General features: G+C 32.5%; 2 protein-coding genes, 1 long non-coding RNA gene and 1 pseudogene across 3 annotated transcripts in view; 2 read left to right on the forward strand and 2 right to left on the reverse strand.

Moving 5' to 3' along the window:
* Nucleotides 1–1,782, forward strand: part of LOC128157771 (calcium-binding protein P-like) — a 12,378-nt gene extending 10,596 nt beyond the window's left edge. The window contains exon 5 of the mRNA XM_052820396.1: nt 1–1,782. This exon is cut by the window's left edge and continues 3,194 nt beyond it. The gene's annotated coding sequence lies outside the window, so the exon portion shown is untranslated.
* Nucleotides 1,783–13,744: 11,962 nt separating this feature from the next.
* On the reverse strand, nt 13,745–55,504 carry LOC128157751 (uncharacterized). The gene is made up of 5 exons (XM_052820361.1): nt 55,437–55,504; nt 46,691–46,779; nt 46,342–46,455; nt 18,091–18,999; nt 13,745–16,775 (listed from the first exon to the last, which is right to left on the reverse strand). Exons 2-5 carry the CDS (start codon nt 46,737–46,739, stop codon nt 15,394–15,396), a joined length of 2,454 nt encoding a protein of 817 aa, XP_052676321.1. The 5' UTR covers nt 46,740–46,779; nt 55,437–55,504; the 3' UTR covers nt 13,745–15,393.
* On the reverse strand, nt 31,463–34,935 carry LOC128157774 (uncharacterized). The gene is made up of 2 exons (XR_008239854.1): nt 34,027–34,935; nt 31,463–31,763 (listed from the first exon to the last, which is right to left on the reverse strand). It is a non-coding gene; the product is annotated as an uncharacterized LOC128157774 (long non-coding RNA).
* Nucleotides 55,505–55,597: 93 nt separating the features above from the next.
* LOC128160845 (uncharacterized) lies at nt 55,598–56,822 on the forward strand (annotated as a pseudogene).
* The last annotated feature ends 613 nt before the right edge of the window (nt 56,823–57,435 follow it).

Raw genomic sequence — 57,435 nt, forward strand, 5'->3', positions numbered from 1 at the left:
CAGACTATGCAGCTTTCATTTTTGATCCAACACAAGTAATTTTTCGTAACTTTGCAGTTATGTGATATACCTTTTGTTAAAGCATTATATCCATCATAATGATAATGTTTATAATAATTTTATTAAGGGCCACAATGGAAATGTGGATTATTTGAAAATTTGTCATATCTTTGAATCAAGTTACAGCTGCATGTAATTTGTTTGTTTTAAAATGTAGTATACAATGATATATTTTGATATACATGTATGAGTATATTTTTTCATTTTTGCACAAAGGAGATGAAAGCTTTTTAGCATTAATTTTTGGATCACTTTTCGTTTGGTGTTGGTCTGTTTACTTTTTAAATTTTGACTTATCATCTGACTGACTGTCTGTGAGATTTTTTATTGAATTTTCAACTACTTGTCCAGGGCAAGATTCAACGAAACATGTCACAAAGCATCCATAGGGCAAATATCTAAACTTTTTACATATTTTTTATCAACTTCTTCTCTAGAGCCAATTTTTAAACAATTTTTTCACATTGAAAGTATTTCTGGGCATGGGAAAAGCTTGTGAATTTTTTAATAAAGAGCCAGAGATCCACATCAAAGAATTACATTTTTATATTATGACCTCGGGGACACAAAGAAAATACTTTAATAGTATGAAACTAAGCCTATGTTTATGATTTTTATGCATGCATGCTATACCGTACATGTTTATTAATAGTATGTCGAAAACAATTCCTATATTAATATGTTTTTTTTTCCTTAAGTCAAATTGTCAATAATTGAATAGAAAGCAGACTGATTTGCAGATGAATAAAAAAAAATTTGCTTGAATTTTTTTTTTATAAATAATATTAAATATTAAACAGAAAGAACTATATATGATAAGAGTTAAATTTGGCCCCCATAATTCGCCATTTTTTAAGTGTTTCGGGTACAATAAAATGTTAACTAATTTTTTAGAAGAGTTGATATAAAATATATTTTTCATCTATTTATTTGATTTATTTGCACTCACTGGCAGTATATGACGTCAGAAGTGACGCCATTTCTATAATTCAATCAAAATCAGCCAAAAATTGACATATCTTTTTACGAATGGGAAATATAGAGCGCATGCTTGAACAAGGAACATTTTTTTGTCACTTATTAGTCATGTCTAGATACATCTCTGATTAAAATATTTTATTTGTTCAAGAATGCGCTTTATCTTTTCAGAAGGAAACACTGCTTGAAAACAAGCTGTTTTACGCTAAAAATGCAAAAATGGCGGGAAAAGGTTGTCTATACAATGTCATATTTCTAAATTGTGGGCACTTGAACAAAAATGAATATCATGTAAACACATCACATGCATATCTGTACTAAGAAAACAAAGAATGATAGTAAAATGATGATGTTTATTTTAGGGGGCCATTTTAGGCTCTTATCATATATAGTCCTTTAGAGAAGTTATTCTATTATATTGTATCAAATATAGTTAGAAGCTATTTGCAATATTCATTTTTTCGGGTAAAAAGACATTGTTGCACAGGTGATCCAAGTGGCCAATGTATGTGTTTCTTGTTTTACAAAAGTTGTATCAATAGCACATGTGAAATGGATGCAGAGTCATCAGATTTTGTATTTCGTTTTTCTATTACCGATGATAAATGCAACAATTCATTTGCAGTATATGTATAATAAAATATTTAATGCATGTTTAAATCTACATTATTATTCTTTATTTGTTCACTTTTAACATGTTTAGCGATTCTTCTTCTTTTGATAAACCAAGGGTTATTTATTGGTTTTGAATCTTTTTTCAACAATTATACACAAATATATACATTTGCAAATGTGTTTCCTTACAATGTATATGAACCTTCGTGCATCACATAATTGGATCACGTGACCAACAAAGTTCATATCCCGGTGAACGTTTTAACTTACTTTTTTTTTTTAGTTCAACTGAGCTGAAAGCTCAAGTGAGCTATTCTTATCACATTTTGTCCATCGTCCGTTTGTCTGTCCGTCTGTTAACTTTTTACATTTTGAACTTCTTCTCTAAAAACCCGTGGCCAATTTCTACCAAATTTGGCACAAAGCATTTTTATGGGAAGGCAACTATAAATTGTAGAAATGAAAGACCAATCTTTATTCAAAGCGGAGAAAACCTCTAAATTGTAGAAAAAGGGGGGGGGGGTGCATTTTTAAAAATCTTCTTCTCAAGAACTACTGAGTCAAATTCAACGTTATTTAGAATAAATAATCCTTATGGAATGGAAAATATAAATTGCAAAAATCATAAGCTAATTCTATTTCAGATTTGAGTTATTACGAAAATAATAATAAAGAAAATGCTTGTTTCAATCAGTTTATAGCTTCGGGTTCGGTATTCCTAACGGAGTCAAGTGAAGTCGTACCCAATCAGACTCGTATCCGAACAGACTAATAATCCATTGGTCCGGTCGTAAACAATGATACTTGAATTGTAAATGACTAAAAGATTATTTGTTAATCAAAGGTTTTAATATAATTACAATAATTAAGAAAATATGAGATACATGAATGTAAATTATTGATAATATAATGTCATCTCCTATAAGTTTGCCAAAGAGGTCCCTTTCGTATATTAACGTTTGATAAAAAAATTTTGTTAACATGCAATCTTTAAAAAAAAAAAACAATTAATTAGCTTGACAAATTTATAAATTCTTTTCACTATTTGAAGGAAGGCATAATATTATAAATGAATTCATTTTTTACTCGATAATATGATTACAAGTCTGTTTGGGTACGAGTTGAATGTAATTCTTTCATACTCTTTGTTTAAAGCAGCCATGACGTATGACAAACGGGGAGGTATAATAGTAACGTGTTGTTGGATTTAAGAACCTTGATAAGAATATCGATCTGATTGATTGCCTATTACGCCTCCATAGTTCAGCGAGCCCTCATTGGCTAATGATTTTTCTTTTTAAACTTTACTATAGGTCACCTTGCACGCTTGATAATCATTTTCCTACATTATTAAATGATTAGGAAACAATTCCTTAATTTATTTTGAAAAGTTTTTTTTATTTTTAATTCAATTCATATTATGTTGTCTAAATGCACCAGAATGTGCAACGCTACATTTTGGCCATATTGATCTTAGAACCTTATATACTTTATTTAAGCTATATCTAAGAACCTTGTCTACTTTATACTGGCCATATCTAAGAACCTTAATTGTCTTCTCTATATTGACGATATCTAAAAACCTTGCCCTGTTTATACTTGCCATATCTAAGAACCTTGTCTACTACATACTTGCCATATCTAAGAACCTTGTCTCCTACATACTTGCCATATCTAAGAACCTTATCTACTACATACTGACCATATTTAAGAATCTTGTCTACTATATACTGGCCATATCTAATTACGTTGCCTTGTCTATACTGAACATATCTAAGAACCTTGTTTATTCTATACTGACCATATCTAAGAACCTTATCTTGTATATACTGACCATAACTAAGAAACTTTTTTACTTTATACTGGCCATATCTAAGAACCTTGTCTACTTAATAATGACAATTTCTTAAAGAACCTTCTCCAGTTTATACAGGACATATTTAAGAACCTTGTCCTGTTTATACTGACCACATCCAAGAACCTTGTCTTCTCTATACTGACCATATTTAAGAACCTTGTTTATTCTATACTGATCATATCTAAGAACCTTGTCTTCTTTCTACTGGCCATCTCCAAGAGCCTTCTTTTCACTATACTTACCATATCTAAGAACCTCTATACTTTATATAAGTCATATCTAAGAACCTTGTCTTCGCTATACTGGCCGTATCTAAGGACCTTGTCTTGTCTATACTGACCATATCTAAATACCTTGTCTTCTTTATACTGTCCTTACTAAGAACATTCTCTTGTCTTTACTAACTGTATCTAAGACCTTGTCTTCATTATACCGACCATATCTAAAAACTTTTTCCTGTTTATACTGCCCATATTCAAGAACCTTGTTTACTTTATGCTGACCATATTTAAGTACTGATTCTTAGATATGGTTTATATAGAGTAGACAAGGTTCTTAGATATGGTCAGCATAGAACGGACAAGGTTCTTAGATAATTATGGTTTATATAGAGTAGACAAGGTTCTTAGATATGGTCAGTATAGAACGGACAAGGTTCTTAGATATGGTTTGTAAAGAGTAGACAAGGTTCTTAGATATGGTCAGTATAGAACGGACAAGGTTCTTAGATATGGTTTATAAAGAGTAGACAAGGTTCTTAGATATGGTCAGTATAGAACGGACAAGGTTCTTAGATATGGTTTGTAAAGAGTAGACAAGGTTCTTAGATATGGCCAGTATAGACAAGGCGAGGTTCTTAAATATGGCTTATATAAAGCATACAAGGTTCTTAGATATGGTCAGTATAAACAGGACAAGGTTCATAGAAACGGCCAGTGTAAAGTAGACAAGGTTCTTGAATACGGTCAGTATAGACAATACAAGGTTCTTAGATATGGTCAATATAGACAAGACAAGGTTCTTAGATATGGTCAGTATAGAACGGACAAGGTTCTTAGATATGGTTTATAAAGAGTAGACAAGGTTCAGTATAAACAGGACAATGTTCTTAGAAACGGCCAGTATAAAGCATACAAGGTTCTTAGATAATGTCAGTATAGAGTAGGCAAGGTTTTTAGATATGGCCAGTTTAGAGTAGACAAGGTTCTTAAATATGGTCTTTAAGAGAAGACAATGTTCTTAGAAACGGCCAGTATAAAGTATACAAGGTATGGTCAATATAGACAAGACAAGGTTCTTAAATATGGTCAGTATAGACAAGACAAGGTTCTTAGATATGGTCAGTATAGAACGGACAAGGTTCTTAGATATGGTTTATAAAGAGTAGACAAGGTTCAGTATAAACAGGACAATGTTCTTAGAAACGGCCAGTATAAAGCATACAAGGTTCTTAGATAATGTCAGTATAGAGTAGGCAAGGTTTTTAGATATGGCCAGTTTAGAGTAGACAAGGTTCTTAAATATGGTCTTTAAGAGAAGACAATGTTCTTAGAAACGGCCAGTATAAAGTATACAAGGTTCTTAAACATGGCCAGTATAGAGTAGACAAGGTTCTTAGATATATCAAGTATAGAGAAGACAAGGTTCTTAGATATAGCCAGTATTGATCGAGTAGACAAGCTAGGTTCTTAGATATGGTCAGTATAAAGTAAACGTTCTTTGATATGGTCAGTATTTAAAAGACAAGGTTCTTAGATATGGCCAGTATAGACAAGGCAAGGTTTTTAGATATACCGGTAGCTTATATAAAGTGCATTGTATATAAGCTTCATAGATCAATATTGCCCAAATCTAACGTTACAAATTCTGTTGCATTGAGACAGCATAATTTATATTGACTGTATTAAAAAAATCCGTGCTTTTTAAAATAAATTAAGGAATAGTTGTTTTCCAATAATTTTATAATGTGGGAATTTGATTATCAAGCGTGCAAGGCGACCTATAGTGATGTTTAACAAGAAAATCATTAGCCAGTGAGGGTTCCTTAACTATGGAGGCGAAGTAGGCAGCCAATCAAATCGTGGTTCTTATCAAGGTTCTTAAAACCAATAATACGTTACTATTATACCTCAAACGGGTCGATATGACAAAGATGAATTTGTTTGTTTTGCAACAGTTTGCGTGCGAAGGGAATCTTTGAAACATATATCATGCAAAATACATTAATGCCGATTAAGTGAAGTAAATTGAGGTTAAATATTTCAATGCGTTGACATTTTTCTCATAAGACGGTGGTGTTAGCTTGCTTTAGTTTTCGTTTCGTTTTCATTATTTATGCTTTTTAACCTGGGAACTATCGCCTGTATTTTGTAACATTTACGTATCAAATCGAACAGAGACTTTGGTAAATCAGACAATTGACTGTTTACATGCGCAAATCAAGCAAAATCTGATGTATTAACAAAGTACTAAAATACAATTCATTCTATCGGTAATTCGGTATGATCATTTGCGTAATGGTTGATTAATGCAATATGTTTTAATCAATTTAAACAGTGTTTAATATCGCTGACTGATATATATATATATATATATATATATATATATATATATATATATATATATATATATATATATATATATATATATATATATATATATAAGATACATTTTGAAAAAAATGGTGCTCTTTATTTGTTATAGTGCATGTTTCTTATGTTTAATTGTTTACATTTTCTATTTATTAACCTTATTTGAGTGTTAGAATCGAATTATCAGCAAGATACAGAGCTTTGCTTACCATTCTATGTTTGCACACAGATTTAAGGTCATTCCTTTCTTCCATTTTAAATGCGGAATAGGAAATACCAAGTTAAAAATCTTAATCTGAATGGAATCAACTCATATGAACTAAATAAGACTCAAACCTAGTAGAATTGTGAGCTCTGTATCTTGTTTATAATTCTACGAATGCCGCTGAAATTTTGGTTGATCATTAGAAATGTCTCGCTAAACGTCAAATACTTGTACAAAAAAAATTAAAGGATGATATACTGTAACTACTCTCTGGGGCCCCCTCTTTATACAATGAATAATATGAAACCTACGTCAATTTTCATATTTTTTCATACACGAGTAAATAAAAACAACACCGTTAAAACAGTTTCCATTGTACATTTGTACTGACACAATTCTGTTTCGGGGATAAAGGCATTATCACTAATCCTAAGAAAATATTACAGCGGAAAATCATCCTGGTTTGTAGCCATTCATTGTTTTTTAATAAAGATGAAAAAATGAGTGTTAGTAAAATAGAGTGATATGCCTGTCAATACATTGATTTTTATAGCTCTTTTTCATGTCAACATTTTTTATTCCATTGTATTCATCAATCAAGTGTGAGTAAGGTTATAAAAGTCACACGCGTTAACGTCAGGTAAACAACAGTCGTTTAATTAAAATGGGAAAGACATCTTAAAGTTTTGAATGTTTTCAATTTGAGGAATTGGGCGCATTGAGGTACAATCACATCTATAGGAATTATTTTTTAAAATACAATAACTATTATAATATATTTTTAAAAAAATACCATAACTAGTAAGTAGTTGAGGAAGAAATGTACCGATATTCTCTCATATATTTGATCGCTTTATAAAATGGGGGAAGGGGAGGGGGGCGAAAATATAGGGTATTTGAAGTTAACAGTATACCCCTACCAAATGTTTAGTTTTATATCTTGCGTATGATTTTCTTATTCTCGGTAAATATAATATTGCATAAAGACACAATGTCAAATATTACGTGTATGCAAAAATAAGTGTAAAATTCGAATACTTTACAATATTTTTGTGTTATTCTACCGACGGGCCATATAGCACGAACGCCCATTTCAAGTCATTGTTGCTCAGGTGAGCGATGTGGCCATATGGGCCTCTTGTTTAAATATACATGTCCCTTTTTTGTCTTACAATGAACACAATTGAAAACTGAAGAAATTTTTTTTTTAAATCTTTATTCATAGGTATGAAAAATTTATCTCGTCTTCTCCAACACACTTATTTCAATGAAGTTACAAATGTGATCTGAATAATTTCTTTGGAAATGCTATACAATTTTATTAATTCTACATGTAGCTAAACAGTGAGTAGCGTAGCATGTATAATGTAAATTTTGAATTTAATCGTTGGATGTAAATACAATATATATATTGAAATTCAGGGGACCATGCACATTATTTCAATAGATCCGTATTTCAATATAAGCGAAATTGACTGACGTGAAGCTGCCATTTTTGAAAGTTCAATCCCGATGTAAGCATAAAAAACCAAACCTGAACAAATTATTTGGTCATCATTTATCTATTACAATAAACGGACTACATGGAACATTAGTCCTTGAAAGTTTGATTATAATTATATCCGAAAGTTTTGTAAGTTTCATTTTGTTACTATCTTAAACCTCATCATAATCTCGGATCGCATTCTTTTACGATTTAGAAAAAACGTTAGAGAAAAATCACCAGACTCAAACGCTTCAAATATTGCTGAACGCTGCTTGTATATCATCGTAAGTGTACCCGCGATAATCTCAAAATCCTTAGCTATTTCGAATTAAGGCTTTGTCCTTTCATCAATAGCCATAACTAGTTTGTATTAGCGTCCGGAGATAAGATATTTCTTTTCCGTGGGGTTGCCATGTTACGTCTAGCCTCAATACATCCGTATTCGTGAAAACAAAAAATTAAACAGTGAATAAATTTTACTTTTTAATAGAAGTATTAAAACACACATGAAGAGAACTTATCAATTCACACCTTTGTATATCAACCGGTCAGTCTGGCATAATTACTGTCACCAACCGTGACGGCAGCCGCCAGGGAGTACTTCAATATAACCGTTGTAAAAACAAATAATTATCACCTTTGGGGACCGATCAGTGGCTTCAATATAAGCGATATTTCAAAATAACCGTTATACAGACCCTGAAACGTGCTACTACACCTCTAAAACGAACCGTACCGTTCCGTGCAAGAAATGAACCGTACCGTTCACAAAACGAAACGTACCGTTCACAAAGCGTACCGTACCGTTCACAAAACGAACCGTACCGTTCACAAAGCGAACCGTACCGTTCACAAAGCGAACCGTACCGTACAAAAAGCGTGCAAGATAATTTATGCAAGACCCGCCTCCAAACGGACAAAAAAGCGTACCGTACCGTGCAATAAGCGTGCAACTTCCATATATGGCTTATTGACCTAAATAAATGTCTTCCGATGAATACGGACGGAGATTATCGCTGACCAGATAAGTTCAATATTTTGCTAGATTTTTTATACGGGATTAGATAACACATACTAAGATTTAAAACTGTTATTCTTATTAAAACAGTCACAAAAATATTTCCTTTCTTAGACCGTAACCATTTCTTTGATTTGTTTTTCGACAAAACTTGCATCGCCGATTTCTTAAACATTGTATACTATTAACGTTCACACAATCCGTGGTTATACTATTTTGATTATTTTTATGAAATGTTTGAAACATTGGGTACATACTGGACTTTACATAGCTTTAAGTGATTCGAGAGAGAGAGAGAGAGAGAGAGAGAGAGAGAGAGAGAGAGAGAGAGAGAGAGAGAGAGAGAGAGAGAGAGAGAGATCGTTACCCGAAACGTTAGAAAAGTAGCGTTTGTTTAGAAATATATATATACACTATGGATAAACAAGGTTGAAATATATCTATATAAAATTTTATATCCTTTTTAAATAAAAAAAAAAATGTCGACTTAAGTTATGCAGAGCCAGAAAATGTAAATTAATGACAACCACATATTACCAGTGACTCGAGTGATTTGTTCTTGAGCTATTTATGTACCAATAAATAAACAAAAAATAACTCATACATGTATGTTGAATTGTAAATAAATACATGTACAAAATCTTAATGCATTAAATGCAAGCATTGAACGGAAAAAAGTACACGCATTCCATAAAATAACTTTCAACTTTATTTCCCGCATAGCTGGTAATGGCGTCGTGATTTCACAGGAACAAAAATCACTCGTGCGAAACACGTGTACAGAAGCTGATCTTTGGTTTTATACACAACATGTGTTATTGTCTTTCTTTGGTTTTTAGCAGTTATTTTACTTTACAACTAACTCTGTATATTTGGACGCTTAAATAGGTGTACACGAGATGCCGGTATTCACACCTTTCCACGGGCACCTGTTAGGTTACTCATCACAATCTGTCGTGTGTATAGTCTGAATATATCTTACTTCTACTTTGTTAGTTTCATGGCTTTTCTTAATCTCTAAAAAACAAAAGAACCGTCTGTAGAAATGGACACAAACAACTACACGAAAGACTATCGGCGCGTGGATCCGTGGAACAATTCAGCGACTCTATACATGCGGGATTTTCACATATTAACTTGCGATAAAAATATCATTTACCGGGTACATTAATGTACCAAAAAAAATGATTAATTAAATCATAAATAGTTGAATGAGATAACAAGTACATGTAAGCACAAACACAGCTCTTTTAAAATTTATTTTCAATCTTATATGTGTGATGTGAAATAGCGTCGAAATTTTAACCGTCGAGATCAATCTATATGCACATCGTCCGCTGTACAAACTTTTTGTCATTGTGTTGAAATCGTTGTGAAAACCATGAATCTAAAATAAATTGATTCAATTCATACAAATAAAAATCTAATAATTCCAAATGGTTTGCACACAATCACAGAGAGAGAGAGAGAGAGAGAGAGAGAGAGAGAGAGAGAGAGAGAGAGAGAGAGGGAGAGAGAGAGAGAGAGAGAGAGAGAGAGAGAGAGAGAGAGAGAGAGCTTGTGTGTTGATTATAATACTCCAATTAAAATTTTATCACTGAACTTTATTATTTAAAATTTCGCTTTAGGTTTCAATAGTTGGTCATTTGAGCGGGATTTTATCTCAGGACTCCACGTGCTTCGCCTGTCAATCAGTTTAAGTATAACAGTACAGATCACGCCACGCGCCGCGTGCTACTTGGCTCCTCCTATATGGCTAGAAGAAAATTATCGAATGAAACGTTTTTGTTTTATGTTTTCTTATATCCCTATTGAAAAGAGTGTTCCTATTTTAAATTATTCAACAGCATTTCTCTCCGATTTCATGATTATAATTCATGTACTGGCTATCAGAGTCGTTTTCCCTCGCTGTCGTATTATTTTTGTTACTAGATAAATTCTTATATATTTATAACTTTTAACATTCATTTGATGATTACCGGGTATTTGTTCGTGTCCTGTTTACAACAAGTATGTGTGTAAAAAGGTAAATAAAATATAAACAGGTTAGTCAGCATTTGTAAAACGTCAGCTAAATCGCATGCATACAGTGAAGAGCGGACACTTGTTCAACAGAATGATAAATATCGCTATTATATAAATAAAAGTTATTGACTTGTTGTGCATATCCAGTTGTGTTTATATCGTATGAAATATGTTACATGAACATGTATAGTTTAACGGAAAAACAAAAACTAATAGTCATATTTTGACTATACACGCGATCTTAGTTCAGATAAGAGAGGCGATGACGGGTTAGATGTAGGTATGATCTATATATACAAACAAGTGCAGAGAATCATAGAATTAATATTTAAATGAATAAAAATTCGTGTCAAAAAACTATATAACAGTTGATTTCAAGATTTCTTATCTATCCATTAATTTTACATCGTCTATTCCATAAGGCAATCGGCGATCATCAATAGTACTACAGTAGGACGCAATAAAGAATGATCATACGAATTATGAATAATAAAAAACTAGCCGAGAATCAAGACAACGATAAAGGAAACTAAACTAAAAAATATCGGAATAAAGTCGGGGCAATTTGTTATAGCAATTTTAAATGGATTAGAAGTATTAAATGACTTCAACTCAAGTACATGTATAGAAATAAAAACTGAAGATGCTTTGTAAAATTATCGACAGCTCGCTGAATTAACAAAAATATATCGGATTAAAGTCAAACAGTTCTTTTAATCTATCTGAATGATTACATTAATCTAAATTAAATACTAATAATAACAGACTGATCAAAATTAAAATTACCCCCGCTTCCCAGTTGTCACTGACTACACGGTTCACGCAACGTATCAAAAACGGGGGAACGGATGGACGTTCTGATTTTAAATAGATCGATTGAAATTCTTTTGTAATATATCATATAAAAAAAGAAAACTTCTTCTCAATATTACCACCTTGCTGAAGTAGATCGGGCAAAAACTAAACAAAATTCAAAAAAAATCAAGAAAAATCAAAGCGTTCAGGCCACGCCTACCTCATTAATAAAGCGCGCAAACCGTTCACAAAGCGTGCAGCTATTTTTAGCAAAGCGTTCCGTGCAAGAAGCGAACCGTTCCGTTCACAAAGCGTACCGTACCGTTCACAAAGCGAACCGTACCGTTCACAAAACGAACCGTTCCGTTCACAAAGCGAACCGTACCGTTCATAAAGCGTAACGAACCGAACCGTGCAACTGGTGTAGTAGCAGGTTTCAGGGTCTGTGTATATATATATATATATATATATATATATATATATATATATATATATATATATATATATATATATATATATATATATATATATTTATATATTTATTTATTTATGTATATGAACACACTGTCAGATAATTATGTCATTGCCAAGGTAGCAATTTTGCACCCGCTTAAGATGCAGTTTCGTAAAAATCCATTTATACCAAATGATAGACCATGGCAAGAGAGTATATAACCACTTTAAATTTGTTTTATTTGTCTCACCTGACAGGTACAATGTAAGATATTTACCATTAAAAATAATATCCCATAGGAAAACAATAAATCCCATGAGAGAAATAACTTTCCTACAGGAAATATTGAAAATCCTATGTGTTCCACAAAATACTATAGGAATTAAATTTTCTAAAGGAATTTGATTCAGACGGGTAGTTTTCCTATAGGAAATTATGATTTCCTATCGGATTTTAAAATCCTATGGGAGTTTTGTTCAATTTTGATCGGAATTTAAATTCCTATAGGAAGTTCTTTTTTTCGGGTGGGAAATTCCAAATATTCTATAGGAATTTTTTTTCCCATGGGAAAAATTATTTACCTGTAGGAATTTATCTTTTAAAGGTAAATATCTCACCTGACAGATGAGATACATTTATATCAAAGGTGGTAATAAACTCTTTAAGCAATGGTCTATCACATGGCATATTTGAATTTTTTGAAACATGCAGCTTAGACGGATGCAAAAAATGCCACCTTGGCACTGGTATAATTATCCGTCACAGTATTTATGGTTTTAGCAATAACTTAAGATATCTGACCAAAAGTTAAATAATTGCTTATTGAAAATCACTTATTAAACTTTTTTTCCTAGAACGATTAAAGAATTGAGGGTCATTGAAAGAATATTTCTTCCTTCCGGCACTTAAAACAAAAATTAAACACGCGTCTTTGAAAATGTTGATTAACATGCATTTGTCATGATTTTGGTCAAATTTATTTTAAATAATATTATTGTTTACAATGCTTTAGTAATGCATTTATAATAATCAAACAAAATTTGAATATCAGTCATAAATGTATAAACATTGATACAGAGCTCTTTGTTATGTAAACAATGCTCTTGTCATGTTTTTGTTTACTTTAGATCATTATACCGGTAAACAATTACTTCAAGCTGAACATAAAAAACAGTTACTGACGTTTGTCTCATTCATTGTTGGTCTAAACCGGGATTTTTTTTAACAATTTAAGAATAAATTGAGCTTTGTTTATATATCAAATGATTGTGGACATCGTATTTTGCTTATTACTTGACGACTGAAAAATTTGGTTGATAATTAAATATGCCTTACTGAAGCATTGGAAACCATACAAAAGTGGAAAAAATGATCAAAATCGTGACCAGTTCCTTTTAAAACCAAACGTCAACATATTTACAATGGGATTTGATAATTTTTGTTTTCCCTTTTGATCCGCAAATTATAGGAAAAGCCTTTTGTAAAATGTGGATTGGTCTATAATAATAATGAAAGTTATATTAGCATTTAAGTAAATTAATTTGAAACATTAGATGCTACAGTATGATATGATAATTACATAATAATAATAATAATAATAATAATAATAATAATAATAATAATAATTATAACAAGATACGATCTCGTTACGAGTAACAAGTAGGTCTTCCGTTCAATTTCTAAACGATACGATTAAATATCAATGAAATTTCAGAATTCCCCCTCAACCATTCCCTTTCAGATAATGTATACGATTGTCAATATCCTTTTAAATGCTTAACAACGTGTTTTGCTTTTTCACATCTAGCACAATAAAGATTTAAAATTTAAGTCCTCTAAGGACCCTAATTACGTCACCAATGGGTGTGGCAATCAGTTTTACTAACTGATATTGTTACGATCAACAACTTTGTTTCATATTACAAAATCTTTATCGTTTTAAAGCTATGTGTAAAACAGTTTACGAGTGTCTTGGCATCTAATTTAAGGGGCCAGCCCCTTTTTCATGAATTCATTCGAAATTTCTCACGAATACCGACATTTTTTGTTCTTACGCCTATCTAAAATTATTTATAATTTTTTTTTATAGATAAAAATGATTGAATATTTTAGTGGCCAGCCCTCAAGATCCTTAATGGGGACAAACATTGGTCTTTTGATTAGTGTAATCGATTATAATCATCAATGCAGACATTTTCTCGTCTAGAGTGTTTAACAAAATATGTCTCCTTCTCTAGTTTTATTGCTTCAAAGTTTAAGTACGTTGGCCCCTAAAAATTCCCTGATTTCGTAATAAATGGGCGTGGCAATGATTTTACCTGATGGATATTGTTACGATCAACAACTTTGCTTCAATAATGAATTCGAAAATCTTTATCGTTTTTAAGTTATGTGTTATAGAGATAACGAGTGTCTTGGCCCCTAAATAAAGACGCCATACCCTTTTTTCTGATTTTGTTGGAACGGTCTTAAGAATACAAACATTTTTTGTTCTTACACTCATCTGAAATTTTTTATCTTTTTTAGGTACAAATAATTGTTACAATCAATAACTTCGCCTCTATAATGTATTGCAAAATCATTATCATTTTTAAGTTATTTTTAATAGAGTTAACGAGGGTTTTGGCCCCTTAAAAAAGGGGCCAGCCCCTCTTTTTTGATTTTGTTGGAAAGAACTTTTGATTCTCTACCACTATTGTTGTATATGTATTAACAAAATATCAACTGATAAAAAGATACAGATCAAAAAGTATGAACATTTTGATTAAACATTCGTACCCAATTTCCATGCCCAGGCGAGCTCCAAGAAATGGGGCCACTGGCGTAAAACAACACAATAGTGCACAATTTCAAACTATACACTACCTATCCTGAAAATTTCATAGTCATATCTCTGATAGTTTCTGAGGTCAGATCTGCACAAAATAGGTCGTAAAAAATAGAAAATCGGCCGTAACTCGGTACCGGAAGTGACGATTTCAAAATTTAAAAAAACCGTATAGAATTATGACCTCTAACAATCATCTGTGAAAAAAATGGTTGAAAACAGCCTACTAGTTTCTGAGAAATCGCGTGCACAAAATTTGTTGAAAAAAATAAGAAGAAACAGTACGAGAACAATAAGGTCTTCCATTGGAAACGCACGACGCACGACGACGGACGAAGACCAATTGCTTTAGGTCACCTGAGTGATTCAGTTGACCTTATAAAAGGTTTTAAATTTCACAGGCTGTAATCCAAAGCCTCATAAGATTTATTACAATACACATCGTTTCAGAGTTCTTTGTCAAATTGAATACAAAATCGGATCAAGTATCCTTTTCAGTTTTGGCAACTGTTTTTAATACTTCGGCGTAATTTGTAGCAAGCGTGCCCTGATCACTGCCGAGTGATAGATTCAGAAAGGAAAAGATAAACGATATCAAAATCAGTGTAAAAACATTTTGCTTGGTTTTCTGTGAAACGTTCTGCAAAATCTCTTGACTACGTTCCAGTAATGCATGTTGCTGTGAGTTAATATTTTGTAACTCACCTCTTGGGAAAATTGATATACCGGTATCAGAAGAAAAAACAACATGTTCATTTCCAGCTACATTCAACATTGTTGTTTGAGTACGATACTGAACTTCAGACTGCAATCTGGCTAAACGATTTACGATATCAAATTGCTTTTGAGCACTTCTGTGTTTTTTTCCTTTTTTGTCTTTCATTTCCAATACATTTTTGTCTATATTACTGATGCCTTCAATATCACTAAGGTCTTCATTTGATAGAAATGTATCAAAATCATTTCCACAAGCAGTATTGCCATCTGATTCATTTGGAATGTCATTGCCAGATTTTGTTTGCAATATTCGATGTAATCCTTTTTCGGTGTAAGATTCAGAATCAAAAAAAGGTGATCTTAAAAAAGGGTTTGCTCGTTGCCAATTATCTGTTTTTCTTTTAGAAGCTGATGGTGACCCGAATTTATCCTCAGAATCAATTTTTTCAGAAAAACTCCGGGCAAACGGCGTTGTCATGGGTCCCTGGTTACTCAGCCGTTTTATTCGTGAACCTTCATAATTTTGTCGAGTGTTTGAAGCATTATAATGCATTCCTGTACGCTGATCATTGAATACTTTGTTTGAACGGTATTTGTTACGATTTGGCTTTTGACGACGATTTTGATAATGATCAAAACCATCATTTTCATCATCACCGTCATTATCATCACTACCACCATGATCAAAATCATCATCATCATCTCTTTTGTTATCAAAAGGGTAAAAAGGCGGGTCGTCAAAATGGTAATAATTCTGAAAAGCCTCAAGTATTGCTTCTATTGGTGTAACTATACAACCTCCATATGATGTATTACCAATAGCCATGCCAATGCACTTTAGAGATCTTCCTTCATGCATAAATACAAGACTTCCAGAATCTCCCATTTCAAAAAATGAATGATTAGCCAAGGGTTCTACAAGATATTGACGATACATGACTATTCGTGGGCTGCGCTGAGCTGCAATCCCCGGCATTTGCATTTCTTGGTTTTCCATTCTAAATATGCTGCCGTCCAATGCAAGATGGCCATGAGTGAGTCCTGTAACAGCTCCACATTTTACAACCATGTGTCCAATACGTGGTTCATCCATTTGGGGTATTATTTCTCCACTTGAAAAGTGTGGAGGATTTTCTTCTGTAAACCCTGTCAAAATAGACTATTTATTTAAACGTGGTACTTGATACAAGTTTATCATGAGAAGTATACACCTTTAACGATAAAACTTAAGCAAGTAATATATTTTAAATATACAACAGCTTATTTCAAAAGTGACACTTGAACCTAAGTTAACTTTACAGCTACAAAATAAACTTTCCAAGTTGTGTTGGGCCTACAGATTTTTAAAATGTCAACATATAATTGCAGGTTCATGTTTTATTTTTCATCGAATCAGCAATCGACTTTTTTTTATATTAGAGTCACATATATCATAAATATAATGACAGTTTGATAAGTTTTAGACTTGCTTCATACATGTAACTTGATTTTTATTTAATTTAATATATTGAAATTTTTCTACATTAATCGTTTGATGAGAAAACCACATGAACTTATAATCCAGATGAGATAAATTAGTTTATTGTAAATGTCTTAGCACGCAATGAAAACCCCAAAATATGCACTATAGATCTTGAATCAGTAACATATTACATACTAATATGAGAACAAAACATGTTCTGCAAAGTATTTGTAATTTTATGTAATATGTTAATTGACTGAAAAAAAAGAATTGATTCGTTAAAACATTAGTTCTACAAGAATGGTTGTACCAGGGGTAACCCCAGGCCAATTGTATTATCAGTTTTTAGTTTTAATTTTTAAAAACACCCCCATAATTAGTGTATCTATAGAAACATTGTAGATCTTTTGCGTGTAAATAGACATAAAACCACACTTTGGTTTTGTTACAATTAAAGGTTTTTCTATCTATCAATTTTGAATTTTTTGTCATCTTTTACTTTGATGAACATCTTATTTCGTGAATGTGGCCAGCAACAAAAAATCGGTCTTTGCCTTTGCCGATTAAAAATAAAACCACCATTTTATTATGATAAGTACCTGCAAAACGTTGCATTACAACCTGACTCATCTTTTGTTCTCTTTCAAATAAGAAAAGATATTTCTTTTTTACGAAACACTCTTTATGGAATTTCAGTTTGTATTTTATATCATTTTTCATTTATATTCAAAAACATTATATATATCTTGTACTTTAAGCTGCTAAAATTAATCAAATTATCAAATTTCATAGTTAAGGAATAAGACTGAATTGTTTTGTATTTCAATGTTGTAAAAGAAAAAAAAACCAAATTGATTCCAGTGAAAGATTAAAATTTTGTGAATAACAAATTTGATAGGTTATTTGTAAGTTACAAGTTTTAAAACATAAACAACGAGAAAGACCGATCTCTATTGAAGTGCAACATTTTGTAGACAAAATTATATGTAAACAAAATACCAGCTCCACGTAGCTTTGATGTAGTGGCTTGTTGTTTCGTCATAAAGGGATCAATAGGAATACGGTTTTGGTCTGTTATACCTACAAAAGCTGCATCAACACTTGTGGTATATGGCTGATTATATTTGAAAACTGCATTACATACTTCTCCCACGGCTGGTTTAAAACTGATGCGTGGTGGTTGCCATACATTGAAATTACTGCAAGTGGAACACCTGTTATGTGTGCTGAATCGATAGTTTTCAGAACTGACTAAACAATTAAAATTGATAACAACGTGAGCACATGTAAGAAAAAGCATCTGTCCAGTTTGCAATTTAATGAAACCTCCAAGAGTACCTTGTGCTCCTCCTGGCCAACCAATTTCAACACCTATTCTAAGCTTTTCATGATAATCATGACTATTCAGAAGTTCAGCATTCCGCATTCCAAACGTGCAGTACCCCTCCCTTACGTCAATGTCTACACCGTCAAGGTTATTTGGAAATAAACTTTCTTGCAGAGGAATAACACCTTTCCCTCTGCAGTATATAGCAATGCAAACGTGTGCTAATATTTTTCCTTGTTTAATTCTGTAGGCGGTAGGAATGATCATTGATATATTTGAATGATTTTCCATCAGCTCTGCACCATATTTCTCTATGATTGGTCGACAATATTTCACGTCATCAGCTAATAATGTTGGTGCTTCTCTAATGCTCATTGTATTTTCCTTGTCTGTTATCAAGATAACTCTGAAAGTTTCAAAGCCATCTGGGAAGTCTGAAATCGATTTAGTTGAAAAAATAACAATAACTAATTCCCTTTTTTTATATCCTGGCCACCCTATGACATGAAATTTCTTTTGAAGTTTTTCACATGCCTTTGATGCATCAATTTGACGTCTTATTTCTAATTCAGTGTATTTCACTGGAAAGAAAAAAAATAAGCAAATTAATACTCCGTCTAAGAATCATTCAGGGTTAAATATGTAACCGATTTATGATTTATTATCACATTTAATATTACTTCAGCAAAATGATGTTCAGCTTCCTCTTAAAGTTTTGTATAATTACTGTACCTGTACGCGCTTAAATGACAAAATAGTTAATGATTACATCACATTTACGGGCCTTGAAGATTATATAAATCATAGTAGATAATGCTATTTTACAATAAAAATGGAAATGTCACTGCAACTTCGTTTAATCCATTAAAATTTTAATGATCTTTTTGTTTAGTGTTCAAGGGGAAGTACATGCAAGTTTTTACAGACATCAAGAACATAATAAAAACTAGATTCGATCTCGTTGCGAGCAACGAGTGGGTCTTCCGTCCAATTTTTGAATAGATAAGATTAAACTTATCAATTCAAAGATAAAATCGTAGATCTAAGCGAAAAAAAAAAAAAAAAAAATTTGCGGCACTCGAGGCTTGAACCCGGGTCGCCTGGGCCATGTCCACGACTATAACGACTGAGCTACTCGGACTCCGCTTCAGAACTTTGACGCTTAATTTCTCGAGAATGCCTTGATCGATTTTAAAACTAATTACATATTCTTAATCAGTAAAAGGGTCACTATAAGGTGTAAAAATTTCAAAGAAAAATATTAAAAAATAAAAAAGTCGAAAAATTCAATTTTTCAAATTTCCTTCCGGTGACGTCCGGAAGTGACGGCGGACATTCTCTTGACCGAGGTACATTAGAAAAACGGTAGATCTATCATCTCTGAAAATTTCAGCTCTATATCTTTGCTCGTTTTTGAGAAACCCGACAGACAAAATTGACTTTTTAAAATCGTAAACGGACGATAACTTCCGACCGGAAGTGTATTTTCAAAAAATAAAAATTATATATCAGCTTTAGATGAAAACACGTTTATATTGAAAATTTGAGCGAAATCGACCCTGCCATCTCCGAGAAATCGTCTGCACAAAATCGGTAAGAAAAAAAAAGAATAATAATAATAACTAGAGCAAAGCTCGTTGCAAAGCAACGAGTGGGTTTTCCGCTAATGTCGAAAGCAACGCTAGAAGTACGTCTAAGAAGCAGAGTTCTTAATCTAGTAACAAAGAAACCTAAGTACAAAAAGATAAAAAAAAATCGAATGATTCTTGGTACAACTTAACATAATCCGAATGTTTTTAAGTACGACTTAACCAAAAACCCTTAACCATTTCAAGAACGACTTAACAAAGAAAAATGTGTTTAAGTACGACTTAACAAATTTGACTTCATTTTAGGTACAAGTTTACTTTACCTTGAACTAACATCTTTTTTCTTAACCCAGAATGCAAAATTAAAATTTACGTAAAAAATCAACTTTGTTTAAAACATAATTCTGAGCAACTTTTCCTCTTCACTGCTTTTCACAGGGTTGACCTTTCGTACTGTGTGCTCGTTGCGTCATTAATTGTCAGAAACTTATCGATGTAAAGTTTACTTAACTGTACCTCTGTGAATATTTTCTATGCAAAATTACTATGAACCAGACAACATTGAAATGGTGAACATTTCAAAGGGCCCCGCTTATGTTAGAGAGATTTCAGAGAATTCTGCTTTGACCTTGACCTATAACTTGAAATTTTTCCAGCTGGCATAGAACTTTTAATTCAATTTCATTCCCCCTAACATACATGCATTTTTGTTCAATCTGACCAAGATTAAGCATATTTGGAAAATAATCTACTGTCTAAAACTAATTTTAAAAAGATCTGCTATGACCTTCACATTGACAGACTTGGTTCAAGGTCACTGCACGCCATTAACCAATAAACTCTGTAAAGGTAAAATATTAGCCAAATAGGGGCTAAAAGGAAAGTATATCTATGCTCTTAAAATATGGATTTTTGTGTGAACTGATATGACCTTGACTCTTCAGCTACAAATATCATTCGAGGTCATTGCATATATTTTGATCAAAGGCATCATGTGGGTGAAGTATGAGGCTGAATGGAGCAAAGGGAGAGAAGATATACTCCGGACAAGGATTTTTAAAAATATAATTCTGCTATGACCTTCACAGTTTCTTTTCACTGAAAATAGATTCAAGGTCACTACACACCCTTTCACCCTTTACTCAAAAGCTCTGCTTATGTGAAGTCTGAGCCAAATAGGGGTTAGTAGAAATTATATATGCTCTCAAAAAAGGATTTTTGCATGATCCGATATGATCTTCACCCGTTACTTATAAATTTCATGCAAGGTCACTGCACATCGTTTAACCATAGAGACACTCTGTAAGTATTAGCCAGATTGGACCAAAGGGAAAAAAGATATGCCCCAGACAAGGATTTTATATATATATAATCCTGCTATGACCTTAACCTTATACCTAAAAACATGGTTCAAGGTCACTGCACATCCTTCAACCAAAGGAACCCTGTGGATGAGGTATGAGCCAGATTGGGCCAAGGGGAGAGAAGCTATGCTCCTGTCAAGCCATCTCGGATGGAAAGACGGACAAATTGATCACTAGAAGGCGCCCGCATAAACATGCCTTTTGATCTAATTTAAAATAGTATCCATGCTATCTGCCCATGGTGAATAGTCATCAAAACCATTCATCAGCAGAATTTGATTTCCCTCCTTTTTAAGGTGGTATGGGACATCTGTCGATATTAATGTGGATTAAAGTACTATATAATTGAAAAACTTTCACCGGTTTAGAATTTTCAAATTTTACAATATTTAACCAAAAAATAGCTTTTAAATATATTTGAAAAGGTAAAAATTGTAAAAACTCCAGCGGGATTCGAACTCATGACTTACAGGTTCCTAGTAAACCCTCTAACCCACTGTGCTATGGAGTTAGGTGACCATTTTTGAAAAGAAACTACATGTACTTATATAATTACACTTTATTTTATTGTTTATTTCGATAAACAATACGTCACAACATGGAAGTGTCCCATATCATGCACCTTAAACTTGGAACACCTCTGACCTAATAAGATCGTCGCATTAAATACAAAGTTTGATTTAACTCTAATTTATTTATCATCAAGAAATTCTGCATCGCTGACAAATAAAGTTTTCTTCTGTATAATGAAATACCAATTAACTGACTATTCGGACAATAGCAAGTTTATTGTCCCACTCCACAGCAACTATTTCCCTTGGCTTTGCCTCATTAAATAGTTGCTGTCTTGGGGGACAATAAACTTGCTATTGTCCTCATACCCAGTAAATACTAAATAGGCATATAATATCCCATCCACCTACATTTCATGTTATATAACCTCCCGTTTGTAACCTTCAATTTCACTGTAAAGTCAACATATCTGTCATAGCCGCAAGTTTCACAATTTATTTCTGCTTCTCATGTACTTAAAATTAGGGGCCTAAATATTGCTTACCAATTCCAACAAGAGACATCCCTCTAACTATTGATAATCATTAAAATTCATTTCATGAATCTACGCAACAATGATAAACCTTCAAGTACAGTCACTCTCAATTTTACAAAAATATTGACGGTACTTTATCCAAAACTGTTCCGTGTACCTTTAACTTTGTAACTAACATTTTTATGAAAAGACGGTTTGTCTTAGAATAAGAAAGCTAATGCAATTCTGAGAAAAAGATTACCACATATTGCCAATTCCATTGAGGTTTAATAAAAATATGGCCATTTAAGTGAACCCACCATTTCCAATTTCCTTTAGTAAACACAGATTTACAGGGTTCTCCATAGTAAAACATCTTTACCTGACCTTTTAGAGGTCAACTTTTGTTCAACCACCTTTAAAAAGAAACCTTATTCAATACAACATACGCCTACATGATATAATCATGATAAAAGCTTCACATCACTTAGAAATACCCTTACATGTATACCCCCCCCCAATCTTTTGATTTTCATAAAAAGTCATGGTTTGAAATGTTTTACCAAATTTTATGAAACAAGTGGCAATTTCCTTGAGTAATTTCTCACACATACTTGAAAACAATCATCAATGATTCTAAAATTTGATCTTTATTTGTTTATTGTATGATTTGTACCATTTTAATTAACAAATAGACTGCTGTCCTGCTTGTGATTTCTTGTTTTCATGAAAAAAGTAAGCTAACAATCATATTTAGTGAATATCTAATCTATTCTGATTTCTAGTCTCCTTCTAACCATGCTAAAACAGTAAGTTACAACCTACAAGTTAGACATCTGCCTTAAATTAGAATTAAATTCAAACACACCCAGGTAGCTGGAGACAGAGTTGATTTCAATGAAAAATGTTCAAATTTGACATGTTTTTCTACTTTTTTTATGCACATGTATATACCTTAGAAAGGTAGAAATATGTTGTTCCTTGTTCATTTCAAAAGTAATTATCATAGCAGATGTTATTTCAAAGTCAAATGTACATTTACATATCCTACATGTAATCTTAATGCAGACAATTAAATAAAGGGGGGGGGGATTTTTCAATTATGTAAACACATCTAAATATCTTTATGAAATAAAAAATAAAGGAAACATAATTGCATACTTTTATTGAAAAACACAGCAATTATGAATTTGTTTAAACAGCCTTAATTTTATTTTCATAATTTCTTATCCAACACAAACCACAACATGGCATGATGCTTTCTTCAAGTTCCATTATTGTTCATGCATTATCTGATTTAATTTGAATTACCGGTAAATAGTCTGTAGAACACAAGGAATATGCATGTGGATAGAGGTGACAGGTTAATCTCAGGAGCTGACCCACAAGAATCAACAGGTACCGGTTAAAGCCATGTGGTAACAAGAGTCTGTTTTGAGCTGAAATAAAACAAAAAATAATTAGCTGTGTTTACATACATGTACTACATGTACTAGTACCTAATAGCTGTGTTTACATTAACATATGCATAGTATTTCTGTAAAAAATACACTGACCATGCAGTGTAATAAGTATGACATATCCCAATACATGACATAACATTTAGGCAGTACAAGATCAAAAATTTGCATATCAAGTCATAATATAATATTAAAAAATTTTCATAGGTATAAACACTTATCAAATTGAGAGAGAGAGAGTTTGAGAGAGAGAGAGAGTTTATTACTGTACTTGTAGTGCAACAGTCAATATTTCAATTCGTAAATTACAAACGAATATTACCCACCGAACAGCGTCAAAGTACATGTACTGGTATTAGCTTCTGGTATACCATTTTTTATCAATTCTACTGTGTTTTTTTTTTTGCAAATAAATTTAGCGAGGGTTTTTGCTTATTTTCTTATAAATTACATGTTTTAAAAACAATACTATGTGTAATAAGCATAAAACATGTATGAGTAAACTTAATGAAGAATTTTTAATAGACTATTTTTCACAGAATGTGGTACATTACATGTATGTCAATCTTTATAAAACTAGCGTATATTTCGTGCGCCATAAATTGCAAGTTTTTTGTAAATATCATTTACTTGCATGATAGGTATATATGGTCTAACCAAAATTTTCTTCATAAAGCTACAGCTGTATGTACCACATATATGTTTTGTCACAAGTATACATTTTAAAAAAAAATACCCAAATTTCAACAGTTGAAATAAACTCAGCTCATTCTCTGATAAGTTCATTGTGTTTTGTGCGTGCATATCTTATTGGTCTGCTGCAACAGCAGCCAATCAGCAGTAAGCTGAATCCACAAAAAGAAAGTTTGTGTTTTAGGAGCGGGTAAATTGTTTATGCGACACTGTCAAGAAAACCACACCAAATAATAACAATATAGAAACATAAATATTCACTTAAATGTATTGTGTTGTAAAGTAAAGGTTTTTAACACTTATTGCATCTTGCAAAACATGTGATGACCCTTAATCATCTGTCATATATCTGATATACATGTATATGTAAAAGATGGGAGAAATAACGACGGAACAAACTGGGATTCGAACCTGGCCCTCTGAATCTCTAGTCAAGTGCTCTACGGCCCCTCTACCAACTGAGCTACATGTATCTGGCACCGGTATTCAAACCAGTCTGACCGTCACATTCCTCCCCCCTTAAATGATCTTCACCCTCGAAGATCACCCCTGGCAGGATCGAGTTAACCTGTTAGTTCCAGGGGTTGGTCACAACACCAATATTGTAACAGGATGGTAGAAATAATGAAGGACCAAACCGGGATTTGAACCTGGGCCCCCTGAATCTCTAGTCAGGTGCTCTACCAACTGAGCTATCTGGCACTGGTATTCAAACCGGTCTGATCGTCACATATATAAAGAATTATTTTAAACAATGTTGTTCAATAAAAAATAACACTCGCAACCTTCAGTTTTTCTCTGTTATTAATCAATATTGGCGTGCGATCAGTTCTCGCCGAGTACCATTTCTCACCAGGCAGTGCATTGTTACGTCATTTTATCAACACATAAAATTACATACGAAAATATGATGTAACAGTGCACCAGCGGGTATGGTCCTCGGCGAGAACTGCTCGCACGCCAGTACTGCCAGTAGTCAGATTAAAAAAAGAGAATAAAAAATTACATTTAAAACATTAACAAAGACAATTTAAGTACACATCATAACTGCTAAACAAGAAAAATTATGTGAACTGGTAGAATGGTACGCATAGTTCTAACTTGTAACCTACATGTAGAAGTACATGTACCGGCTACCCGTTGGTCTGCTAAACCTCTCTAATGATACAATGATCGGCATCATAAAGATATTAAAGTCATGTTTTAACTCTGAAGTCTGAAGTATACAATTTTATTTACTTGAAGTTATGTCTACAGGGTATTCATGACTACATTTGGAGTCTTCTGCACAAGAATATATGATATGTTTCTAATTAGACCCTGCTTTGAATTTTGAGTTGAAAATTCACAATCTGTTATTTTTTTAAATAGATAAATTCAGTTACCCTTTCCAGTCCCCCATGAACCTCGAGCGAGTCTAAACATCCATGAAACATGTAAAAATTACACGTTAGTAAACAAACACCCACATCTTAACAAAAACATCTAACAGTGTCCACATACTTACATGTACATCTATACTATATACTAAATTTTAACCAGTTAACAAGAAACTTTAAAAGGAGTAAAAGCCTCACCTTCTTCAGTAACATCCACATAAATCACACACTTTAATGTCCATCTTTTCTCCTTTATTACTCGTAGCTTATCAACGGCTGATCGTCGATAGAAGTGTGGCTGTCAGAATTTCCTCGTAAACGATTCACACGAGAAAAATATCCTCCTTAAACAAATATGTAGTATTGTTCCCTGTGCATGCAGTCAATTGAAAATGCATGTATAGGCCTACACCGAAAGAATACACAACTTCTCTTCTGCATTACGGCTCTCTCTTTTCTACAATGCCGTTCGTTACTGTTTACATTCGGCGCGCGCGCGGGGGTTACATACAGGGGCGCCCCGACAAATAGTTGCACATAGAACGTTTAAATAATGTGTGTTCATTGAATTCATAAATGATATAGATGAAAAAAATGAAATTGAATCACAACAATTTATCTAAGACGCAACACAACGTAATGCAGTAAATGCCTGGGCCTTAAAGTGGCATTTGTTCGCTTGTGTGTCTATGTAGACATATTAACTCGTTCATGTACGATTCTCACATATTTGTTTTATGAAATTTGAAAAAAAATAAAGCACAGAACTTGTTTAATTTGATACCAAATGACATTATTTAATATATTAACAATAACTGAATTCATTTTTTTTTCATTAATGGATAATGATTTTTGCTATCAGAAAAATACGTGTATGAGCTGCTGACCCCTAATTATCGGGGCCAGCCCTTTTTTCTTAATTTTAAATGAAAGCTCTCGTTATTCTAAACAACTTTTGCTCTATATGTATTAACAAAATATTTTTAGTTTAAAGGTTATTATACAAAGAACAACAAAATTTCAGACCCCCCAAAACCTTATACTTTACCGGCAAATAGGTTAAAAACTAAAAAACATTTTGCCAAACTTTTCATGCCAGCAAAACTATAAAATGTTACCAACAATTCTGCTAAATTTCATGCAACTATCTTTTGTAGTTCCCGAGATCAACTCTGGACAAAAGACCCCCCAATTTTCAATTAAAGGGCAATAACTCATAACCGGAAGTGAATTTTAAAAATTTGAAAAAAACGTCCCGAGATATTAACATTGTCTACATACCCTGAAAGTTTTATAACAATCAGACAACAAATGTACGAGAAATGGCCTACACAAAATTTGCGGATAAAAAAAAAAATAATAACTAGAGCAAAGCTCGTTGCAAAGCAACGAGTGGGTTTTCCGCTAATGTCGAAAGCAACGCTAGAAGTACGTCTAAGAAGCAGAGTTCTTTATCTAGTAACAAAGAAACCTAAGTACAAAAAGATAAAAAAATTCGAATGATTCTTGGTACAACTTAACATAATCCGAATGTTTTAAGTACGACTTAACCAAAAACCCTTAACCATTTCAAGAACGACTTAACAAAAAAAACCAATGTGTTTAAGTACGACTTAACAAATTTCACTTCATTTTAGGTACAAGTTTACTTTACTTTGAACTAACATCTTTTTTCTTAACCCAGAATGCAAAATTAAAATTTACGTAAAAAATCAATTTTGTTTAAAACATAATTCTGAGCAACTTTTTCTCTTCACTGCTTTTCAAAGGGTTGACCTTTCGTACTGTGTGCTCGTTGCGTCATTAATTGTCAGAAACTTATCGATGTTAAGTTTACTTTACTGTACCTCTGTGAATATTTTCTATGTAAAATTACTATGAACCAGACAACATTGAAATGGTGAACATTTCAAAGGGCCCCGCTTATGTAATTTCAGAGAATTCTGCTTTGACCTTGAGCTATAACTTGAAATTTTTCCAGCTGGCATAGAACTTTTAATTCAATTCCATTCCTCCTAACATACATGCATTTTTGTTCAATCTGACCAAGATTAAGCATATTTGGAAAATAATCTACTGTCTAAAACTAATTTTAAAAAGATCTGCTATGACCTTCCAGGGCTCTACATTAATTTTTTTTCCTACTTGTCCATTCGGACAAGTGACCAAAACATTTACTTGTCCGAACTTCAACTTCACTTGTCCGAAAAATTTTCAATATTAAAGATCAAATATTGTCAACTTGAGAACTACAGTACTCTATTACTAAAATAAAATCATTTATTGATTAATACTCTAGCTATAATTAATAACCTGACTTTTTAAATGGAAACTTAAAGTGTCTTTCCTATAATTATGTACATGTATTTGTTCTATATAACATTAAACATGATTTGTCAGCTGTAGGTTTGTCATGGCAAATTATAAGACATCTTAAATTTAGCATCAGGTTTAAAAATACATGTAACTGTTATATTGATTTCTCAGCTGTTTTTTAAACTAAACATGGAATGTCATCATAGTCTATCAATGATGAATGAAACCTAAAATAAGTTACATTTCTTTCCATAATCCTTTATCTTTGCTACCTTTTCTTCCTTTCTTTTTCTTAACATATGTGTTTGGTACTTTGTAAGAACTAAGATCCACACCTTGAAAGTTGTTTGAAATTAGTGAACTTCAATCCCGATCAAGAGTAACTCAATTGCATTGCAATTTGATGTCGGGATCGAAATTCAAAATAACTAATCGATAAACTTATAACGAGACTACAGATAAACTTATCACAAAACTTTCTTTTCTTTTTTAAATGTTGGAGACTTCTTACTATAAAAAATGCACTTGTCCAGTCGGACAAGTGGCCAGCAATATTCACTTGTCCCGTATTTTTTTCCAGCTGGCACCGGACAAGCGGACAAGCGTTAATGTCGAGCCCTGCCTTCACATTGACAGACTTGGTTCAAGGTCACTGCACGCCATTAACCAATAAACTCTGTAAAGGTAAAATATTAGCCAAATTGGGGCTAAAAGGAGAGTATATCTATGCTCTTAAAATATGGATTTTTGTGTGATCTGATATGACCTTGACTCTTCATCTACAAATATCATTCGAGGTCATTGCATATATTTTGATCAAAGGCATCATGTGGGTGAAGTATGAGGCTGAATGGAGCAAAGGGAGAGAAGATATACTCCGGACAAGGATTTTTAAAAATATAATTCTGCTATGACCTTCACAGTTTCTTTTCACTGAAAATAGGTTCAAGGTCACTGCACACCCTTTCACCCTTTACTCAAACGCTCTGCTTATGTGAAGTCTGAGCCAAATAAGGGTTAGTAGAAATTATATATGCTCTCAAAAAAGGATTTTTGCATGATCCAATACGATCTTCACCCTTTACCTAGAAATTTCATGCAAGGTCACTGCACATCGTTTAACCATAGAGACACTCTGTGAGTATTAGCCAGATTGGACCAAAGGGAAAAAAGATATGCCCCAGACAAGGATTTTATATATATAATTCTGCTATGACCTTAACCTTATACCTAAAAACATGGTTCAAGGTCACTGCACATCCTTCAACCAAAGGAACCCTGTGGATGAGGTATGAGCCAGATTGGGCCAAGGGGAGAGAAGCTATGCTCCTGTCAAGCCATCTCGGATGGACAGACGGACAAATAGATCACTAGAAGGCGCCCACATAAACATGCCTTTTTATCTAATTTAAAATAGTATCCATGCTATCTGCCCATGGTGAATAGTCATCAATATTTACAATATTTAACCAAAAAATAGCTTTTAAAAATATTTGAAAAGGTAAAAATTGTAAAAACCCCAGCGGGATTCGAACTCATGACTTACAGGTTCCTAGTAACCCTCTAACCCACAGTGCTAAGGAGTTATGTGACCATTTTTGAAAAGAAACTACATGTACTTATATAATTACACTTTATTTTATTGTTTATTTCGATAAACAATACGTCACAACATGGAAGTGTCCCATATCACCTTAAACTCGGAACACCTCTGACCTAATAAGATCGCATCATTAAATACAAAGTTTGATTTAACTCTAATTTGTTTATCATCAAGAAATTGTGCATCGCTGACAAATAAAGTTTTCTTCTGTATAATGAAATACCAATTAACTGACTATTCGGACAATAGCAAGTTTATTGTCCCACTCCACAGCAACTATTTCCCTTGGCTTTGCCTCATTAAATAGTTGCTGTCTTTGGGGACAATAAACTTGCTATTGTCCTCATACCCAGTAAATACTAAATAGGCATATAATATCCCATCCACCTACATTTCATGTTATATAACCTCCCGTTTGTAACCTTCAATTTCACTGTAAAGTCAACATATCTGTCATAGCCGCAAGTTTCACAATTTATTTCTGCTTCTCATGTACTTAAAATCAGGGGCCTTAATATTGCTTACCAATTCCAACAAGAGACATCCCTCTAACTATTGATAATCATTAAAATTCATTTCATGAATCTACGCAACAATGATAAACCTTCAAGTACAGTCACTCTCAATTTTACAAAAATATTGACGGTACTGTATCCGAAACTGTTCCTTGTACCTTTAACTTAGTACACTAACATTTTTATGATTATATGAGAAAAAGAATACCACATATTGCCAATTCCATTGAGGTTTAATAAAAATATGGCCATTTAAGTGAACCCACCATTTCCAATTTCCTTTAGTAAACACAGATTTACAGGGTTCTCCATAGTAAAACATCTTTACCTGACCTTTTAGAGGTCAACTTTTGTTCAACCACCTTTAAAAAGAAACCTTATTCAATACAACATACCCCTACATGATATAATCATGATAAAAGCTTCACATCACTTAGAAATACCCTTACATGTATACCCCCCACCCCCCAATCTTTTGATTTTCATAAAAAGTCATGGTTTGAAATGTTTTACCTAATTTTATGAAACGTGTGGCAATTTCCTTGAGTAATTTCTCACACATATGAAAACAATCATCAATGATTCTAAAATTTGATCTTTATTTGTTTATTGTATGATTTGTACCATTTTAATTAACAAATAGACAGCTGTCCTGCTTGTGATTTCTTGTTTTCATGAAAAAAGTAAGCTAACAATCATATTTAGTGAATATCTAATCTATTCTGATTTCTAGTCTCCTTCTAACCATGCTAAAACAGTAAGTTACAACCTACAAGTTAGACATCTGCCTTAAATTAAAATTAAATTCAAACACACCCAGGTAGCTGGAGACAGATCGAGTTGATTTCAATGAAAAATTTTCAAATTTGACATGTTTTTCTACTTTTTTTTATGCATATATACCTTAGAAAGGTAGAAATAGGTTGTTTCTTGTTCATTTCAAAAGTAATTATCATAGCAGATGTTATTTCAAAGTCAAATGTACATTTACATATCCTACATGTAATCTTAATGCAGACAATTAAATAGAGGGGGGGGGGGATTTTTCAATTATGTAAACACATCTAAATATCTTTATGAAATAAAAAATAAAGGAAACATAATTGCATACTTTTATTGAAAAACAAATTTTCACAGCAATTATGAATTTCTTTATAAACAGCCTTAATTTTGTTTTCATAATTTCTTATCAAACACAAACCACAACATGGCATGATGCTTTCTTCAAGTTCCATTATTGTTTATGCATTATCGGATTTAATTTGAATTACCGGTAAATAGTCTGTAGAACACAAGGAATATGCATGTGGATAGAGGTGACAGGTTAATCTCAGGAGCTGACCCACAAGAATCAACAGGTACCGGTAAAAGCCATGTGGTAACAAGAGTCTGTTTTGAGCTGAAATAAAAAAAAAAATAATTAGCTGTGTTTACATACATGTACTAGTAATAGCTGTGTTTACATTAACATATGCATAGTATTTCTGGAAAAAATACACTGACCATGCAGTGTAATAGGTATGACATATCCCAATACATGACATAACATTTAGGCAGTACAAGATCAAAAATTTGCATATCAAGTCATAATATAATATTAAAAAATTTTCATAGGTATAAACACTTATCAAATTGAGAGAGAGAGAGTTTGAGAGAGAGAGAGAGTTTATTACCGTACTTGTAGTGCAACAGTCAATATTTCAATTCGTAAATTACAAACGAATATTACCCACCGAACAGCGTCAAAGTACATGTACTGGTATTAGCTTCTGGTATACCATTTTTTATCAATTCTACTGTGTTTTTTTTTTTTTGCAAATAAATTTAGCAAGGGTTTTTGCTTATTTTCTTATAAATTACATGTTTTAAAAACAATACTATGTGTAATAAGCATAAAACATGTATGAGTAATCTTAATGAAGAATTTTTAATAGATTATTTTTCACAGAATGTGGTACATTACATGTATGTCAATCTTTATAAAACTAGCGTATATTTCGTGCGCCATGAATTGCAAGTTTTTTGTAAATATCATTTACTTGCATGATAGGTATATATGGTCTAACCAAAATTTTCTTCACAAAGCTACAGCTGTATGTACCACATATATGTTTTGTCACAAGTATACATTTAAAAAAAAACAACCCCAAATTCCAACAGTTGAAATAAACTCAACTCATTCTCTGATAAGTTCATTGTGTTTTGTGCGTGCATATCATATTTGTCTGCTGCAACAGCAGCCAATCAGCGGTAAGCTGAATCCACAAAAAGAAAGTTTGTGTTTTAGGAGCGGGTAAATTGTTTATGCGACACTGTCAAGAAAACCACACCAAATAATAACAGGAAACATAAATATTCACTTATATGTATTGTGTTGTAAAGTAAAGGTTTTTAACACTTATTGCATCTTGCAAAACATGTGATGACCCTTAATCATCTGTCATATATCTGATATACATGTATATGTAAAAGATGGGAGAAATAACGACAGAACAAACTGGGATTCGAACCTGGCCCTCTGAATCTCTAGTCAAGTGCTCTACCAACTGAGCTACATGTATCTGGCACCGGTATTCAAACCAGTCTGACCGTCACATTCCTTCCCCCTTAAATGATCTTCACCCTCAAAGATCACCCCTGGCAGGAGTTAACCTGTTAGTTCCAGGGGTTGGTCACAACACCAATATTGTAACAGGATGGGAGAAATAATGAAGGACCAAACCGGGATTTGAACCTGGGCCCCCTGAATCTCTAGTCAGGTGCTCTACCAACTGAGCTATCTGGCACTGGTATTCAAACCGGTCTGATCATCACATATATAAAGAATTATTTTAAACAATGTTGTTCAATAAAAAATAACACGCGCAACCTTCAGTTTTTGTCTGTAATTAATCAATATTGGCGTGCGATCAGTTCTCGCCGAGTACCATTTCTCACCAGTGCATTGTTACGTAATTTTATCAACACATAAAATTATATACGAAAATATGATGTTACAGTGCACCAGCGAGAAATGGTCCTCGACGAGAACTGCTCGCAGGCCAGTACTGCCAGTAGTCAGATTAAAAAAAGAGAATAAAAAATTACATTTAAAACATTAACAAGGACAATTTAAGTACACATCATAACTGCTAAACAAGAAAAATTATGTGAACTGGTAGAATAGTACGCATAGTTCTAACTTGTAACCTACATGTACAAGTACATGTACCGGGTACCCGTTGGTCTGCTAAACCTTTCTAATGATACAATGATTGGCATCATAAAGATATTAAAGTCATGTTTTAACTCTGAAGTCTGAAGTATACAATTTTATTTACTTGAAGTTATGTCTACAGGATATTCATGACTACATTTGGAGTCTTCTGCACAAGAATATATGATATGTTTCTAATTAGACCCTGCTTTGAATTTTGAGTTGAAAATTCACAGTCTGTTATTTTTTTAAATAGATAAATTCAGTTACCCTTTCCAGTCCCCCATGAACCTCGAGCGAGTCTAAACATCCATGAAACATGTAAAAATTACACGTTAGCCTAGTTAAACAAACACCCACACCATAACAAAAACAAACAGTGTGCACGTACTTACATGTACATCTATACTATATACTAAATTTTAACTTTAACTTTTTTAAACTTTAAAAGGAGTAAAAGCCTCACCTTCTTCAGTAACATCCACATAAATCACACACTTTAATGTCCATCTTTTCCCCTTTATTACTCGTAGCTTATCAACGGCTGATCGTCGACAGAAGTGTGGCTGTCAGAATTTCCTCGTAAACGATTCACACGAGAAAAATATCCTCCTTAAACAAATATGTAGTATTGTTCCCTGTGCATGTTCATATGTTTCACAGTAAATTGAAAATGCATTTGTACGTCGAAAGAATACACAACTTCTCTTCTGCATTACGGCTCTCTCTTTTCTACAATGCCGTTCGTTACTGTTTACATTCGGCGCGCGCGGGGGGGTTACAAACAGGGGCGCCCCGACAAATAGTTGCACATAGAACGTTAAAATAATGTGTGTTCATTGAATTCATAAATGATATAGATGAAAAAAATGAAATTGAATCACAACTATTTATCTAAGACGCAACACAACGTAATGCAGTATATGCCTGGGCCTTAAAGTGGCATTTGTTCGCTTGTGTGTCTATGTAGAATGGCTGTTCGTTCGCCCTAAAACGCGTTCGCCCTTGACGCCGTTCGCCCTAGTTTTCGTTCGCCCTACGTCCGTTCGCCCTTGACGCCGTTCGCACTGGGTCCGTTCGCCTTAATTTTATATAGGATTAATTTATTTATATATTTCTGTGTATTCTGGTGAATTTAAACATTTTGAAAGATAGATATATAATTAATGAAAACAATACCACCCTTTCCACTTCTACATAATAATCATCATTTGACTGACGGTGACATTATATTGTTACGAAAACTTGTTAATTGAATTATTTTATTTTTTTAATGTTACTATATTTTATGTTCCTCTGTTTGTATTTTCTGTTTATTTTGTAATTATTTTCAAATTTACCTCATAATATAACCATATCATAATTATGAAGTAAGATGTCGCTTTTAAACTTTCACTACAATCAATAAATAGGCTAGATAAATGGATTAAATAAATAAGTGAATACTCACATACTAAATTATTTAATTTTTTTAATACAACTTTCCCTACAATTAAAGTTCTCTATGTTAATTTTTTTTGTTATACCTATCCTATCGATTTATCAAGGAATTTTAGTCAAATATAAATATAGTATATTATTAATATGTAACTGTATTTAATTAGAGCATAACATAAGACAGTGGATTTTATTGTGGATTTAACACTTTTTAAGTTTATACTGGTACTAGTATCTATTAACAAAATTTAATAATTCCTCTCAGTATTTATTGATTTTTCACTTTTTTTTGGGGGGGGGGGGGGGTAAGTAATAAATCCTACACAAATAATTTTGATTTACTTTTATATTTCTTACATACCAGTATTGCATAGGCGGTGCTGCCAACCTTCACAAGCATCACAGCATGTTGTTTAGGTCTTACTTCTCTGCCACATGAGATGCACGGGGGGTTGACCTCTGCCATGGTTGACAGTAGTTTGATACAGTTTCATGTTCCATCTCCGTATATATCTCATTTAGAAATCAAAGGATTGTGTTATGTAAATTCTTCAAAGATAGAATAGGTGATAATCATCTGCTGAGCTTCTGAATGACCCAATTAAAGTCTCAAATTCTTTAATTGTTTAAAAAAATACCAAGCGAATCATTATAAAAACAAGAAGACGGTTATCGACAATTTACGGCAATAAATCTAACAATTATACCAATTACGTCTTTTTTTGATGAAAGAAAAACATAGAATATACGAATAATTAATAAAAGTTAACAAGTTTTAAGTTAAAAGTTAATAAAATAACTTATAATATACTTTATTTATAAACAAGGAGCGAACGAGGTTTAAGGCGAACGAGAATTTGGGCGAACGGTAATTAGAGCGAACGGACGTAGAGCGAACGGACTAAGGCGAACATGTAGATAGGGCGAACGCACCCGATACCGTCTATGTAGACAAATTAACTCGTTCATGTAACGTTACGATTCACACATATTTGTTTTATGAAATTTGAAAAAAATAGGGCACAGAACTTTTTAAATTTGATACCAAATGACATTATTTAATATATTAACAATAACTGAATTCATTTTTTTTCATAAAATGATAACGATTTTTGCTATCAGAAAAATACGTGTATGAGCTGCTGACCCCTAATTATAGGGGCCAGCCCTTTTTTCTTAATTTTAAATGAAAGCTCTCGTTATTCTAAACAACTTTTGTTCTATATGTATTAACAAAATATTTTTAGTTTAAAGGTTATAATAAAAAAAGCAACAAAATTTCAGCCCCGAAAAAATCTTAAACTTTGGCGACAAATAGCTAAAAAACTAACAAAGAAATTACCAAAATTTTCATGCCAGCAAAACTATAAAATGTTACCGACAATTTCGCCAAATTTCATGCATCTATCATCTGTAGTTCCCGAGATCAACTCTGGACAAAAGACCCCCCAATTTTCAATTAAAGGGCAATAACTCATAACCGGAAGTGAATTTTAAAAATTTGAAAAAAACGTCTAGAGATATTAATATCATCTACATACCCTGAAAGTTTCATAGCAATCATACAAAAAATGTTCGAGAAATCTCGTGCACAAAATTTGCGGGAAAAAAAAAAAAATAATAATAAGAAACAGTAGAATAACAGAAGGGTTTTCCGTTGAAAAACGGAAAACCCTAATAAGAAACAGTAGAATAACAGAAGGGTTTTCCGTTGAAAAACGGAAAACCCTAATAATAATAAGAACTAGAGCAAAGCTCGTTGCAAAGCAACGAGTGGGTTTTCCGCTAATGTCGAAAGCAACGCTAGAAGTACGTCTAAGAAGCAGAGTTCTTTATCTAGTAAAAAAGAAACCTATGTACAAAAAGATAAAAAAAAATCGAATGATTCTTGGTACAACTTAACATAATCCGAATGTTTTTAAGTACGACTTAACCAAAAACCCTTAACCATTTCAAGAACGACCTAACAAAAAAAACAATGTGTTTAAGTACGACTTAACAAATTTGACTTCATTTTAGGTACAAGTTTACTTTACCTTGAACTAACATCTTTTTTCTTAACCCAGAATGCAAAATTAAAATTTATGTAAAAAATCAATTTTGTTTAAAACATAATTCTGAGCAACTTTTCCTCTTCACTGCTTTTCAAAAGGTTGACCTTTCGTACTGTGTGCTCGTTGCGTCATTAATTGTCAGAAACTTATCGATGTCAAGTTTACTTTACTGTACTTCTGTGAATATTTTCTATGTAAAATTACTATGAACCAGACAACATTGAAATGGTGAACATTTCAAAGGGCCCCGCTTATGTTATTTCAGAGAATTCTGCTTTGACCTTGACCTATAACTTGAAATTTTTCCAGCTGGCATAGAACTTTTAATTCAATTTCATTCCCCCTAACATACATGCATTTTTGTTCAATCTGACCAAGATTAAGCATATTTGGAAAATAATCTACTATTTAAAACTAATTTTAAAAAGATCTGCTATGACCTTCACATTGACAGACTTGGTTCAAGGTCACTGCACGCCATTAACCAATAAACTCTGTAAAGGTAAAATATTAGCCAAATAGGGGCTAAAAGGAGAGTATATCTATGCTCTTAAAATATGGATTTTTGTGTGATCTGATATGACCTTGACTCTTCATCTACAAATATCATTCAAGGTCGTTGCATATATTTTGAACAAAGGCATCATGTGGGTAAAGTATGAGGCTGAATGGAGCAAAGGGAGAGAAGATATACTCCGGACAAGGATTTTTAAAAATATAATTCTGATATGACCTTCACAGTTTCTTTTCACTGAAAATAGGTTCAAGGTCACTACACACCCTTTCACCCTTTACTCAAAAGCTCTGCTTATGTGAAGTCTGAGCCAAATAGGGGTTAGTAGAAATTATATATGCTCTCAAAAAAGGATTTTTGCATGATCCGATATGATCTTCACCCGTTACCTAGAAATTTCATGCAAGGTCACTGCACATCGTTTAACCATAGAGACACTCTGTGAGTATTAGCCAGATTGGACCAAAGGGAAAAAAGATATGCCCCAGACAAGGATTTTATATATATAATTCTGCTATGACCTTAACCTTATACCTAAAAACATGGTTCAAGGTCACTGCACATCCTTCAACCAAAGGAACCCTGTGGATGAGGTATGAGCCAGATTGGGCCAAGGGGAGAGAAGCTATGCTCCTGTCAAGCCATCTCGGATGGACAGACCGACAAATTGATCACTAGAAGGCGCCCGCATAAACATGCCTTTTTATCTAAAATAGTATCCATGCTATCTGCCCATGGTGAATAGTCATCAAAACCATTCATTAGCAGAATTTGATTTCCCTCCTTTTTAAGGTGGTATAGGACATCTGTCGATATTAATGTGGATTAAAGTACTATATAATTGAAAACTTTTCACCGGTTTAGAATTTTCAAATTTTACAATATATAACCAAAAAATAGCTTTTAAAAATATTTGAAAAGGTAAAAATTGTAAAAACCCCAGCGGGATTCGAACTCATGACTTACAGGTTCCTAGTAAACCCTCTAACCCACTGTGCTAAGGAGTTAGGTGACCATTTTTGAGAAGAAACTACATGTACTTATATAATTACACTTTATTTTATTGTTTATTTCGATAATTAAAACAATACGTCACAACATGGAAGTGTCCCATATCACCTTAAACTCGGAACACCTCTGACCTAATAAGATCGCCGCATTAAATACAAAGTTTGATTTCACTCTAATTTGTTTATCATCAAGAAATTCTGCATCGCAGACAAATAAAGTTTTCTTCTGTATAATGAAATACCAATTAACTGACTATTCGGACAATAGCAAGTTTATTGTCCCATTCAACAGCTACTATTTCCCTTGGCTTTGCCTCATTAAATATTTGCTGTCTTGGGGGACAATAAACTTGCTATTGTCCTCATACCCAGTAAATACTAAATAGGCATATAATATCCCATCCACCTACATTTCATGTTATATAACCTCCCGTTTGTAACCTTCAATTTCACTGTAAAGTCAACATATCTGTCATAGCCGCAAGTTTCGCAATTTATTTCTGCTTCTCATGTACTTAAAATTAGAGGCCTTAATATTGCTTACCAATTCCAACAAGAGACATCCCTCTAACTATTGGTAATCATTAAAATTCATTTCATGAATCTACGCAACAATGATAAACCTTCAAGTACAGTCACTCTCAATTTTACAAAAATATTGACGGTACTTTATCCGAAACTGTTCCTTGTATCTTTAACTTAGTACACTAACATTTTTATGAAAAGACGGTTTGTCTTAGAATAAGAAAGCTAATGCAATTCTGAGAAAAAGAATACCACATATTGCCAATTCCATTGAGGTTTAATAAAAATATGGCCATTTAAGTGAACCCACCATTTCCAATTTCCTTTAGTAAACACAGATTTACAGGGCTCTCCATAGTAAAACATCTTTATCTGACCTTTTAGAGGTCAACTTTTGTTCAACCACCTTTAAAAAGAAACCTTATTCAATACAACATATGCCTACATGATATAATCATGATAAAAGCTTCACATCACTTAGAAATACCCTTACATGTATACCCCCCCCCCCCCAATCTTTTGATTTTCATAAATAGTCATGGTTTGAAATGTTTTACCTAATTTTATGAAACATGTGGCAATTTCCTTGAGTCATTTCTCACACATATTTGAAAACAATCATCAATGATTCTAAAATGTGATCTTTATTTGTTTATTGTATGATTTGTACCATTTTAATTAACAAATAGACAGCTGTCCTGCTTGTGATTTCTTGTTTTCATGAAAAAAGTAAGCTAACAATCATATTTAGTGAATATCTAATCTATTCTGATTTCTAGTCTTCTTCTAACCATGCTAAAACAGTAAGTTACAACCTACAAGTTAGACATCTGCCTTAAATTAGAATTAAATTCAAACACACCCAGGTAGCTGGAGACAGAGTTGATTTCAATGAAAAATGTTCAAATTTGACATGTTTTTCTACTTTTTTATGCATATATACCTTAGAAAGGTAGAAATAGGTTGTTTCTTGTTCATTTCAAAAGTAATTATCATAGCAGATGTTATTTCAAAGTCAAATGTACATTTACATATCTTACATGTAATCTTAATGCAGACAATTAAATAGGGGGGGGGGGGGGGGGGTTTCAATTATGTAAACACATCTAAATATCTTTATGAAATAAAAAATAAAGGAAACATAATTGTATACTTTTATTGAAAAACAAATTTTCACAGCAATTATGAATTTCTTTAAACAGTCTTAATTTTGTCTTCATAATTTCTTATCAAACACAAACCACAACATGGCATGATGCTTTCTTCAAGTTCCATTATTGTTCATGCATTATCGGATTTAATTTGAATTACCAGTAAATAGACTGTAGAACACAAGGAATATGCATGTGGATAGAGGTGACAGGTTAATCTCAGGAGCTGACCCACAAGATCAACAGGTACCGGTAAAAGCCATGTGGTAACAAGAGTCTGTTTTGAGCTGAAATAAATTAAAAAATATATAGCTGTGTTTACATACATGTACTAGTAATAGCTGTGTTTACATTAACATATGCATAGTATTTCTGTAAAAAATACACTGACCATGCAGTGTAATAAGTATGACATATCCCAATACATGACATAACATTTAGGCAGTACAAGATCAAAAATTTGCATATCAAGTCATAATATAATATTAAAAAATTTTCATAGGTATAAACACTTCTCAAATTGAGAAAGAGAGAGAGTTTGAGAGAGAGAGAGTTTATTACCATACTTGTAGTGCAACAGTCAATATTTCAATTCGTAAATTACAAACGAATATTACCCACCGAACAGCGTCAAAGTACATGTACTGGTACATGTATTAGCTTCTGGTATACCATTTTTTATCAATTCTACTGTGTATTTTTTGTTTGCAAATAAATTTAGCGAGGGTTTTTGTTTATTTTCTTATAAATTACATGTTTTAAAAACAATACTACGTGTAATAAGCATAAAACATGTATGAGTAAACTTAATGAAGAATTTTTAATAGATTATTTTTCAAAGAATGTGGTACATTACATGTATGTCAATCTTTATAAAACTAGCGTATATTTCGTGCGCCATAAATTGCAAGTTTTTTGTAAATATCATTTACTTGCATGATAGGTATATATGGTCTAACCAAAATTTTCTTCATAAAGCTACAGCTGTATGTACCACATATATGTTGTGTCACAAGTATACATTTTAAAAAAAAATACCCAAATTCCGACAGTTTAAATAAACTCAACTCATTCTCTGATAAGTTCATTGTGTTTTGTGCGTGCATATCTTATTTGTCTGCTGCAACAGCAGCCAATCAGCGGTAAGCTGAATCCACAAAAAGAAAGTTTGTGTTTTAGGAGTGGGTAAATTGTTTATGCGACACTGTCAAGAAAACCACACCAAATAATAACAAGAAACATAAATATTCACTTAAATGTATTCTGTTGTAAAGTAAAGGTTTTTAACACTTATTGCATATTGCAAAACATGTGATGACCTTAATCATCTGTCATATATCTGATATACATGTATATGTAAAAGATGGGAGAAATAACGACGGAACAAAGTGGGATTTGAACCTGGCCCTCTGAATCTCTAGTCAAGTGCTCTACCAACTGAGCTACATGTATCTGGCACCGGTATTCAAACCAGTCTGACCGTCACATTCCTCCCCCTTAAATGATCTTCACCCTCAAAGATCATCCCTGGCAGGATCGAGTTAACCTGTTAGTTCCAGGGGTTGGTCACAACACCAATATTGTAACAGGATGGGAGAAATAATGAAGGGATTTGAACCTGGGCCCCCTGAATCTCTAGTCAGGTGCTCTACCAACTGAGCTATTATCTGGCACTGGTATTCAAACCGGTCTGATCGTCACATATATAAAGAATTATTTTAAACAATGTTGTTCAATTAAAAATAACACTCGCAACCTTCAGTTTTTGTCTGTAATTAATCAATATTGGCGTGCGATCAGTTCTTGCCGAGTACCATTTCTCACCAGTGCATTGTTACGTCATTTTATCAACACATAAAATTATATACGAAAATATGATGTAACAGTGCACCAGCGAGAAATGGTCCTCGGCGAGAACTGCTCGCACGCCAGTACTGCCAGTAGTCAGATTAAAAAAAGAGAATAAAAAATTACATTTAAAACATTAACAAGGACAATTTAAGTACCCAAACAAAAACTTTTCTTAAGAAATCATATCAAAATCACTTAAAAATCATATCAAACTCACAAATTCATGATTTTGTTCTATGATTTAGACATGATCCATTAAATGAATCATACCCAAATCATAGGTGACAAATAAGGAAGTATGATCCTGATGTGGTTTGTTTCTTGGTTTTGAGTCTGCTATGATTTTCTTGTGATTCTGGTATGTGCTATTATCTTAGAAGGCAACAGAGCATGCGTTTGAAATGATTCGTTAATTGCCAGATAAACTGACCACTAAGAATTAAGATTTCTGCATAACAGGAAGTTGAGTTGCAAATTTTGAATGTTCATCTTGGAGCCTGTTATTGTTATTGTTGGGAATCTTGCTCTATCTTGGCATATTTATAAAGTGAATTTATGGAAGTATTTTGGGGGAATATATTCTTATTCACTTGAGGTAAATAATATATTTTATAAAGACTAATTCACAATACACTATCAAGTGATTTATTAAGTGAAGCAAGCAACTAATGCATGGATGTACATGTATCATTAGTTCAGACCGGGATCTACAGACCTGCAGCTAGGTTTTGAAATGCATACGTAATATTTTAATTTGTACAATTCATGTTAGAAAAGTTTGAAATAACAGTATAATTATCATCTAAATTATGGAAGACTTTGATCTTTTGTTCTAATTCAGATTATATTGGCTTAACGATACAGTTCATGTGACATATATGTATACTATTTTTCATATTTGGTAATTGACAATGTATTTCAAATATCAAAAGTATATAATTGTCTGTTGCAAATTATAAATTAAGTGCTCATTTTTTTCTTAAAGAAATTATTGTATAATTGTCCTTTAACAGGTCATATAAGGATCATGGTTTTGATATGAGTTGTTAGTTACAACGGATCATACCAGGACCATGGTTTTGATATAAGTTGTTAGTTACAACAGATCATACTAGGGCCATGGTTTTGATACGAGTTGTTAGTCACAACAGATCATACTAGGATCATGGTTTGATATGAGTTGTTAGTTACAACAGATCATACCAGGACCATGGTTTTCTTGCAATTTGTTTAGTTTTACAGATCACCCGAGAATCATGATCCATTAACTCATTTGCATGTGAAATTTTCCTATACCGAAATCATCTCAAAACCATGATTTACACACAAGCCATTGATATGATCCCGTAGGCTATTTTTTCTGTTTGGGTACACATCATAACTGCTAAACAAGAAAAATTATGTGAACTGGTAGAATGGTAGGCATAGTTCTAACTTGTAACCTACATGTACAAGTACATGTACCGGGTACCCGTTGGTCTGCTATACCTCTTTAATGATACAATGATCGGCATCATAAAGATATTAAAGTCATGTTTTAACTCTGAAGTGAAAAGTATACAATTTTATTTACTTGAAGTTATGTCTACAGGGTATTCATGACTACATTTGGAGTCCTCTGCACAAGAATATATGATATGTTTCTAATTAGACCCTGCTTTGAATTTTGAGTTGAAAATTCACAATCTGTTATTTTTTTAAATAGATAAATTCAGTTACCCTTTCCAGTCCCCCATGAACCTCGAGCGAGTCTAAACACCCATGAAACATGTAAAAATTACACGTTAGTAAACAAACACCCACACCATAACAAAAACATCTAACAGTGTGCACGTACTTACATGTACATCTATACTATATACTAAATTTTAACCAGTTAACAAGAAACTTTAAAAGGAGTAAAAGCCTCACCTTCTTCAGTAACATCCACATAAATCACACACTTTAATGTCCATCTTTTCTCCTTTATTACTCGTAGCTTATCAACGGCTGATCGTCGACAGAAGTGTGGCTGTCAGAATTTCCTCGTAAACGATTCACACGAGAAAAATATCCTCCTTAAACAAATATGTAGTATTGTTCCCTGTGCATGTTCATATGTTTCACAGCAAATTGAAAATGCATGTGTACGACGAGAGAATACACAACTTCTCTTCTGCATTACGGCTCTCTCTTTTCTACAATGCCGTTCGTTACTGTTTACATTCGACGCGCGCGCGCGGGGGTCACAAACAGGGGCGCCCCGACAAATAGTTGCACATAGAACGTTTAAATAATGTGTGTTCATTGAATTCATAAATGATATAGATGAAAAAAAATGAAATTGAATCACAACAATTTATCTAAGACGCAACACAACGTAATGCAGTAAATGCCTGGGCCTTAATGTGGCATTTGTTCGCTTGTGTGTCAATGTAGACATATTAACTCGTTCATGTACGATTCTCACATATTTGTTTTATGAAATTTGAAAAAAAATATAGGACAGAACTTGTTTAATTTGATACCAAATGACATTATTTAATATATTAACAATAACTAAATTAATTTTTTTTCATAAAATGATAACGATTTTTGCTATCAGAAAAATACTTGTATGAGCTGCTGACCCCTAATTATAGGGGCCAGCCCTTTTTTCTTAATTTTAAATGAAAGCTCTCGTTATTCTAAACAACTTTTGTTCTATATGTATTAACAAAATATTTTTAGTTTAAAGGTTATAATACAAAAAGCAACAAAATTTCAGCTCCGAAAAAATCTTAAACTTTGGCGACAAATAGCTCAAAAACTAACAAAGAAATTACCAAAATTTTCATGCCAGCAAAATTATAAAATGTTACCGACAATTTTGCCAAATTTCATGCATCTATCATCTGTAGTTCCCGAGATCAACTCTGGACAAAAGACCCCCCAATTTTCAATTAAAGGGCAATAACTCATAACTGGAAGTGAATTTTAAAAATTTGAAAAAAACGTCTAGAGATATTAATATCATCTACATACCCTGAAAGTTTCATAGCAATCAGACAAAAAATGTTCGAGAAATCTCGTGCACAAAATTTGCGGGAAAAAAAAAAAAATAATAATAAGAAACAGTAGAATAACAGAAGGGTTTTCCGTTGAAAAACGGAAAACCCTAATAAGAAAAGTGAAAAAGAAACAATAGAATAATAGAAGGGTCTTCCGCTGAAGACGGAAGACCCTAATTATATTAGGATTACAATGAAACCGGTAACTTTGAATCGGCTCTCTGTTTATATATATATATATATATATATATATATATATATATATATATATATATATATATATATATATATATATATATATATATATATATAATGGTAATCGTTTGCAGAATTGCTGATCGGTAAATGACAATCGTTTCCCGATTAACCGGTTACTCATATCAAAATGTTTTGAAATAGTATCATTTTTAATAATTGTTATATATGATACGAAAAGCACGATAGAAATATTCTGTTTGTGTCTGTCAAAATATCATGAAACATAGCTCAATATGATAAATTTAGAAAGAGATCATATAGTCATGAATAGTTTAAAGGAACATGAATCAAGAAAATATCAAGAATAACATCTTTTTTTTATAGATACTTAGTCTTGCTTTTTGGAAATATGATCTAAAAAATCGTTAGTATGTGTAATTTAAATAACCGCGCTCTGAATGTTCTGATAAAAAAAGTTGTTGTATTGCATTGATGAAACATTCCTTGCTTGAACAATACCGACATGTAAACACTGAAAGTACATACAGATGTTATTATGGAATAGGTTTCCTAGTAACACAGTATGCAAACATTAATTATTGAAAGTTTATGATTATTCTCTATTTGTATTTGGACATGTTTATAAAGAAATAAACTGAGTCGCACATTTCAAATTAATCGTCCCCTGTGTGATTCTTATTTTAAGTTATATTTAAACTTCAAAGAGTTAAAAATGAAGGTTATTCAAAAAGAAGTCAATGTAAGTGTCAAATCGACAATTAAATCAATATATATATGACCAATTTAATCAGTGAATATGGTGCGTTTTTTTATGCATGTATATTGATAACCAGAAAGATATAGTTATAAAGTCAGAATGACTTACTGCAACCACATTTCCAGAACAACCAAAATACCTGAATTATTGAGTTTCCAGTGATCAAATACTTGCAAAAAACAGGTTTCTATCATTCTATTTAAATTTATTACGAAATAATTGTTTTCTTAAAACCTCTTGTTTTTGGCCTGGCCCCTGTACAATTTAAACGTTGATTAGACCGTATGGTTGACTTTAATTCAGTTGATTCAGATTCATAACAGGAATCCTCAGACATATGTTCATTGTCTACAAGTTAAGAAATATGGTATTAAATCAATTGCAAATGGTTCTAATTTTTAAGCAAAATAAAGCGTTGGTTGTTTGAGGAACATTGTTTTATATACACCACATCTAACCCCATCACTGTCAATTACATCATAAGTATGTACATTATATACATAAGTATAATGATAATAATAAGCAATGATTATGTGTTTCTCTGGCACAATGTACTTCTTTTGATCTGTAGAAAATAAATTACCAGTTGAGCCTTCCATAATCAAATGTTCTAATCCCAGACTCCTATACATAGAGAGAAAGCGCCTACAAACCACTTAAGGTGTCCAATTCCTGAAAAATAGACCGACAAAATTCAGTACGAAGTTGTAGAAGTGGTTGATTCAGTAGTACTTTTTGCTGTTTTATCAAACACTTCTATCATTAGTAATTTTGACACTCGCGAGGTTTTCAGCTCACCTGAGCTGAAAGCTCAAGTGAGCTATTCTGATCACATTTTATCCGTCGTCCGTCCGTCCGTCTGTCCGTCCGTCCATCTGTCCGTCTGTAAACTTTTCACGTTTTGAACTTCTTCTCTAAAACCATTTAACCAAATTCAACCAAATTTGGCTAAAAGCATTCTTATGGAAAGTTGAATATAAATTGCGGAAATGAAAGAAAAATTTTCATTGAAAGCGGCGAAAACCTCAAAACTGTAAAAAAAAAAAAAAAAAAAAAAAAAAAAAAAAAAGAGGGGTGCATTTTAAAAAATCTTCTTCTCAAGAACTACTGAGGCAAATTCAACGTAATTTAGCATGAATAATCCTTATGGGAAGGAAAATATAAATTTGCCAAAAAAAAATGGGCTAATTCTGTTTCAAATCTGAGTTATTACGAAAATAATAAGAAAGGAAAGGGGTAGTTTCAAGCAATTTATAGCATCCATGAGTCTTGGTAAAATGGGTAGGCATGACCGGGCCAGGGCAAAAACAAAAGCTTGACAGTTATTAATTTGCCAATCTCATTAAAATTTCAAGATAGTTACTGACCAGTATATTTGTATTCGCTGTAAATATTGCTGCAAAATGATGCGTAATTGGAATTGACGATTACCGATCTGCCCTGGCTTTTATTTTGCCTCGGCCCGGGTTTGCTTACCCATTTTACCAAGACTCGTATTCCATAATTCTAAAACGAGGTACTTTGTTTAAAGCAGCCATGCCACTATATAATAAACGGGTCGATCTGACAATGATGAAATTGTTTGTTGTGCAACAGTTCGTGTACGAAGGGAATCTTTGAAACATGCAAAATACATTGGTGCCGATTTTGTGAAGTAAATTGAGGCTAAATATTTCAATGCGTTGACAGTTTTCACAGATGACGGTGGTGTTAGCTTGTTGTGATTTTCGTTTCGTTTTCATTTATGCTTTGCGTTAACCTGGGAACTGCCGCTTGTATTTCCTGATTTTTACGAATCAAATCAAACAGAGACTTCGGTAAATCAAACAGCCTTCTGTTTACCTGCGCAAATTAAGCAACATCTGATGTATTAAGAAAAACTAAAATGCAATTCATTCAGGCTATCGGTAATTCGGTACCATCTTTTGCGTAATGGTAGAATAATGCAATATGTTTTGTTGAGATGCTTGGCATTTTCTCGAGTTTATTCAGTTTAAATAGAGTTTAATATCGTTGACGAAAGTATGTAGGTATATACATGTATATGATTCATTTTGAAAAATAAATTGTGTTCTATATTTGTTATAGTGCATGTTTCTTGTGTAAATTTGTTTACAATTTCTATTTACTTACCATATTTGAGTGTTAAGCTTCGAATTATAAGCAAGATTTTATGTTTGTACACAGATCTGATGCCATTCATTTTTTTCATTTTAAATGCCGAATAGGAAATACCAAGTTAAAAATCTTAAGCTGAATGTAATAAACTCATGTGAACAAAACCTCAAACCTGGCAAAATTTTGAGCTCATCTTGCTTATAATTCTACGATTGACGCTGAAATTTTGGTTGATCATAAGAAATTCTATATGAATTAAAGTATGTTAAATACTTGTACACAAAAAAAAATTAAAGAATGATATGCTGTATATAACTAATCTCTGGGGCCCGCTCTTTATACAATGAATAATGTGAAATGTGAGTAAATAAAAACGACATCGTTAAAACAGTTTCCATAGTTCTGACACAGAATTATCGCTATTCCTAAGAAAATATTACAGCAGAAAATTATCCTGGTTTGTAGCCATTTGTTATTTTTGAACAAAAATGAAAATAATGGGTGGGCCATAGTAAATTAGAGTGATGTGCCTGTCAATAAGGTAACATTGATTTTTATAGCTCTTTAACATGTCACGTGACAACATTTTTCATTCGAGTGTATTCATCAATCAAGTGTGAGTAAAGTTATAAAAGTCGCGAGTTTACGCGAGGTAAACAACAGTCATTTAATTATAATGGAGAAGACAAATTAAATTGTTGAATATTTTTAGTTTGAGAAATTGAGCGCATTGAGGTGCAATTTTCTTCTTCACATATATACATGTAGGATTTTTTGGATAAAATACAATAACTATTATATTTTTTAAAAAAATACAATAACTAGTAAGAAGTTGAGGAAGAAAATGTACCTTTATGCTCTCATATATTTTGATCGCTTTATTAAGTGTGTGTGTGGGGGGGGGGGGGGGAGAACGAAAATACAGGGAATTAGAAGTTATATAACAGTGTACCCCTACCAAATATTTAGTTCTATATCTTGCGTAGGATTCTGTGTAAAAACAGTATTGCATGAAGGTACAATGTCAAAGATTACGTGTATGCAAAAATAAGTGTAAAATTCGAATACTTTACAATATTTTTTTTATTCTAGCGAGGGCCATATGGCACAACATCTTTTGAACGCCCATTGTTGCTCAGGTGAGCGATGTGGCCCCATGGGCCTCTCGTTTCTGGATTCTTATCTTAAACTTAGTATAACTAATTTAGTCCTTGAAAAAGAATAGGCAATGATGCTTCATTCATATCATTTTTTAGAATTTTTGTAATTTCGTTGTATTACTCTTCTTGTGTTTGACAGAGTAGCTTATTAGATTAGTTTACTGTGCAGTTTGCTTAATCAGGGGTTCTATCAAAACTCGTAAAAGTAGCTAAAATGTCGTTGATGACGTAAGAACCTTACTAAAATATTACTTGAAAACGTATGTCTTTTGACTATCTTATTTATTCATAAGTAAAGCTTAGGCTTTCATAACACATTGGAACAACCTTTAGAGTGTTCGTTTATTTTCTCTCGCTTTTAGGTTGATATATCAATTCTAATATATTTTCTTATTATTTCTAGCAATCGATGCAACCTGTTTTGTATCCGATCTATTTCTTAATGAGAGGTTAAAAAATAGATAATCAAAATGACCAATAGCGTTTTCTTATTTTTTGAAAAGATGAAACAAGTTATGATTTTATCCGTTTTTAAATATTGTGGTGTTTAGGGCTTTCTAAAACGTTTAACCTTATATATTTATTATTATATTTATCGTTATTTATTCTGCAACAAAATCGTGAAACTATACGAATTCGATGATACGGCGATGTCAGGTAAACATATGTATCATTTTGATCAATCAACGGAATTTCTTCAATTTTTTAGAACCGTTTTAACAAGAGCTTGGACTATCTGTTGGGTGTTACTCTCTAGTTTGCTCATCAAAACAAACTGTCAAATATTGACCAGCTTCCTTATAGAGAAGTCCATTAAAATATTCATACACTGTCAAAACCGGAATGTTGTTTGCCAAGATCTGCTCTGCTGTGAATATGACGCTGTTTCATCGAAATATACATCTCTGAGTGAAGACGGGCAAGTGTCATTGTGTTCAATATATATTGACTGCCGTCACGAGAAAAGGGCCCTTAAGGTCAAAATTTCACAAACTCACTTTTTTGTCAATTCTGATAAGTCAACTCTTTCTGAATACAAATATACTAAGATATCCAAGATCTTGTGTGTTTTAAGCATTTTATGACAATTTTAGTAAGAGATGTTAACACGACTTTGACGTAGCTCGTCGAAAACGTCACGACGTCACGAACGTCAAATTTTTTTTTGGCATTGATATTTTTCTTCTATACTTCCTTTCATCGTCTTGAATTGTTTGAAATGAAGTAGAATTAATTTATAATTTTCTACCACTCTAGAGTTTTTACAGTTTTAGCAAAAGAGATCAAAACATTTTAAATATCCGGATATAGTTAAAGTTCTGCACACTAACCCCCCCCCCCCCCCCCCGCACATAAGATAAATAGATAAAGGATATCTAAGGAAAACAAATATCAAACTTCTTCCCAACCTTGAAATAAATCAAAGTTATTTAAGCTGCCGAGAAGCAAATTAAATAAGCAAACATGTAACAAACAAAAAGATTGTTAAATTCGATGCCTATGTTTCCCAATTTCATGGCATTGTAAAATTGCATACACGAATTTATTTTCAAAAAGAGAAATATTTATTCTTTTTAATTAACCTTTGGCACGGAAATTTTATCGCATATTTACTGATATTACTTTTTAAGTATCTTTATAGTTCTGAAGCAAGTTAAAATCAATTATAGCTGTTTTTGAAACTCGGATGGTATGGTGTTCAATTATTGTCATGATTTCTCTTCTTTTTTATACGTTATCAACACTTAATTCTTATAAAATTACCGATGGAAAAAATCGGCTTTGACTGTCTCACTGAAAAGTAATTACAACTTCAAGAATGTAGACAGTTGATTTGAGAAAAAAAGATTTTAACAAAAATGGCATCTTATATTTATAGATTAAAATTTACATCCACTAAGTATGATTCCCTCTATTTCTTACGAAAATTGATTGTAATTCACAGCTGTATAGAAAAAGACAGGTCTGAAATCAACTCGGTCTAGTCCTAACCATGCTATTTACCGATCGGTCGAAATCTAAAGAAACCTGAGAAAAATCACTGATTTCACGAACTACCGTATATCAGTTTTTTTTCCGCGTCATGTTTTTTCCGCGATTCAGAACTTAAACCTGTATATAACATTTTTTACTATTTCAAAGGCATAGTGGACATATTATAATATTCAAGATTGTTTAAAATTGTGAGGTAGGAGGGTAAAAGTATCTAAATTGCCACTCTTAATAATGAAAAAAAAATTCGACAATAAAACCATTTACTCGATTTCCTTAATGTTAAATAATTACCGATAACTATTTTCAGAGACGCAAACAGTCATAAATAAATAGATCATGTACCGTTACAGATACCAGTAGCTCAGGTATAATTAGACATCGGTTTACGCAAGAAAAGCGACCATTTTAATAAGCTTGTCAATGGATTATTAAAGAAATTACGAGGCCTACATACTTGTTATCTGGCGCTTGTACGCCGATCCCGCAATTTCTACCTCTAAACTTACTGATCACAGTTCATTGTACTTTAACATACCTGTTTACTTCATAAGAAAAGAAAGAACTAATTTATGAGAACAAAACTTTGTATAATTTACGCTGATATATTTTCTGCGATTCGGAAATCGTCGAGAACAAAGCGGAAGTTGGATACACGCGGAAAAACTGATATATGGTATATAATCATGATGATGCCAAACCCAAATTCCCATATCAGACGCGTTGGCTACAGCTTTTATCTATCGTTCTGGTGTACATTAACAATAATTTAATGATCTTTGCTTACTTTTTACGATCAATTCAATTCATTTATTTACTAAGTAAAAGATGTAAATATAAACAATAAAATACTTTCTTCGGTCTTCGGTGATACATGCGGGTTATGGCTATAAAGATAGTTACATTTCATAACGTGGGTTACATCGCTACTTTTTTGGGGGGGTTTATTGTTTAAATATACTAGTACACACCTAATTAAGTGTATCAAATACGGCAGACCAACAAAATACAAAAGGCACCCCACGTGCTGAATCTACACTTCTATTCAATCGCTTTGTAAGTTCACGCATACCGTTGTATTTTTGTGAAGCGATTTTTTTAAACCATCATCGTTGAAATATGTAAGCATTTTCACTTTTTTTTTCAAAATGTAAGATTGCAAGTAAATTTCAATAAGACTTCTGCATTAATTATGTCTATTCGTTTGCACTAATTGATTGTACAGTGCCGATAGACATAGCTTATACTCTGCAAGAACATTTTTACATATTGACTAAATTTAATTTTCTTATTATCGATGTTACACGATTAATGAATATCTCTCTCTCTCTCTCTCTCTCTCTCTCTCTCTCTCTCTCATTGAATACAAATATCGGCCAAGTGATTATCGATTTTAAACAAAATGACAAATTAAATGATGCAAGTTGCGTACGGTATTCCGAAGTTTAAAGAAATATCGCGATTCTCGGATTATTTTTATTGCTGTACATTGTAACAAACACACATTTATACACATTGACTATCATCGAAATTTGTATCTTGCATAAAAAAGAAAAGATGAGAAACCATTATCTATGAAGGTGAATTGTACGGCCATGCATGTTATTAATTGTAAATGTCGCACATTTAGTGTTTATATTTATCGATAAACATGAATTAATTTATAGAACGGCAATTTTATCGACTTGATATGAAACGTATTATAGTATAATGATTGCGTTTACAAACCTGTTTAATTTTGAATCATGTACGTAACTGACTTGAGATGAATATAATCGTATAAAATGCTATAAATCCATGAAAATGTGGTGAGTTTTCAGGCATTATATGACTGATTTTTTTCATGTAAGTTAGCTAAAAAAGTACACACAACATGTGGATTTGGGTTGTTAAATTGTACAAGAAAACAAAATATGTTGCGCTCAAATAATAAACAACTTTTTCTTTCGTATATGTAAACATATTTTTATGTTGTTTCATTAAAGGCACTTTACATGAAAATGTCACTAAGAATCAGGTCTTCCCATGAAATCTAATGCGATACATCAGAGTAGATTTTTACTCTGTCAGAATATTTATCAAACTCTTCGAATCCGTTAATTATAGCTTTTTAATTCGTTAAATAATTTCAATATTTGATTGCAAATTCTTAAATTGTAATAGAATATGCGAGAATTTATTTTGTATGTTGGCAGTGGCACTATAACTGAGACATAGCCGCTTCTCTCGTATTCCTTCCTACTAATTCAAAAAGTGCAGAATCGTCTCCCGTGAGGTGAACTTCCAAACTTATGATTTGAAATATTTGACTTGTATTGTTTCACAGTAATTACTGCACAGATAACTGTTAGATTTGAACAATACTGCTCTGCATCGATTCGGTATGTCTCAGCCTTCAACACCTCTTATCAACAACGAGTGTGCAGTGTAGTTTTTTTTTTACTTTATTAAATCATACATGTATTGCTCATGCTAACTAATGTTGTGTAATTTTACTCAGAATACTTTATAAATCATCATCGGAAATCCGCGTCCAGTTGCGCATTCAGTTAACAGCGAATGCGAGACGGGTTTTTGGTTTTTAACAGTGATTTATAAAAAAGCGATTTCCCAATTAAAGAATATTTTCATCACACACTAGAATGTAAAATGTTGTGTTTAAGTTTCATAGCGGATGCAAAAGCAGCAATTTTATGACGTCTCAGCATCAACTTTTGTGCAATATTTACGCGTTCGAAATGTGTAGATATTGACGTTACATGTGTATATTTCATTTATCAAATATTTATTTTTTAAATCAACAGGTAATATTTGACTGCAAAAATATTGATCGCGGTATTAAAACAAGGCCAGACTCTAGTTATTCAGAAAACACAACATAGACGCAGAAAAAAAATAGAAACAGAAAATTAAAAAACTGCGTTTACGAAGCCGCAACTTTGACGTTGAGCATTGTGACGTCAAAAGAAAAGGGCCCTTTTCTCATGACGGCAGTCATATATGTTTATATCTATTAGCCAATGACTGGACAGTTAATCATGAGTAGACCCCGCATTCGTCAAATTGGAATTTGACACGTACTGCCCGAAGTCCAAGCTCTTGTTAAAATGGTTCTATTTTGAATTGAAATTTTGATAGGGCAAATTTGATACATCATCGAAGCATCTATAAAAAGCGCCCATGAGAAGAGTGGTTTGACAGTACATTATGACCAACCCTTGCATTTTGTTATTTAAAACCTTAAGTTTAAATTTCCATTTTTCAACAATGTGGCAGAGATAATTCCGTTCTTAATTTGGGTCCAGCCTCTTTTGACAAACGGCATTTTTGTAAATACAAAGCTGCATATTCCAAACGAAAATTCATTTCTTATACTCATATAAAGAGAAATAAAGGCTCATTTACAATGCATAGGATGAGAAAATTGCAATTAGTCTACCTAAATGCTTGAATCTATTGGAACCTGAAGCAAACTCAAAGATGCAATAAATAAGAGTTTGCAACAACAAAAATGATTTAAATCATCTAATTATACTTATACTAGAACAGACTTCAGAACTTGCTGTACATTTATTAACATGTTGGTAGATTAAGTAAGTAGGAAAGTAATTTTGCTTTATTGTCATTTGCATATAACTATGTATTTGCGTACAGATATACATGGAAAGTTACTTCATCATTTTCATTTTGTTTTAAATGCCCACAATTTAGAAATATGACGTCATAAATTTGACGTTTTCTGCCTTTTTCTCTATTTTAAGCATGAAACGACTTGTCTTTAAACAGTTAAATTTTCTTTCAGAAAATATTGAGCGATTGCTTGGAAGAGTTTATCTTTCTAATAATAAGGTAAAAAAAAACAACTTTGTCAAAATGTCACTTTACATGTCTTTTCGAAAACAGATAAGAAAAATGTCAATTTTTGACTGATTTTGATTGAATCATAAAATTCTGACGTTACTCCCAGTGAGTGCAAAAAAATATATATATAAAAACTATATAAAAAAAATGTCTAATATCAACTTAAAAAAAAAGAAATATTGTATCTGAAAAACTTACCAAATGGCGAACAGTTGGGGCAAAATTTGACTCATATTATTATATAGGGCATACACAAGAAAGGAAATCCCCGTACTTTCGGTTTAAAATTAAAAAATATATACTTTATTATTATCAAAAAGGAATATTATTATACATGTGCCACATATGTATTTGTAAACATGGCAAGTGAAGTTGACAAGTGTTTAAGTGTTTTTGAAAACAATGTTTGTTCAGGAAAGAATCCTTACAGTTTTGATTGGAAGGAAAGTGGTGACTCAAGACTGACTAGAACAGTTAGCAAGGCATTAACAATGCATGGCTGTGAAAAGTCAGGAGTGGGGTCCCACTTGTCCACCCACTTGCGAGAAAAAGGTGTAAAAAATAAACTTATAACCTTTAGAGGACATAGATTTTACCATCTTTTTTATGCAGCTGGGGCTACATATCACCATTTAGCAGATATCAAAACATTTATTGACCGTTGGTCAGATCCTAATGAATTATTGAAAAGCATTTCTTTTGATGTGAATGAAAAAGTTTACACAAGCAGTCTTAGAGCTTTATGTATCATAGACAAAATAATTACAGGTCCCTTCTGGAGGGTTATTGAGAAAACAGAAAATGTTTTGGATTTGAACCCTGTGCTTCTCAACATGAAGTTGAACTTGTCACAAGATGCATCACCTCTTCTGGAAGGCCATTTAATTTTTCCAGAGGAGAGTGTGCATAAAGATGAGGTGTATGATTCTCTCTTTGAGAACACAAATGATGCAATATTTGAAACATACACTCAAATGGCTTTAGAATTGGCTATAGGTGGCATGTTGTTGATACTTGAGAGGCAAGCAAAAGATCAACTTCCTGGTGGAATATATTATGAACCATCTGAAACTGATCAATTGAGAGCCGCTGCAGTACCAACAACAAACATATGTTCTGAAAGAGATTTTGCCCAACTAGATGTTTTAATGAGACTTAAACCATCAGCTTCTACAACTGCATATGAGTCTGTTATCATGTGGACTAACAATAAAACATCTACTTGGTTAAACTCTCTTTCAAATAGTGAAAAAAAACTCCATTATTAATGAGGCAAGAAAATCTGCACCTGAAATAATGGAGTTAATAAAAGAGAGACAAAGGTCTTTGTATGAAACAAAACTTGAAATTTTAAGAGCTATACAAGAAAAAGAGAAAGTCATTCAAGAAAATAAAATGTACATCCAAAAGGTAAAGTTAACAAATAAATTGACAGATATTGGTGGTTTATGGCAGAAAAGAGATGACATCCAGTCTTACAAACTAAAGGTGTCTCAAGAATCTAACAAAGACCAGCTGTTAGGAGATGCATTAGTTGCACAATTGCAGTTTAGAAAAAATATTCTTTCAAGCAAATGCCCTTGAAATATTTTTCAACAAAGCAGTAAAGGCGTTATGTATTCTATTGAAGATCTAGAACATAATCTGGTAAAAGTTATGCAAATTAATGAACATTTGGAAGAGGTGTCTGAAAATTCTAAACTCTCTTACCATCCTTTAAGTCAGGTTGAACAAAAATTTAATGAATCAAAAACAAATATAGCTGAGAGACTTAAAGAAAGTAGGAGAAAAATAACAATCCAACAACAATCACTTCTTCTTCCAAGTTTTATTGAGTCTCCTTCCAAATAAGTTGGAAAGAAAATTCTTCATAAATTAAAAGATCAAACTTCAAATGAAGTTTGTTGGTACAAGGGGGAAGTTTTGTGTGTAAAAAGATTGAATGGAAGGATGACAAAGTATGAACGCTTGTATGAAGGTGATATGGAAGCATGTGAATTCCCATTGTTAATTGATTTCTAAAAAGGTGAAATAATAATTCAAGATTAGACACACTGTAAAACATAATACATGTACATGTACTTTGCTTGCATGTAATAATTCTAAGGCCCTAATATGTAATGTATCTATAAATTGTTAAATATATATACATGATTAAGATACTTGTTGGATTTTTTGTTTTGGTCATTATATTAGT

The sequence above is a fragment of the Crassostrea angulata genome, chromosome 8, assembly GCF_025612915.1.
Source record: "Crassostrea angulata isolate pt1a10 chromosome 8, ASM2561291v2, whole genome shotgun sequence".
In the NCBI taxonomy this organism is placed as follows: Eukaryota; Metazoa; Mollusca; class Bivalvia; order Ostreida; family Ostreidae; genus Magallana; species Magallana angulata.

Coding starts and splice junctions, on each gene's coding strand:
- LOC128157751 (XM_052820361.1), bottom strand. CDS start 46,739: ATGTATAGGAGTCTGGGATTAGAACATTTGATTATGGAAGGCTCAACT. Junction 19,000..46,341: donor GGCCAGGCCAAAAACAAGAG/GTTTTAAGAAAA, acceptor TTTTCTTTCCAG/TGAAATACACTGAATTAGAA. Junction 16,776..18,090: donor ATCAAAGCTACGTGGAGCTG/GTATTTTGTTTA, acceptor CTATTTTGACAG/GGTTTACAGAAGAAAATCCT.